The sequence below is a fragment of the Zingiber officinale genome, chromosome 4A, assembly GCF_018446385.1.
Source record: "Zingiber officinale cultivar Zhangliang chromosome 4A, Zo_v1.1, whole genome shotgun sequence".
In the NCBI taxonomy this organism is placed as follows: Eukaryota; Viridiplantae; Streptophyta; class Magnoliopsida; order Zingiberales; family Zingiberaceae; genus Zingiber; species Zingiber officinale.
The window spans coordinates 141,547,161-141,619,249 of NC_055992.1; the positions used below are offsets into that span (position 1 = coordinate 141,547,161).

Here is a 72,089-nt window from a genome sequence, read left to right on the forward strand (position 1 = left end):
CTATCCAACATTCGACGCACACAGGTCATGTTCGTACATGAGTTACTTTTGGTTCAGTGCAATCCAGACCCCTGGATTGCATCAATTATGCACTTGAGCAAGTACCAAAAATGTATTCATGTGGTAAAATGTTAGTTCATTCAGTTGGATAAATTTTTCCTCGATCGGTTTAACATTCAATGCACTCAAGTCAAGCTCGCACATGAGTCACTTTTGGTTCTATGAAAAATTCTAAGAATTATACCTCCAATTCTCTTAGAAGCGGCTCCACTTCTTTCTCACATAGGTGATTTCTTAAGAGTATTCTACATTACTCTATTGAATTATTAAAAGTCATATGCTTAACCTCTATCCTTTCAAGTCAAAGATACTAGGAAAGGAATCCCTAAGAGTACTTTTGACAAGACCAATGTGACTAAGACTTCTAAGAAGTATAACAAAGTCACAAAGAAGGTCGCAAGAGAGGTCATCTCTAAAGTTGATCTAGTAAAGGTGACTAAGGTTCCAAAAAGGCCTAATAAAGTCACAAAGAAGGTTACAAGGGAAGTTATTCCTAGAAGTGACCTAGTAGAGGTGACCAAGGCTTCTAAGAAGCCTAGAAAAGTCCTTAGGAAGGTATCTAGGGAAGTCATTCCTAGTGAGTACCTAGAGCATCCAAGGAGTACCAATAGGTTTTGGGTTCCTAGGAGCATATTCTCTACACCCTAGATGAGTTTAGAGAGTGTCAACTCTAATTGGAAGGGTAGTCAACCCAACCTTGGTAAAGTTGACACTTGAGAGCATTTTCAAGGTTATTGTTAACCTTTGAAAATGAAAAGGATTATTAGGGTTACTCTTCGAAAGAGTAATATATGTGTCAAAATTTGAGGAGTTGAATCTAATTTAAATTGACACACTTGAGAGAGGCAAAAGAAATGCCAAATTGGGAATTTGGCATTTTCTTATGGAATTAAAGGAAATGTAAACCTTAATCCAAATTGTCACTCTTAGAAAGAGTAAAATGTGCCAAATAAAATTTGAGGATTTAATTTTTAATTTCCATTGGCACAAATAGGAAAGGATAAAAGACATGCCAAGTTGGGTTTTGGCATTTCTTCAAGAAATAGGCAATCTAGGATTAGAATTTAAAGGCTTAGCTAAGGGATTAAGGATACTTAGATAGTCTATCTAGGTATATTTTATCTATGCTAAAGTGTCATGATTGATTTCCTATCACATGTTATGACATCATATGTTGCATTCATCTTTATTATGAAAAATATAAAAATACCATGTCATGTCATACATACATCATGTACCAGTAACATGTCTTTTGAAAAATTGCTCATCTTGATGTATGCCATATATAACATCATGCATTATTTTAATTCCCTTGCTATTAAGGACAAATGACATCTATTATGAATGGTAAATATTCCAATAAGTGGGAGTATACCAAGTGACATCCTAGGTGGATGATCATAAATTTCATAATGCCTAGATAGATATGCATGATCCCTTAGTTTAGGGTAAAACCAAATATACATCTCATAAAGAACCATAAGGTGACTTGTATGCATTTTAGTATACATTAGATACAAGTGAGATGTTAGGATGGTGAACAAAACTCAATATGTTGATTTAATGCATCTTGTTGAGTTTTAGGTTTATCAAAACACATAGTTATGTATTTTCCAATCATTGGGAAAGCTAATGTACAAGTCATGTGCATTGAGCCCAAAGAATATGGTTGTATATTGGTTTTTAAAATGTTTTTAAAATACTTTTGAAAACCTTGGTGAAGACTATCTTTTGATAGTATTCATCATTGAAAAGTTAGACACAAACTAGGAGAAAACATTGAAGTTTTCAAAAGTTTTCAAATTTGTGTCACTCTTTGAAAATAGGAAGTTTTTTCATAGAAAACTATTTTTTCTTGATAGAGTATACCCTAAAGAGTATCTACATGAATTTTCACGATTTTTGTAATTTTGTATAATTTTTGGGGAGTTTCTGAATTTCGCTAAAACTAAATTTCAAAAAATCAGAAACTCAATCGATCAACCGATCGATTGTGATGGTTTTAATCGATCAGTCGATCGATTAGGAGGAAGCCAATTCCCGTGAATAGAGGGTCAGTGGATCGATCAGTCGATCGATTGACCCAGGCTGGATCGATCAACCGATTGATTCAGAGGGAGTTTATGCAAGTAGAAGCTTGCGGAATCAATCAATGGATTGATTGAAGTAGCTTCAATCTATTGAGTCCCAACTTCAATCGATTTGGAAGTCTGATTTGTTGGTGTAATATTCCCTATATCAAGGTTGACCTGGTTGACTGAGCTTGAATAGGGTCAAACTCGAGTCTTGATGTTTGGATTTCGATGTTTGACAATACATGTAGACAACACATGGAGATTGTAGGTGCGATTGTTCATGTGGGGAGATTGTGAAGGAGAGTCAAGTAGGTCAAGGTTGACTGGATACTTGACTGGAAAATCCTGGTGAGTGAAGCCAGGTGAAAGTCCAGGTGAGTGAAGCTAGGCAGGTGTGGAAAGTCCTAGTGAATGAAGCTAGGCAGAAGAAAATCCTGGTGAGTGAAGCCATGTGAAAGACCTAGTGAGTGAAACTAGGCAGTAAGGAAAGTCCTGGTGAGTGAAGTTAGGTGAAAAACCTAGTGAGTGAAGCTAGGCAGTAAGGAAAGTCCTGGTGAGTGAAGTTAGGTGAAAGTCCTAGTGAGTGAAGCAAGGCAGCAAGGAAAGTCTTGATGAGTGAAACCAGACAGAAGGAAAGTCCTGGTGAGTGAAGCTAGGCAGAAGGGAAGTCCTGGTGAATGAAGCCAGGCACAGGAAATCCAGGTGGATCAAGGTTGATCAGACACCTGGTGGAGATAAGTCCAAGTGGGTCAAGGATGACCGGACACTTGGCACAAGGAGAAAAGTCCAAGTGGATCAAAGGGATTGAATGGACACTTGGTGAGGGAGTCCTAGCAGGTCGAGGGTGACCGGATGCTAGGCATGATGTACCAACAGGTCATGGTTGATCGGATGTTGGTTTAGGGGACTTTGGACTTGATTTTGCACAAAAACAAGGAGCTAAATCGATCAGCTGATCGATTGTCTCATGCCCAATCGATCAACTGATCGATTAGGTGAGTCCCCATGACAAAGGCTTCCCCAATCGATCAATCGAGAATTCCCGATCGCACAGAAAGCCTCCCAATCGATCAGCCGATCGATTGGGAGCCTCCAATCGATCGGCTGATCGATTGGGAGCTGCAATTTTGCGCGATAAGCTCTGGATCGATCAACTGATCGATTTAGGTGATTCCCAAGAGCACAGAGGTGCTCTGGATCGATCGGTCGATCGATCCAAAGCCTCCCCAATCGATTGGGATTCGACCGTTGGCGTCGATTAAAGCCGTTGTCGAGCTCTTTCTCTGCAACGCTTGCACTGTTCAGCTCCGATCTTCACAGCGATTCCAGAGCTTCTCCACAGAGTTCTCACCGACAGATCTTGAAGGTTCTTGGAGGCATTTCCAAGTCAAGAGGCGGATCTACAACAAGAAGAAGAAGCTAGGGTTAGAGTTTCATTGTCCAAATCTTGTAAGTTTTCCCTTGTATTTGCGATCTCTTTGTTTCTTGTTGTATTGACAGTATTGTAGGGCTTCTCCGCCTTCGGTAGTTACCGAAAAGGAGTGTTTATATAGTGGAGGGTGCGTGAGTGTGTGGATCCTTGGATTAGTCACCTCTTCTTGAGGTGGATACCAAATAAATCCCTAGTGTTAGCGTTGAGTGTTGTTTCTTTGTATTTTTCGCTGCATTTCATCACAAGAAACAAGCAACAACGAGCACGCGATCACGCCGAGCTATTCACCCCCCCTCTAGCTACATTTCGGTCCCAACAAGTGGTATCAGAGCAAGGCTGCTCTTCACCGGAATCATTGCCGGAAGGGGCAAAAAGCTAGAGGGTGAAGAAGTTGGAGCAATTCTACAAGTCGAAGACTTCATTCAAAAAGTTCAACTTCAAGATGGAATTCCAAGATGGACTTGGATTCGATACAAGGGTGCCTCCACCGTTCACAATGACAAGCTTCGATTCTTGGAAATCAAGAATCGAAAATTTTCTTATGATGGAGATAGAGCAATGGTTTGCTCTTATGAAAGGCTTCAAGGCTCCAACGAAGTCAAAGGGCAAAATTCTCAAGAGGAGCAAGTGGAGCCAAGAACAAATCCAAAGGTGTGAGGCTAATGACAAAGTGACCAAGCTTTTGGTCAATCTATTGCCGAGCAACATCTTGGAGAAAATTGGAGAATTTGAAGATGCCAAAGAGCTTTGGAGTAAATTGTCCAAGCTCCATGAAGACCCCTTCACTGTACAAAATCAAGACAAATCCAAAGAGGGTGACCTATTGGAGCAAGACCAAGAGGAGGAGGACTCCGAAGTTGAGAGATGCTCAACTTCCGAAGAAGAAATCCAAGAAGCTTCATCTTCAAAGGAATACAATGAAAAGGGCAAAGAGGGAGCATACTCTTTGTTTCATATACAAGATGAAGATGAAAAAGCCTCCACCTCTAGGATTGAGGGGGAGCGACTTTCAGTGATGCCGGATCAAGAAGAAGGAGAAGCTTCTACATCCGGGTCAAAAGGAGAAGAAGATGATGTATCCTCCAAAAATCAAGAGACATCAAATGGAGGATCCAGTGCCATCCCTACATGTGAAGGTATAAATATTTCATTTAAAAATAAAAATCATATCATATGTTTTGAATGTAGGGAACATGGGCACTACAAGAGCAAGTGCCCTAAATTGGCCAAGAAAAATGGCCAAGTGGCACCAAAGGGCAAGGAGAAGCCTAAAGAGACCGCTCACGGAACAAAGAAGAGCAAGGAGCACATTGTGTGCTTCTCTTGCAATCAAAAGGGACACTATCGAAGTCAATGTCTCAAAGGGAAGAAAGCGGTCAAGGCTCAAGGAGTAAGCACAATTCAAGGGGGAGCCCTCAAGGTAAAACTCAAGGTATCATTTGTTGAGCCTAACCCTTTAAATAGTGGTAAAAAGCATGCTAGTACCATTTTTATCATTTTAATGCTATTTACCATAAAAATAGGGAGCATGATAGCATTAAAGAAAAACATATGGCTCTCCATGCTAAGACTACCACACCTAGGGTTAGGAAGGTAGGTAAAAGGTTAGACAATAACACTAAGGACCATAGTTATAAGCCTAGAAATAAAAATGCTCAAGGATTTAAAGAAAAATCAAAATCTAGGGATTTATGGGAAGAAAATCAAGTCTTAAGGTCAAGGCTTGATAAAATGGAAAATACCCTAAAAAGGATGGAAAGTATCCTAAAAGGGAAAAATGAGCAAAACCTAGGTTTAGCACAACAAGGGTCATCCAAAGGTCATAGGGGTTTGGGATACAAACCTAAAACAAAAAAGGATGTGCCTTCTTACCACATGGTTCCATATAATTATGGAACCAACCCTAGGTCAAAAGGTCAAGTCAAAAATGTTGGGACCTTGACGTCCGCTAGAGGGGGGGGGGGGTGAATAGCGTCTCACCCAAATCGTCACTTCCTACACTTGTTAGTACGCAGCGGAATACAAAAACAAACTAACAAATACGAAAGTTAACCTAAAACAAGAAAGAAGAAGACAATAAACCAAACACAAACCCTAACACAAGGTGTTTACGTGGTTCGGAGATAACTTGCTCCTACTCCACGGCGTGTCCGTAAGGTGGACGATCCCTCAATCCGTCGGTGGATTAGTCCCCGGCAAACTCCGGCTAGCTCAACCTCCTTGTGGGTGGAGAAACCTCACCACAACTCCAACCAAGATCACTTGGACACAAGAGATCCTTGAGCACTTTGGTGACTACTAATTAGGCTTTAACCAAGTCTAATTTCGTCACCTTTGCCGGCCATCCCAAGCTCCTTCTTATAGAGCTTGGAGCAAATCAGAAAGCTGATTTGCCCGTTACCAGTCGACTGGTCAATGCACCAGTCGACTGGTGCCAACGGCTATCTCAACGGCTCTCTGCTACAGTGCATCAGTCGACTGCTACAATCATCAGTCGACTGCTACAGTAACGCTACAGTACTGCTACAGTACGCTACAGTAAACCCTAATTTTAGGATTTTGCCTCGAGTACATTCACTCAGCACTCGTTCTCTCCCGACCAACCTAGACCTAGCCTTCTAGCCTCCTCCATCAACCTCGCGTCCCTCGGATGTCTCCCCATCCTTCACGTCTTGCCTTCTGGAGCTTCCTTCGGCCTTGTCCATATTGTCGGGTCTTCCTTTGCCAAGAGGCTCCTCACCTCCGGGGCTTCATCCATTGTCAAGTTACACTTGGACTTTTCTTGTTGTACTTGTATCCTGCACACTCACAATGCATATCAAATACAACAATAAACCTAACTTAAACCTTTGCCCAAACATCAAAACCTAGGGCACCTAGATTGCTTCAACAAAAAATACAAGGGAAGTTATCCCTGAAGTATTTTTGCAACAACAAACGTGACTAAGACTTCTAAGAAGTCTAAGAAAGTTACTAAGAAGGTCACAAGGGAAGCAATTCCTAGGGTTGACCTAGAAAAAGTGACCAAGGCCCCTAAGAAGCCTAACAAGGTCACTAGGAAGGTATCTAGGGAAGTTATACCTAGTGAATACCTAGAGCATCCAAGGAGCACCAATAGGTTTTGGGTTCCTAGGAGCATTTTCTCTACTCCTTAGATGGGATAGAGAGTGTCAACTCCGATTAGAAGGGTAGTTAACCCAACTTTAATGAAGTTGACACTCGGAGAGCATTTTCAAGGTTATTATTAACCTTTGAAAATGAAAAGGATAAACGGTTACTCTTGGAGAGAGTAAAATGTGTCATAATGTGAGAAATTTGATTTTAAAATTAAATTGCCACATTTAGGAAAATCATAAGAACTACCAAGTTGGGATTGCGGTATGTTCTTAGGAATTAAAGGCAACTTAAGCCTTAATTTAATTTGTTACTCTTTAAAAGAGTAATTTGTGCCAAAAATTTGAGGAATTTACTTAATTTAAATTGGCACAAAATTTATAAAAGCAAAAGAAATGTCAAATTTGGGTGTTGGCATTTTCTTGGGAAGTTTTGGGCAATCTAGGATTTAAATTAAGTTAGGTAAGGTTTAAAGATACTTAGGTAGATAATTAGGTATATTTTATTTATGCTAATTTACCATGCTTTGTTTGTCCATCATATGTCATGATATCATATTTATTTTGCATTCATGTTTTATTATGAAAAATATAAAAATATCATGTCATGTCATACATACATCATGTAGTTATAGGAAATTTTCTTTTGAAAATTATTTCTTTTTAATGTATGCTATAACATATTATGCATTATGTTTAATTCCTTACAATTAAGGACAAATGACATTTACTAACAAGTAACATCCTTGGTGGATGTTCATAACTTCAAAATGCCTAGGTAGATATGCATGATCCCTAGATTAGGGTAAAATCAAAATTTTACATCTCACACGAACTATAAAGTATCCGAAAGACGCAAGGCTGATGGAGATATCTTGCCCTAGCATTTTTCAATCGTACATAAGATGTCAATGTAACATTGTTTGAAATTATCATTCCTATTTATGACCTATGACTCTTCAGCTATCACTCCTAAATCTCCACCGTACTTTCTCCTTTTTAAATAATTTTTATAAGTGGAGAAACTCTTACATGATCACACTAAAAAGATAAGCACAAAGCACAGGCAAGTAAGATAAACAAGAAACTACGCTAAGAATTACGACAAGCTCAAGAACTATTAAAAGGCTCTCTTTGGTTCTCCTTGTACAGCGGTTAAGTTGTCTTCGACCTTTACTTTTTTTATTTTGTCATCGATCAATCGTCTGTCTACAATGCATTGTAGTCCTCTATTTTCATGATTACCTCTAACTCTAGTGTGCCATTGGATCTTTAAGTTGATTACGTTCACACAAGTTGACTAGTTTCCTGGGCAACAATGACTAATGTCAATCTCACTCGACTGCTTAACTTCTCATGTGCTTCTTTTGCGCAATCAACAGTCATCTTTCTTTTCAGGCTTTGTTAGGGGATCATTTGAATACCCATTGACTCAACACGTTCAATCACTACTAATCAACTTTACTTCAAGCAAAAATATTATATTCACGATCCATCAACCATGAGCCACCTTAGCTCACCAGTCCATCATGAATATTTTTGAGTCAACTGGATTTTTTGACTTAGTCAACTAGCATTGCACATAACTAGTGCTCCACCATTACAAACTTAGTTTATGCATACGAAGAGCGACCATAACTCAGACTCAATCCACACGACCAACATGTGCCTGTCCAAAACCCGATCTTAGCACATCGGGAGGTTATGCAACTGGAGGGTCCAGACCACAAATAGAGTCCCAGGATGAAGGCCCATCCATTACACACGTACTGACGTACAATCAGGCTGCTGGGATCACCACCAGGTCAGATCCTCTGCTCCCATTTTTCTCTATCCCCATGTTCCATTATCGATTGGACAGATCAGATTAAATCTCAAGATATCATGACGTCTTTAAAATATGTACAATATCCTCGTGATGTGCAAAACATCTTAAGATTTAATTTGATCCGTCCGATCGATAATGAGACACGGGGACATAGAGAAATGAGGACAGAGGATTTGAACTGGATCACCACGCCACTGCCAAAGTCGCATGACAGATTTCATACTTGCAACAATATGCAAACTAACTATAACAGTTCAATTATTATATAATCGAGAGAGAATGGTGTTTATCTAAAAGTATTCAGGAGCCAATCTGTTCACTGGGTAAAGTAATATCAAAAGTGATGGGAACGCCCTCGAAGTATGGCATACTTCTTTGTTGGAGCTGCAGGCACTCTTCCTGTCTGGCCGTGGTAGGATCGAAAGTCCTTCCACAGTTAAGAGCCAAACCTTGTTTTATTCGTCCCAATTTCCGGGCATGCAATACTTGCTTTGAGATGACTGGAAGCCGGATTGACTGGTACTCTTCCAAAGCAGAACTTAGGTTCTCCAATCCCCATTTTTTGAGGCAACAACCCAGGACTGCTGCATCCTGAATGGACATGTTGGTGCTTCTCAATCCATGTGGAGTTGTTGGGTGGGCTGCATCTCCGACTAGCACGACATTGTCCCGGAATAACTTTGGTAGAGGGTCGCTGTCATAAATGATATTTATGAAAGGTTCCTTGGTTTCTTTCATGACCCTAGCAAGCTCAGGAACCCAAACCTTGTCTGCTTCTTCATGCATCGTCTCAATCATGGAATCACTCACTTTCACGGTTAGTGAGCTTTCCTGAAAGAATCTAAATCAGTCTAGGAAACATAATTCAGTTCCAAAAAAATATAGAATTCTGATAACACAATGTGATAAGTGAATCAACTTTGCAGAACTCTAAACAAAGAATTCAGTGAGACTGATTACTAGAAGGATTAGCAGATTGAGTAATTTTAAGCAGATTGCATGAATCTAATGACACGTCCTAGTTAAGTAGCTTAAATTTGCCAACTGAGATTTACTACCTTGCGCTCAGGTTCTGGGCCATTTATATACCAAAGCCAGTTAAGTCTATGGCCTTTCAGTTCATAGAGCACACAATGTGTTGCAAGGGCCAGATCAAAATATAAGCAATCCGCCAGATCTGGATAAGATTGACGAATACCAAGGATGATGTCATCATTTTCTTTGCCTGAAAAATCTAAAATCCCTCTCCAGGCATAGTAGCCGGAATACCTGTCATGATTTGAACAATGTAAGATGAATGTTGATGGAACTAGAGTAGCAGAGACAGACAAGAGTGGTCAAGTACATCTTAAAAGCATAACCTTGGTTTTCTTATAGCTTTTTGTCCAAAGAAAGACAAGTGATTGCAATTGCACAAGAAAATAATGCTCACCAGTTTTGACTGCAGAAACCAAAATGGATAAAAATCTAATTTCAGATAAACTATATGTGAGTTCATGACTAGTAGATGGGTTACTAGAAGCACATGGAGTCAATGTGAAACCATAAGTGCCAAAAAACATTATCCCCTTCAATTCGTTGCATAGTTTAAAAGCATATTAGGCACTGCACCTTCTGAATATGTAGAGTCCTATTACTTATGTAAAATGTTTAATCTGATATCAAAGTACAGAAAACTCTTAGCGTTATAGACAAAACATGGAATTTGACAGTACTATATACACAAATTGAATTATATGACAGAAATGATTTTACTATTCAAACTACTCTTTTGTTCTCATCTGAGTAGACAGAGAAGCAACTCAGATGATAGGGGAAGTGATGCTATTTTAAACTTGAAAGTCTTAATTTATGATTTTTAGAATACAAGTTTTAGATTTCATAAGTTTTCTTTAAGAACAAGCCTAAGTTTTATTTTGAAGTAGTCAAGACAAAAAAAAAAAGTTTGGGCTACTTAGATAAAATAGTTTTAGGAACTAGTAATTTGTGCTAACCTTATCTTACTAGGTGCGGTCAGCTATATGGATCCTTCTACGCCATTAGGTTCTATCCTGACTCTATCATCATCTATATTTAAATAAATTTTATCAAGTTTTATTATTGCTAACCAAGTTTTTCTTGGTCTTCCTCTTCTTCGTTTGATGTGCACATTTGTCAAAGTTTCACATCGCCTAACTAGAGAATTTATTTGTCGTCTAATTATATGTCTGTATCATCTTAAACGCGTCTCTCGTAGTTTTCCCTCAATAGGTGCAACCCCGACATTTTCTCGAATATTTTTATTTCTTATCATGTATATTCTTGTATGTCTATGCATTCACCTTAACATCCTTATCATTGCAACTCTCATCCTCTGCTCATGTGTTCAAGTTATAGCCCAACATTCAGCTTCATATGATATGGCAGATCTAATTGCTGTTTTGTAAAACTTCTCTTTAAGTCTTAGAGGTCCTTTACGATCACAAAGAACACTCTTCTCCATTTCAACCATCCCGCTTGTATTCTACATGAAGCATCTCCCAATCCCTTTATTCTTTTGCGAAAATGATCCTAAATACTTAAAACTACAACTCATCATATCCTATCTTAACAATTATCTCATTATGTTTAATATTGTTAAATTTAAATTCATTTTTACTCTACTAAGTTTAAAACCTTTCAGTTCTAGCATTTCTCATCAAAATTCGAGTTTAGCATTTACTCATTCACGTGTCTCGTCTACTAAAACAACATCATATGCAAACAACATATACCATGATACCATATCTTGGATGTGTCCAGTGAGTTCATCCGTGATTAATGTAAAAAGATAGGAACTTAGAGATGATCCTTTGATGTAACTCTATCCTTATGGGAAATGTTTCGGTTAATCGGCTTGGAGTCTTCATTTTTATCATTATATACTCGTACATATCCTTAATTAGTTCAATATACGCTATGCTAACACACTCTCTTTTCTAGAATTCTCCATATAATTCCTCTTGGACTCTATCATAGCTTTTTCTAGATCGATGAATATCATGTGTAAGTCTTACTACTATTCCCGATACTTTTCAATTAGCGCATGAGAAGATGTATTGTTCTCTACTACTAATCCTCTCAAAAGAATATCCACTCATATGGGTCTTAGACACATGATCTTTCCAAACTAAGAATACGGGGACTTGTCAAAAAAGTCCAAATTTAGAATATTGGTACAACGACATAATTAATGTTCAAAAGTTTAAATACTAATATTTCATCAAATATTAGCTCAAATTAATTGTATATAACATATATCATATAACATCTAGCACATATCCGAATTTATATAAATTTTAAAAGGTAAAAATATCTAAATGTATATAGCCTATAAATAGTAATATAAATTAAGTTATATATAAGGATGACAATTTCACCCAAATTCGATGGAGGATCCGATATCCAAGCCGAATGGAGGAGGATATGGAGGGACTATCGATACCCGATATCCGACTTGAATACCCAATTAAATAATATATACATATATTAAATAAAATTTTCTTTTTCCAAAATGTACTAATTATTTTTGTTGATAATAGGATAAAGTTATATAGATGTTTAATCTATTTTTTTAATCATATATATATTTTTAATAAGATGTTAATTTTTGCATGTTTTTGTTGAATGATAATAGTTGGATAGAAAGAAGTAAAATTGTAAATATAGAAGATATCCGATCCTTTAATGGATATGGGTATACCCATCGGATATTCTATACCTGGTAAGTATGGGGATGTTGGATATAGAATCTGATCCGAACCCGACTCATTGTCATCTCTAGTCATATAACTTAATTTGTATAAGTTATAAGAGTTATATAAGTCGTAGGCCATATTACTTTAACTCATTCCTAATAATTAATATGCCTAACATGTTGGGGATCTTGTGGTCGGCTAGAAGGGGAGTTGAATAAACGTTACCCCCAATTCGATTGCTTCCTACGTATTCATTAGTGCACAGCGGAAAACAAAGAATACGAATACAAATACAAATATGAAGGCTAAAGACAATAAGAGAGAATAAGCAAACCGCTAACACGTTGCTTTTAACGTGGTTCGGAGATTAGGGCTCATACTTCACAACTGTCCGTAAGGTGGACGATCCTTATCTGTCGGTGGATTAGTCCCCGAAAACTCTGACTACTCAAGCAACTCCTTGTGGATGGAAAAACCTCACCACAACACCAACCAAGAACACTTGGACACAAAGGAAACCTTGAGCACTTAGTGACTACTAATTAGGCTTTAACGAAGTCTAATTTCGTCACCTTTGCCAACCATCCCAAGCTCCATTTTATATATCTTGGGAAGAAACGACAAGGCTATTTTACCATTACCAGTCGACTGGTCCTTACACCAGTCGACTGGTGCCTGGCCAACGGCTTTCCAACGACTCTTTACTAGTCAACTAGTGTCAACACCAGTCGACTGATCTCTGCTGTTCGGGCACAGAACCTCTCTGTGCTCACCCCTAGTCGACTGGTCCAGGCCAGTAGACTGGCACAACCCTAAACCTAGAGTTTTCCTTTCCGAGTTCATTTCTTTCGCACTCGGACCCTCATGACTCACTTGACACTTCTTCGCAGCTTTGACCTCTTGCCTTCAAGCCTCTTCCTTTGGCTCTCGTCCCTCGGATGTTTCTAAGCCCGCGGCTCGTCCCAATGTCATCCTTCGCGTATGCCTCGAAGTCGTTTCTCCGCCCTTGTCCTTGCTGCCTTGTCCACGATCCCTCGGATGCTCCATCCTTCACCGGACCCAAAGCCATCAAGCTGAGTCATATATGTATCCTACAAACCTGTAAAACTCAAATACACATATCAAATACAAGAATGAACCTAACTTAAATCCTTTGCCCAAACATCAAAACATATGGTCGCACGGACCATTGGGATTGCTCCAACAATCTCCCCCTTTTTGATGTTTGGCAATACGTTTAAGTTAGGGAAAACATAATAGCAAATAAACATGTTAAAACAAATGGACTTACACCACCGAATAGACTTAAGTTGCCAAGGCTACACACTTGGACTTACACCGCCGTAACAAGATGCACAATGCATTAGAACCTATCACAAGGCTCCCCCTACACCTAAATTCCCCATTGAGCTAGGAATTTTACCACGGGGATATTTAAAAACCTATCACAAGGCTCCCCCTACCTAAAGGTACTTAAGGTTTTCCCAACTAAACCTTACTTCCCCCCTTTGCCTAATATTAAAAAGTTCCAACAATATCCCAATTGTCAAAAACTTGATCATCAAACTGATCCTAAACTCATGTATTTTTCCACCATGAATATCATACACCTATACGAGTTGACCTGGTCAAAATCAGTGCTGAAAAACAATTTCAAACTGGTATCAGTCGACTACCTCTAACATCAGTCGACTGCCCTCTTCGACATAACCTCACAGAAGCATTCTGTGATTGAAAACCACTGTTACCTGCACCAGTTGAGCCCAATTCAACATTTTCAACCAGATTTCATAAATGCACCAACCAATAGTTCCACAGATATCCAAAAATCCCCAAATTTTGTGGAGAAGTTTGTTTTATCCGTGTCTACTTGGGAAAAATATATTTGAAAATGTACATATCTCAGATCCCAAGATTGACATGAAATCCAAAACTATCTAAATACCTTAATTGAACCTTGACCTAAAGTCTTAGTTTTGGCTTCCTCTTGATGTATTTGCTCATACCAACCCACAATGCATCCCTATCATTGGTTTATATGTCATTTATATATCCAAAACCAATTATCATGCTATATGACTTCAATGTCATAGTTCCAAGCATGAAACACAACCTATGTGTGCCAAATCCTTAGGTTTGAGACTCAAATCTATCTCCAAACCACTTTGGCACATTCCATGGCTCTTCTAGACTCCCAAGCAATACCCACTTGAGATTCATTGGCCATGGAACTCAAATTGACTCTGTAAGCTCCCCCTAGAGCTCTTAACCTTAATCAACTCCCTAGATGACTCATCTATTTTGGCTAAATCACAATGATGCTCCTTAGAAGATTTCCTTATCTTCTTGACCTTGGACACAACATCCTTGTGATAGTTATATGCAACCCTAGCATATTTCTTTTCCTTGTCCTTGGATGACCCTCCTTTACCATTATTATTTGTCACCCTAACATATAATTTCTCATTAGCCTTGGAGGAACTAGATTGGTATCCCAAACCCGATTTATCATTATTAGGTCTTTGGCTGCCAACACCGTACCTAATCCCTTAAATCCAACATTGAATCTCTTAAGAAATTTTCTAACTTATCAAGCTTTGCCTTCAAAGCTTGATTTTCCCTTTCTAGGTTCCTAAACCTAGAGTCAACATGTCCACCTTGGGCATTCCTATACCTACTCATTTTTTTAGGCATATGTGTCCCCTTCTTGGGATTTTTGCCTAAGTTCTCCATTACCTTCTTCTCCTTAGGTAATGAGAATTTAACATGTCTAGGGTTATCATGAATTGGTCTCCTAAGATTATGATCTACATTTACCCTATTCCTATCATGATATCTAAAGCCAAAATTTTGCATGAGTAAATAATGGAAATTATTTCTAGCATGCATAGGAGAATAAACATTTGAATTATAATTCAAGTTAGGGTATACCTCCCTTACCTTTGAAGTTCTCTCTCGACTTGAGCTTCTCTTCTTCTTCCTCCCATTTCTTTAGATGCTCCAACTTTTTGATCTCTCCCTTCCTTGGGCATTTTGTGTGGTACTGTTCCATTTTACCATGCGTGAAGCATCTAATACGCGTCTTCTCCTTCTTCATCCTACAACACAAATTAGATTCTAAAGGAATTGAATTGAGTTTAGGAGTTACATTTTGCTTACCCAATGGATACCTACTCCTGTAGTGTCCTTCTCATTACACCCGAAACAAATGATGTTGTCTTTTGACTTCACTTCGGTGGAGGTGCTCCCTAGCTTGACCTCCAAGACCTCCTCTTCACTTGTCATGGATTCTTCTTCAACCCTTGAGGATATTTACTCATCCACACTGGCGGATGACATTTCTTCATCCTTCTCCTCGGATGATAACTCATCTTCCTTCTCCTTGGAAGTTAAACACACGTCATCTCCAGTTACTCTTCCTCCACTTGAGCCACTTCATCATTTTCTTCGGATTTTTCTTCTTCTTGTGTAGGCATAAGTTCTTCGCCTAGAACCTTCTTCACTTTGCTCTACAATTCGTGGGCATTCTCATATTCTCCTACACGACTTATAACGTTAGAAGGCAAAATATCTATTAAAATTGATATTACCTTTGAGTTTGCATCCGATCATGAGGTTTGCTCTTCCGTCCAATAACATGGTCGGAGTTTCTTCTCATTCTTGTCTCTTGGAACTTCAAACGATTCCTCCATCACCATCATCGTGTCCCAATCCGTCTCGAAGAACACCTCCATTTTCACCATCCAAGAGGTGATATCCCTCCTTCGAATTTCGACGGGACAATCAAACTGGTCATCCTTGCTTTTCTCGGCGGTTATTCTGACGGAGAGCGTCCTTGGCTCCAATACCAATTGTTGGGGATCTTGTGGCCGGTTAGAAGGGGGTTGAATAGACATTACCCCCAATTCGATTGCTTCCTATGTATTCATTAGTGCACAGCGGAAAACAAAGAATACAAATACAAATACAAATATAAAAGCTAAAGACAATAAGAGAGAATAAGCAAACCGCTAACACGTTGCTTTTAACGTGGTTCGGAGATTAGGAGTCCTACTCCACGGTTGTCCGTAAGGTGGACGATCCCTATCCGTTGGTGGATTAGTCCCCGGAAACTCCGGCTACTCAAGCAGCTCCTTGTGGGTGGAGAAACTTCACCACAACACCAACCAAGAATACTTGGACACAAAGGAAACCTTGAGCACTTAGTGACTACTAATTAAACTTTAACCAAGTCTAATTTCGTCACCTTGGCCAGCCATCCCAAGGTCCATTTTATAGAGCTTGGGAAGAAATAAAAAGGTTGTTTTACCATTACTAGTCGATTGGTGCCTCTCCAACAGCTCTTTACTAGTCGACTAATGTCAAGACCAGTTAATTGATCCCTGCCGTTCGGGCACAGAACCTCTCTGTGCTCACCCCCAATCAGCTGATCCCAGTACCAGTCGACTGGCATAACCCTAAACCTAGGATTTCCCTTCCCGAGTACATTTCTCTCGCACTTGGACCTAGGGTTGTAAACGAGTCGAGCTGAGCTTTGGAGTGTTCAAGCTTGTTTAATAAGGTAACCGAGCCGAGCCTAGCCGAGCTTAAAATGAACCAAACTTTTGAAATGATTGTTCAAGCTTGGCTTGGTTTATTTTTTATGAGCTTGAGTTTGTTTGAAACTTGGCTTGAGCTTGGCTTGTTTAGATGTTATCGAGCTCTCAATTCAAGCTTGGCTTAAGCTTGGTTCGAGTTTGGCTTGAGCTTGGTCAAACTTGGTTTGTTTAGATGTTATCGAGCTCTCAATTCAAGCTTGTTTGATTGTTTGAAAACTTTAGTTGTTAGATTGGTTATTGAGCTTGATAATTTAATCTTATTTGTTTATTTTATTTTATTTTATTATTTATTTAGTATATTGAAAAGAGTTTTATTAATGAATATGGTTCGTGAACATTGTTCACGAACGTTAACGAGCTGAACACATGTGTTCAAGCTTGTTTGTTTAGTTTAACAAGCTGTTCAAGTTTGTTTATTTAATTAATCTTGTGTATATTTAACGAACATATACAAGCTCTTACCAAGCCGAACACCGAGCTTGTTCACGAACGCTTGGTTCATTTACAACCCTACTCGAACCCTCACGACTCACTTGACTTTTCTTCGCAGCTTTGACCTCTTACCTTCAAGCCTACTTCCTTTGGCTCTCGTCCCTCGGATGCACCAAGCCCGCGGCTTGTCCTAATACCATCCTTCGCATATGTCTCAAAGTTACTTTCCTCGGACCTTGTCCTTGTTGCCTTGTCCACGGTCCCTCGAATGCTCCATCCTTCACCGGACCCGAAGCCATCAGCTGAGTCATATGTGCATCCTGCAAACCTGCACAACTCAAATACACATATCAAATACAAGGGTGAACCTAACTTAAACCCTTTGCCCAAACACCAAAACACAAGGTCGCACGGACCATTGGGATTGCTCCAACATAACCCACCTTTTGTTCTATTATAAATGTATACTTTATTTAATTTTTAAAATGTATTTCAAGTTTTTTAATAGTTAACTCCACCTAGTGGGATAAAACTTAGTTATTATTACTGGTTGTTGTTGCATTTCAATTTTTTAATTAAGCTAAACTTATCCAAAATTATTAGCTTTTAGGGTTCAATTTTAAATTTATTTAGAGTTTGGTTGGGTCCTTCAATTCAAAGTTAATTGGGTCCAAATAGAGTTTGCTTTAGACTTATGTTGACTGGTTTAGGGTTGAACCAAGTGTATTCTTGGTTTGGACTACTTCAATCATGTTTTAGCTTGGATTAGTCAGGATTAGGGATTTTCGAGTTATTTATTTAATTCTCTCCTCTCCCTACTATAACTCCCACACCCAAGCCCTCCCTCACTCATCCCTTTGTGCCCCACACATGTGTCATTAGTGATCTCAACCGTGGGAGCTACGATCATCCTATATGTGAATTACGGCACATTCATCCTCTCTGACAGCTAAGGTATTCCCTTTTTATCTCTCTCAATCTCCCTATCTCTCTTCTCTCTCTTTCTCATAATTTCTCTTGCATCCATCTTTCTTGAGCAGCAATTGGCAATCGTATCTCATCAAGTGGCAATGCCATTGAACGAAACTCCCTCACTCCACGCAAATGATGTAGTACTCTCCCCGGCATAGTGCCATTGAAATCCATCTCCTTCTAGCATGATTTCTTCTTCTTGCCCTCACATGCAAGCAAGTATGACTACTTAAACTAGTATGTCATATGTATACCTATGTCATATCGAAACAAGCACAACACAATATGTGTTTGCTAAATAATTAGTGCATAAGATTATTCCTCTAACTTTTAAGAGAATATGTTAATGTTGGAGTTGTAAACAAGACAGCCCTAACAACTTTACTTGCATTATTTTCCAATTAATTAAATATTTTAAATGCTTTTGGTTCTCTATATGAGATCGCTTGATTTTCATGTTGCATCAATTGTATCAAAGTTAAACTTCTAGTACAGTATTTAACACTTTTTGGTATTGTCATGCTCTCTATTCAATAGTCAATCTACCTATCTCCTTGAAAAGTGACTTTATCCTTCCCATGTGCAACTCGACAACCCATATTTGAGCATCACAGTCCGTTGTATTTGATACAACCGCCTAATTTTGCTTCACTAAGCATCTTTGTTTCTAACTCATAACCGTCAAAGCAACTTTCTCTGATGGACTCATTAACCCCACCTTGTGTTTAGTCAGAGTTGTACCAAACAAGCAAATCACTATTTCTTCAGAACTACAAGAGAAACTTGGACTCTTCACTGAGAGCACTTTAGCATCTTCATCTTGCATCATTTATTGGGACTTGTTCAAGACCTAGATATAGACCATTGAAAAATGAAATTTGCAAGACACATTATAACAGGAAATTGCAAAGAAAAGAGATCTCTACTATTCCTCCCAATTGATCAAGACCAAATTGTGACAACTTCAACAATAAAAAAGCTTACACCACTTGATGGGTAAACTATAATTTTTAAATTACTTTTATTTAATTTAGTCAGTTACTTTAAATTTCCTACATTTGATTAGTTTCATATCCTATTTATATATATTTAAAGAAATCATTATATAGTTAATCACTTTATTTATATTTAATTTAGCCATTATCCATCATTTAGAAAAAAAAAACGTAATTTGTATGCAATTTTATTTTATAAGACTCACTAATTATCAATAGCCTTAGATCAACATATTGAGATAAACCAATCACTAATGTGAGAGATATAATATTAGTTGCAAATGTCCTAAAATCAAAATGCAAGACCAACATAGATCTAAGAAAACTAACTTGGACGGCCAAGACGGCTTAATAAAGAAGATAAAATGTGAAAATATGTATTCTTTAGATGAAACCTTGGATAATGATGCCATTAGGAGTCGTAATGTAGTTCTCCTTGATAAGCAAGAATGATGTGGTTTCAAATTAGAAATATTAAATTTGAAATTTCTAACATAAGTAAGTTTTGGTTTCATAATTAGTTTTTTAAGAAAAATATTTTGACGCAGTCAAGATAATGTAAGAAAATTTATATTAGTAGAATAATTTGTTTTAGGAATTAGATATCTATTTACTAGGTATTTAAGGGATAGATTATTTCTTGTTTAATTTCTAGAACACTATGTCAATGTTGGGACTTTTAGAAAAAAAGATCATAACCCCTTTGTCCACATTATCTTTCAATTAATGAAATTGTAAACTAAAAGTGTGAGTTTTAATTGTTAGTGTGAGATTGTTCAATTTTGTGTTGCATAGGAAAGATTTTACATAGAAGAATAAGAAGTATTAAGAAGATAAAAGCATAATTTATGCATCATGTTTCAGTTTTGACTAAAAAGTAAGAAAACTTCTTATTCTATGAAATAATATACCCAGTTGTTTGTATCTAAGGGACAACAAAAGCTTGTACAAGCATTAATACTATAGGTAGTAAAGTGATAGGCTACAATCAAAACATGAATATGCATCTAGATTGTGTAATTCCACATTGGACCGGGGAGGACATCAAAGAAACTATCTTATCACTTCAAAAACAAAAGGCAACATGAATTGTAGACATAAGACGATTCTAACATTCTGTATTTAATTTATAAACGATAACAAATATACTTTCTTGGCATCAGACTAATGATTGGTAACTGAAACATAGAGAAAACTGAAGTCAACATGAAATCAAAGGATAGCAAAACTAGGAGGTTAGTGAAGCGAACAAAGCTCATGTTCCTTGGTACCAAGTCACATACCTTAACTTTGAGTTAGGGAAAAGTTGACGACGGATGGAAGACAGACAACCGTCGGCGGCTACAACCAGATCGCTAGCAATCCCAATAATCTCATCAGTACGAAGCACTCTGGCTTTAGTGGCAACGGAAGATCTGCCATCTGATACCTCGAAGGACATAAATTGGTGGCCCCAGAGGACGGTGCCCAGCGGCAGCGTACGGAGCAAGATGGAGTGAAGATCTGCCCAATGGGCTGCTCTGAAATCGAAATCTTCGTCCCTCGTCAGGGTTCGGCTATCCTTCGTCCCACTATCAGTCAGGCGATTCTGCATCACACAAAGTAAAATGGGTGAATATTCGAGGACGGGTTAGAAGAGTAATGAAGAACGAGAGGGGAACAGCGAGCGAACGAGATCGATGGAGAGGGGGGAGGTGACATCGTGGAGGTGGGGGTCAGAGATCCATCGGCTAAGGAAGCGAAGGGACTGAGGATCGAGGCAGAGGCCTGCTCCGGTGGGACTCCCATCAGGCGGTGAGGCCGATTTCTCGAAGACGGTGACTCGCCAGCCGGCGGAGATGAGGGCGTGTGCGCAGGACAACCCAGCGATGCTTCCGCCCACCACCACCGCCTGCGGCTTTGGCGCCTCCATCTGCGGCTTTGGCGCCTCCACCCTGGAGTGGATGACTCTTTGTAGCCATCGGATGAAACATTTTAAAAAGGGCAGAAAATTGAAAGATGATTGGAAAATTAGAAAGGTGAAAATTACGTTTTTAACTTGTAGTATTTTTTAATTTCAATTTTTTTTTCTAAAATTGAAATTTTTCAACGGAAAATGATGAGTTGTAAATTAAATTTGAAGATTTTGATTTTTTTTTTATGACTTGTTTTTTATATTTCAACCATAAACTAGATATTTTTTTGTTGAAAAATTTTAATTTTAGAGGAAAAATGATTGAAATTGAAAAATATTACAAGTTACAGGACTAAGAACGTAAATTAACTCATAACAAGACTAAAATTGAAAAAGATGTAAATTACAGGACTGAAAATATAATTTTCTCAATTTGAAATGTAGGAAATTAAAATAACATCTCTAATAATATATTTTTACTATAAGAAAAATTAATCAGATTATCAATTTCTGAGAATAAATCTTTAATCATTACCGTCTACTTTAATATAGTTCTAAAATTATAATGTAACGTAATTTAAATTATAAAAGATAATAAAATTTTATAATATGAATTATAAGGTCAATATTGTGTAATCTAACTACATTCTAAATTAAATATTTAATTAAAATTTAAATGTTAAATATATTCTTAGTCTATTTTCTATACTAAGCTATTGATATTATTAGATGTCGATCATCCCATCGATAAAGATGACAAAATATTTTTATCATTTATAATAATATGAATTATATTCCTTAAAAAAAACACCTGTAATCATCCTTTATATAGATAACGTTTTGATCCAACACATAGTATAAGATTAATGACATTCCATTATAAATTGTATTGAGAAAGAAATTAAAGATAATTTTAAATTAACACTTCACTAATAAAAGGAAATAAATTGAAAAATAAAATGATTACAATAATTAGATATTTTATTAGTTTGTTATTTGGTAATTATTATTTTCTATTTAAGTAATTAATAGGAAATTTATTATAATCCCTACTTGTTTTTTCTTATTTAGTATATTTATTTTCATATTTGTTATTGAATGGAGTTTATAACAGGAGTCTCGAGTCCTTAAAAAAAACATTGATAATTAATGTCATTGATGTCATCAGTTGGTCTCATAAAAGATTTTTACTGGAGTTAATTAGAAAGTGTACGTCGTGATTAGTACAGAAGTTTAGATTGTGCCCTTTATTTAATGAAAAAATTTCTATAAATATATCATAACTAGGGATCGAATCGTAACTACTTGAATAATAATTTAGATATCTTATCACGACATCATAGCCCTGGAGACTAAAAATGATAATTCCAGTTAGCGTAATTGACTATCTCTAAGGTGATCGGTCCGATCCTATGGAAGTTTCACACCGACCATCAAGGTAAATCCAGAAACGTACGTGATGGTCAGTTCAGAAGCCCAGTATCTTTTGGTTGCACTCTCATTTAGAGAACAAATTTTTATAAATACGTCATACCTGAAGATCTAACCGTGGATGTGTAGATAATAACTTGAATATTTTATCGTGACATCATAATCCCGGGGACGAGTATGGAGCCCCCTAGTTTAATCATTTTGAATTAATTGAATTTTCATTTTTCTTTTTCGTGTGAGTTTACTTCTCAGGTGATAATCATGTTTGCTCATCGCTTTAGCTACATCAATCGATATCAGGCCGAAACCAATTCAGTTATATACCTCTTTTCCCCACTAATTTCTTCTTTAATTCCTTTGGGCAACATCAACAATTTTTCTTTTCTAAAGTATTCGTGCAAATTTTTAACAAAGAGACTCGCATTAACTCGATAGCATCTTTCTAACTTGACAATTATTATTTATTTAAATTTAGCAAGCTAATTAATTTGTGTGCATTATCTATTCAACTCACATATTATTTATTTCCATATATTTTAAATCATCTTTGCTTTATTACTTGCTTATTTTATCCCTATAATTTTATTTATCTAATTTTCTATTATCTCATCCTTACTTTTGCCCTTATTTTGAATCATCTTGATTTTCTATTTGTCTCTTTATTAGTTCCAAGTTTTAATTTATTTTTTAAAATTTATTATGCCATACAATTTAGAAATCTCATTACTTGTCCAACCTCCATATCTACTATGACAAGAAACACTACAATTATAGAAATAGATGCTATATGTGAATTTGTGGATGACAAGCTTAACACCCTTCAATCGAAAGTGGAAGACCTAGAATGATAGTATCCAAGATCAATATGCTACAAACGGAGAAGAACCAATCACACATAGGTAGAGATATGAAACAAATTCTAAATAAAAAATATGTCCCAATATATTTTATAAACCAATAATACACCATTTGGATTCATCTAAAATAATGAAACATGTGCATAGTTGAATATTTTAGCAAATTTAACAACTTATGAATGCGGTGTAATCCCAAATTAGACCCTAGGAAAATCATAATCCACTTCATTAATGGTTTGAGATCTAAAATTCAAAGATAAGTTAAACTATTTGCCCCCGCCTCAATTGAAGAGGCATGTCAAAAGATGAAAAGATTGAGCAATTTGTGAAAGCTCGCTCCTACCTTGTGTTAGTGTAATTTCCCCCAAGTTAAAATTGATCAGTTTGACTAAATTTGAGTTGGCTCAAGCTTGAGTCTTGATGTTTGAGTTTAATATTTGACAATATATGAAGATTGCTAGTGCAATTATCCATCTGGAAGATTGATGGTCAAAGGTTGACCAGAAGTCAAGTAGGCCAATGTTGACTGAATACTTGATTGGAAAAGTCCTAATTGGAGGTTAGGTAAGGGCAAGACTAACGGGAAGGTTGACAAAAGAAGAAGAATTTAAGTGAGTCAATGTTGACTAGACACTTGGTATGAAAAAGTCATGATGAATGAAGTCAAGTGAAAAATCCTAGTCAGTGAAGTTAGGCAGTGGGAAAAGTCCTGGTAAGTGAAACTAAGTGAAAATCCCTAGTCAGTGAAGCTAGGCAGATGAGAAAAGTCCTAGTGAGTGAATGCAAGTGAAAAGCTTTAGTAAGTGAAGTTAGGCAGTGAGGAAGTCATAGTGAGTGAAGGCAGGTGAAAAGCTTTAGTGAGTGAAGCTAGGCAGTGAGGAAGTCCTGGTGAGTGAAGTCAGATAGTGAAAATCCAGGGGGTTAAAGGATTGATCAAACATTTGGTGAGTGGAAGCCCAAGTAGGTCATGGAGGACCGGACACTTGACACGAGATGGTAAGTCTAAGTGGATCAAAAGATTGACCACATAATTGGTGACTAAGTCTCAGCAGGTTTAGGTTGGCCAAAAGGGAACCTTAGACTTGGTTAGGTAAGTCAAGGTTGGTCAATCGGTTGGGAAATCAATTGAGCCAGAGTCCCAAGTTGATCGATTGGGGCATAGTCGGTCAAATCGATAAATTATCGATTAGGGATACACTAATCAATCAGTTGATTGATTAGAGCCTTTTCTCGCAAGAGCACGACACATGGCTGGATCGATCGATTGAGCCACTCCAATTGATTAGGTGATTGATTGGGGATGGTTTCTTGTGATGGCGTGGAAAAGAGGCTGAATTGATTGGGAAGAGACTAATCGATTCTGAAGTTTTCCGCGAGAGCACAGAGGCGCTCTGGATTGATCAGTTGATCAATTAAATCTCTCCAATCGATTGATCAATTAATTGGGATACGATCGTTGCATAGGTTGACGACTGAATTTGCTCGAATCTCACATGGCAATTTAGTGGAGGTAAAGCCAATCGATTGGGAGCCCTAGATCGTGAAGCATAAAGGCGTCAGGTGGATTCAAACGTGCAACCTTTCTCACAACAACACTCACATAATTCTTCTCTAACTTTCTCCGCTATTGCTCATTGGACCTTGAGCTTGGAAAACAAGTGTTGCTGCACTTTCTAACTGGTCCAAAGACATCTTCAAGCTACAAGAAATCAAACAAGAGAATTTTTTTCATTTATTTTGTGTATCTACTTCTTGTTTGTATTGTACTCTTGTGTGAGCTAGTATGAGGTTTCTCTACTTCCAGATGGTTTCTGAGAATGAGTGTCTTTGATAGTGGAGAGTGTGCTCAGCGTGGATCCTTGGATTAGTCACCTCATCTTGAGGTGGATACCAAGTAAATTCTTGTGTTAGTATTGGTGAAGTTTTCGCTTCAAATTTTCGCTGCAAATCATGTTCGACGAAGCGAGACGAGCTATTCACCCCCCCCTACCCCCATCTAGCTCTGGGTGTTCCAACAAATAGTATTAGAGAAAGGTTATCCTTTATCGGACTCATCGCAGAAAGGGCAACGAGCTAGAGGAAGAAAAAAAAAAGTTGAAGCCCTAATTTATGTTGGGATATGCTCGATGAAGTGTGCTAAAACATATTTCGTAAACATGCACAGCGGAAGTCTAATGTAAATAAATCTAATTTATTACAACACATACCACACACATGTAGGAGATAATCACATAGACAAGATCATAAAACAAAAATGAAACAAATAACCATTATTCTAGGTATACCTTAAGAATGACCTGTAACGAGAAGGGCATCAACTGTAACAACGTTGTCGAACTTCGCCTCTATTTGTATCCACGCTAAGCTCTACAAGCCTCTCATTCGGAAGTTACTAACCACAAGTAGAGGAGAGGAATCAAGAGAAGAAGAGGAAGCAAAACAAGGAAAAACTTCTTCCTTGCTTGGAGGTCGCGACAACAAGGAGAAAAAAATTTCTCCTTGTTGTGGTGGGCGGCAACAAGGAAAGAGTGAGAGAGAGGAGAGGAAGATTTGGTTTCTAAAAACCCAATCAACTAAATAATGAAAATTATTATATGTCTCTCTTAACAATATCAATATATAGCCCTCATTAATAAGTTGGATTAGAAAACTCAAATCCAACTCATTGTCCCTTAACCAAAAATTAGTTCATTAGTTTGGTTCACGACTAAATCAAGTTGGTCCATGACTAATTTATGATTAAATCAAATATGGTCCAATTCTTCCATAAGAGATGTGGCCCATCCGAGCTTCCATTGCGATAAATATTTCTATATTTATCTTATGCATAGTCTAACCAAACATTTATCTCTTGATCTGAGAATCCTATTCTTTAACTTTTTTTACGTATTTTAAAAACTCGTTAGTGTGTGTGACCTAATAGGTTCTCTGTTTATCTTGATCGTCCATAATTAACTACTTAATTATGAAACAATCATGAGTGACACCTAGTAGTACATCATGATCCCCAATGAACCAGAAAATCATAGTTGATTCCAGAATTAACTTTGAACCCTTCAGCAACTACAGTGAATCATGCCTCATTCCTTTCACTCATCTTATACTCACTTGGTTCAGGACATGGTCTATATGTCAGTCTCCACTAGGCTGACTACGTCATATCTAGCCCAAGTAATACTTCCTCATTTTACGTATTCAAATTACTTGTTTATGTGTCTAAGAGTCTCGTACTCTTAACATGTTGTGCTTTGGTCAAAGATTTTGAGTAATAATCCTAATGAGTGACCATAGGGTATATGTCTCCTCGCAAGGAGCGATAAATCTTCTATGGGATATCTAAACACCTTCAAGCATTTCAACTTATACCCAATCATCCCGAGTTCACGCCTCGATGAGATACTTGCTTAAGATGTCAAAGTATAAGTACTTCATGACCAAGATGATTTGTATACCTCAAGTCAAAAGAAAACTTGCACTCGAGCTGTAGTAAGAGCTTCACAAACATATCCATATATGTAGATAACCATATGAAGTCTTACAAAGAGTCACTCCAATGAACTAGTTACCATAATTAGCATCCACGTTTAACCCTCGGCATCCCAATGTCTCCAGCCAGTGAGAGAAAATAGCTACTTGATGAACCAAGGAGTATAACCCGTACTAGTCTTATAGAATTGATGGTGTCCGAGTACATCAATTCAACAACTAGGAAAATTCTAATATGTTCATAATTGTACATGTAGAGATAATTACACGTTGTGATCCAATCACAAATTCTTTCATGCTATGAATTATATTACAGATATTCAGTGAATGAGTTTAAGACCATCAAACATATAACATACACTCAAATAGTAAATCTATATTTATCATATAAATAGTAAAAATCATAAGGCATCGCCTTAGGACATCCCTCAAAATCTAACAATTTCAAAAAGTCAAAGACTTCATTAAAAGAGTTCAACTTCAAGATAGATTTCTAAGATAAACTCGAATATGATACTCGAATGCCTCCGCTATTCACATTGACAAGTTTCGATCTTTGGAAATAAAGGATGGAGAATTTCTTGATGATAGAGATAGAACAATAGTTTACTCTAATGGAAGGTATTCATGCTCCAACAAATGACAAAGATAATCTCATCAAGAAGAGCAAATGGTAAAAATCAAGAGAAGCGAGACCAATGACAAAGTAACTACATTATTGGTCAATCCATTGGCAAGCAACATCTTGAGCAAAATTAGAGAATATGAAAATGCCAAGGAGCTTTGAATAAAATTAGTAAAGGTTCATGAAGATTTCTCCACCATACCAAATCCAGACAACTTCAAAGAGGGAGACTCATTGGATCAAGAAGAAGAAGATTCGGAGGTTGAGAGATATTCAACATCCGAAAAAAAAAGAAACTGAAGAAGATTCATCCTCAAGAGAGTGCAAAGAAAAAGGCAAAAGGGTATACTCTTTATTTATATGCATGAGGATTTGAAGATTGAGGATGCTCAAAGTCTGAGGAAGAAATTGAAGAGTCATTCACCTCAAGGATTGAGAGGGAGCATAGACTATCAATACCGGAACAAGAAGAAGTTTCAATTTCTGGATCGATTGATGAAGAACCAAGTCCCTCCCCTATAAATAAAGGTATAAAGATTTTAATTTGTAAAAATAAAAATAATATCATTTGCTTTGAGTGTAGGGAAAATGGGAACTGTAAGAGTAAGTGTCCAAAGTTGACCAAGAAGAAGGGTTCAGTGGCACCTAAGGCTAAGGAGAAGTCAAAGAAGACACAAGCCTTGGTGCGCAAAGGCAAGAAGCATATTATATGTTTCCTTTCCAATCAAAGGGACATTACCAGAATAAATGCTCAAGGAAAAAGATTTTGGTTAAGAATCAAGAAAGAAGCTTAAATCAAGGAGGAGCTTTCTAAAACAAAATTAAGGTACCACTATTTAATGGTACTTATGTCAATCATGATAAGAAGCATGTTATAAATAATCTTTATTATTTTAATATTATTTATCATGAAAATAGGAAGCATGATAGAATTAAGAAAAAATATATATCATATCATGCTAAGACTACCTCACCTAAGGATAGGAAGATAGAAAATAATTTAAGTAAAAATTCTAAGGACTTTAAATATATGCCTAGAAATAAAATTGTCCAATACAATCAAGAAAAATCTAAATCTAAGGATTTAAAGATGGAAAATAAAATTTTGAGATCAAGGTTTGATAAATTAGAAATACCCTTAAAAGAATGAAAAATGTCTTTAAGGGGGTCAAATAGACAAAATATAGGAAGAGATAAGTAAGAGTCATTCAATGGTCATAGAGGTTTGGGATACAAATCTAAAATTAAGAAGGATGTAGCTTCATACCATAGAGTTCCATATAGCTATGAAATCAATCCTAAGTTTAGGAGTCAAATCAAGGTGACAAGGAAAGTTATCCCTAGAAGTAACATTGAAAAGACCAATGCGACTAAGATTTTTAAAAAGCTTAAGAAAGTCACTAAGAATGTCACAAGGGAAGTTATCCCTAAAGTTAACCTTAAAGAGACTAGTGTGACCAAGGCTTCTAAGAAGCTTAGGAAGATCATTAGGAAGATAACTAGGGAAGTTATCCCTAGTGTTGGATCGAAAGCGCTAGAGGGGGGGGTGAATAGCGCTCGTGACTATTTCGTTCGATTTAAAATGTGTCGAGTGAAAACACAGCGAAAATAAATAAAGGCAAACACAGAAGAACACAGGTCGTTTACTTCGTTTGGAGCCTGTGAGGACTCCTACTCCAAAGCACACGCTCGTTGAGCATTTACGTTGGGCAACAACTATAATCACGAGAATTATTACAATCTAAGTACAGAAAAACAGTAATTAAATTAATATCGACAACAAAGAGATGAAAAACTGAAGCTCCGGGTCGTCGGGATGATTTTGCAGCACTTCGGGATCGTCTCGTTAGCAACTTATAGAGTAAGGATTGCTCGGTAGGTGTTGTTTTGATCTGTTGCCTCGACCCCCTTTTTATACTGTGCTGGAGGTGCCTCCAAGCCTGTCCAAGGCGCCTCCAGGCCGTTGAGTCGCACGCGTGGATCAGCTCTGATCTGGTCGCGCCTTATCCCATTGAAGGTGCCTCCAAGGCTGGTCCAAGGCGCCTCCAACGCCTGGTCCAAGACGCCTTCAGCTTGGTCTAAGGCGCCTCAGCTCTGCTGCGCTGGCTTTTTCTGGCTCGCACCCGAGGCGCCTCCAAGCCCCATGGAGGCGCCTCGGGCACTGTTTATCCGAGGTCAAATGTGCTTCTTTGTTCCTGCAAAATGTGTTAGTCCCAAACACAAACCCTGCAAAACAAAGTTAGCACAGAAATATGATAAATGATATAATCGACAGTCATCGGACTGTCCGGGTCTGACTTCGGATTTTCGACCGGAAACCCTAGGTCGACTCGACGCCTACTGTTCCCTCTACGGGGAACACGTCCTCACCTACTCCACTCAGGAGATTTACCTGTTGCCAGTGCGATCCTCCAAATCGACTGGACTTTTGTTCGGCGTTCGAAGCTTCCAGACTTTCTGCTGGACTTCCGCTTCTCGGCCCGTCCAGTCTTCCACCTGGTTCGCGACACCAGTACTTTTCACCTAGGGTTACCACCCCCTAGGACTTTTTCCTGAAGCTCTCGACCCGCCAAGACTTTCCGCATAGGGTTACCACCCCCCTATGACCTAGAGTTACCACCCCCTAAGGTTTTCCACCTGTCTAACCGCAGGTAGGACTTTTGCCTAAGTACCACTTAGGACTTTCCTGCAAGCTCCATGAACTTGTTAGATCACAAGACGACTTAACTTTGAACCCTTTGTCATTATCAAAACTTGGGTTCGATCGTCTGATGTTTCCCGCACCAACACCTAGTGAGTACCTAGCACACCCAAGGAGTTTCAATAGGTTTTGAGTTCCTAAGAGTGTATTCTCTACACCATAGATGGGTTTAGAGAGTGCCAACTCTAATTAAAAAGATAGTTAACTCAACTATTAATGAAGTTAACACTTTGAGGGAATTTTCAAGGTATTGCTACACTTTGAAAATGAGAACTTAATATTTACTCTTTGGAAGAGTAAAATGTGCCAAAATTTGAAGATTTAAACTTAATTAAAATTAGCACAAATAGGATAAATCAAAGAAATGCCAAGTTCGAATTTTTGCCATTTTCTTGAGAGATAAGGATAACCTAGGATTATTTTTGACTTAGCAAATAGATTGAGGATAAAGACACTTAGATAATCTAGGTATTTTTTTTTTTGATAAAGTTGTCATGCTTTGTATACTCTACACATGACATGTCCTCATATCACACATGCATCTTGCCATGATATTTTAATACATTCATACATACATCATGTCACTTATAATATATCTAGGGTTTACTCTTAGAATTTATTCTGAAAAATATGCATGTAGTGTAGGATCGTTGTGCAAGGGGGGGGGGGGGTGAATAGCGCTCATGGTTTTCACATTTATTTTAAAACAATCAAAAAACAGTTGAGAGAAAGTAATGGAATAAAGAAAACAAGAACAATGCTAACACACCAAGAGTTACTTGGTTCGGAGCCTGTGGCAACTCCTACTCTAAGGCTCGCACATGAGAGTACTTTCGAATGACAATCACTAATCAATCATAAAGTGTATAAGTACAATTTTAAATGGTTACAAGTAATTAGAAAAGTAAAGAATACTGAAGACTTGGAGATTTAAATCTTTAGTGTGGTGGTCGTCAGGGCAGCTTTTGAGCATCGAGGAAGCATTTTCACAACATCTCGAATAAGCAAAAGTTGCTTAGAATAATAATTTTGAGGTGCTGGCCGAATGCTGCTTTTATAGGTTGTTCCGGGCACCTGGATCCCCTCCGGGCGCTCAGACCATGACATTGACTCATCCAATCAGTGCGCTCTAGTTTGGTGAACATATGAACTTTGGTGGTCCGAGCGCTTGGAGTAACTTCGGGCACCCGAACCGTGAGGGCGTATGGTCGGGTGAGGCTTGCCCAAGCAACTGCTCGGTGAAGGTAGTCCAGGCGCCCAGACCCCCTATTTTTGCTACTTCAATTTTCTACAAAACAAGGTTAGTGCAGGCAATAATATATAATGAAATATAAGTTTCGACAGTCTTCAGACTATCCGATCCTGACTTTGAGTTTCACTGAAATTGTAGGTCGGACCGACGCCTACTGTTCCCTCTTTAGGGAACACGTCCTCACCTACTCCTCTCATGAGAGATTACCTTTTGTCAGATCAATCGTCTAGACTATTTGGACTTTTTCTTAACATCCGAGGCTTTAGGTCTTTTCCGCTGGACGTCCGATCCTCGACCCGTCTAGTCTTTCACCTGGTGTCTGTAATCCCCAAGACTTCCACCTAGAATTTGCGACCCTAAGATTTTGCCTTACGTCCTAGTTGTACTAAGACTTCGCCTAGTCCTTCGAAGCTAAGACTTTTCATAACCAAGGGTTACCACCCCCTAAGACCTAGGGTTACCTCCCCCTAGGATTTTCACATGCCTATAATCCATTAGGACTTTTGCCTAAGAACACTTAGGACTTTCCTACAAGCTCATTTACACTTGTTAGACAACAAGTAACCTTAACTTTAAACCCTTTGCCATTATCAAAACACAGATTCAATCGTCTGATGCTCCTTGCACTAACAATCTCCTCCTTTTTTATTACCGCAACATAGTTCAAAGTTAAGTAAAAACAAAAAGTATTTGAAAGGATAAAGTAGAATAAATACCAAGTAAATTATAATATTTTTCAAGGTAAAAAATAAAATGTTACTCACTCCTCGTTAAGTATTACTTTTTCTCAAAATAAGATTTTTTACTTTACTTTTAACATCTTTCTCAAAATATTATTCACTCCCCTTTAAGTATTACTTTTTCTCAAAAGAAGGCTTTTTACTTTACTTTTAACATCTTTCTCCCCCTTTGACATTTATCAAAAAATTATTAAGTAGAAAGAAAAGTTGAAAAAATTTAAATTTAAGAAGTTAACTTTTAAATATTTTCCTTTAAGCTCCCTCTAAAAGTAACACTTTACTTTTCTTTTCAAAAAAATATATTTAACTTTTAAAGAGTTTCTTAGAAAAACTTACTATATATTTAACTTTAAAAAGAATATTTTTGAAAAATACTTAAGTAAATATTTAGCTTTAAAAGGGATGCCTTTGGAAAATACTTAGATTTGAAAAGATTTTCTCTTTAAAACAAACTTAGCTAAATACTTAGCTTTGAAAAGATTTTCTTCGAAAAAAACTTACTAAATACTTAGCTTTGAAAATGATTTTCATATAAACTTTTAAAAAAGTATTTGATTTTAACTTATAAACTTTCTTTTGAAATAGCACCCCACAAGAAAACTTTAAAAAAAAATTAACTCCATATTTCTCTCTCTCTCTCTTAAAAAGTTTAAGTAATTTGTAGGGGATATTGAGCTTAAATAATTTGATTAATGTCTTGATTAATAACTATGACACTAGAGTCGAAGCATAAAAACATAAGTTTAATAATATAAAGCTAATTATTTATTTTCATGATTTTCTATCTCACCCATTTTATGTTATCAAACATGTTCAGCTTATGAGTTTGTGTGAGATAGAGTTAAGTTAATTTTGAAGTTGATTTTATCTCTGACTTTAAAAAATATTCATGATATTGAAGAATATTTAAGTTTGAATTTAAATTTAGATTTCAAAAATATTGAATTTTAAATTTCAAAATATTTAAGTTTGAATTTAAATTAGGATTTCAAAAATATTGAATTTTAAATTTTAAAATATTTAAGTTTGAATTTAAATTTGAATTTTAAAAATATTGAATTTTGAAAATAGTTAAGACTAAACTTAAATTTTAGTCTTAAAAATAAAATTTGAAAGATATTTAGGTCTGAATTAAAACTTGAAGATTAATTAATTAAAGTTTTGAAATTAATTAAAGTTTTGAAAATAATTAAGGTTTTATAATTAATTAACATTTGAAATTAATTAAAATTTTAAAATTAATTTTGGATTTGATTGGTTTGAATTAGGTTAAATTATTTCTTAATTTAAAATTAAATCCATCTCACCCTGTCTAGATTATTAAGAAGGGAACCTTATTAATTTTGTAAGATGGTTAATTTAATCTTTAATTTAAATTTAAATCTAAGGATTGATTTACATTTAAGTTAGACTAAGATTTAACAGTTAGTCAATTAAATATTTTTTCAATAATTGGCTTCCAAGCTTTCGCAAGGCACTAGGCCTTTTTAGATATTGGAACAACCACTTTTATTCAAAGTATTTTAAAAATTAAATATTTAATTTTCTTTCTGAGAATCATTGGTCTAACTAAACAAGTGTCAATCAAGTCTAAGTCCTTATCTATCCTAATCTAAGCATGTATAAGGAAAGCGGCCTACCTTCTTCTTTGCTTCTGATTTGAATACTCTGGCTTGTAGTATCCCTTCTGCTTGTAGTCATAGCAAGTAACTCCAGACTTGACCTTCATGTTTGATTAAGTCACCTTCTTCTTCTCAAGTGTCTTTCGAACTAGTTTGACTAGTTCGGTGGTGATTTCATCTTCTTCTAAGTCCAATTCATCTTCGGACTCGGATTCTGTCTGACGCTTTCCTTTTGGTTCCCTCATTCTATTTGTACCTGCGACTAAAGCAATACCTTTTTCGAATAACAGTACATTAGTCTGTTCATGAAGTTCGAATTCAAAAAATATTTAATCTAATCTAATTAAGAAAAGGTCCTTAGATACCTTGTAAGCATCTACCATTGATGCCTACAAGGTGTTCCTAGGAAAGGCATTTAGCGCATACTTGATAACGTTGCGATTTTCCACCTTTTGACCAATTACGTGGAGACCGTTGAGAAGGTCTTGGATGCGTGTATGTAGTTGGTTTGTCGTCTCCCCCTCTTGACGTTGCGATATTTATGTAGTTGGTTTGTCATTTCCCCCTCATGCAGTTCGATTAGCTTCTCCCATAAGTCTTTGGTGCTTGTAAATGGGTTAACTCAATTCAACTCTTCTTTGGTTATGCCACACTGGAGGGTCTGGGTTGCCTTTGCATTAGCTTCGATCTTCTTACAGGTTTGTGTGTCTCATTTGTCATAGGGGATGAGTACTCCATCTTCGGTGGAAAATATGAATTCGGTTTGGATTATGATCCACATTTCCACTTAGGTCTTGAGGTGATACTCCATTCGGCTCTTCCAGTAGCTGAAATCCTCGCCGGAGAAGAGTGGTGGACGAGCGATGTTGTAGCCTTCTTGGTGGGCCATTTAGAAAAATACTCTTGCAAAGATAAAAATAATGATACTTGTTCCAAGACTTAGTATTAGATTAGTAGTGTGGTAGGAGAATAAGATAATAAATCAGCTCAAATAGTGATGCACTATTCTCGAGAAGAATTCGACAAATCAACAAAATTTGTGAGGAGATGTTATAAGACCAATCTAGACTTATAGCATAAATTTGAAAATGAAGAGAAACGAAAAAAATGGACAAAACAATGCTCGAACAGTAGTTGTACCGATTTAAAGCGGCTCCGCTTTGATACCAATTGTAGGATCATTACGCTAGAGGGGGTGAATAGTGTTGGTCCCTTTGGAGGCCGACAAGAGGGGAGGGGTGAATTGCCCTACAAAAAAAACACAAACCTTTCTCGGATATTCAACTAATTTAAAAGAACTTGTAATCAAAATAAAGAGACTAATAAAATGCAAATCAGACACAGAGGTTTACTTGGTTTGCAATCAGGGAATTGCTAATCCAAGGAAAGTAAGTGCACTATCTGATGATCTCCTTTGGGCGGAGTAGCCTCTTTACAGCGTTGACAGCACAAATAAAAGGAACAGAAATGAAAGCACAGAGAAAACTAATTACAAGTGAGTTGAATAATCTGTGCAAACCAGTGCTATATTTATAGCACTAGTCGGGGAGCCCCGAAGGGTTCTGGGTGCCCGAGGGGATAAAATTTTATCCCCCAACGTTCAGATCGAGTTTGACTCGATCTAGTCAATTTCTCTGGTCCGAGCGCCCGGAAGGGTTCCGGGCACCCCGGGCTGCTCCGAGCGCCCGGAATGGTTTCGGGCACCCCGAGCCCTAAAGTCAACAGAGGTTGTCTTTTTCATCTCCAGTTCAGCTCGTCTCAGTCCGGGTCTTGTTCGCTCCGGCTCCGCTAGCTTGGGTGATCTCGGCCATCCGGAATAGGGCTCACCCGAACCCAAGTTTCGGCCTTCTCCTCGAGCGGCCTTCCTTCCCGATTTCTCGTCCCTCGAACGCCGCGCATGTTCTTCTCGTTCACCAGTATACTCTTCTGTGGTCACCTCGTCCCTCGGACGTACCGAGCCCATCAACTCTCTCCCCGTGCCATCCTTCTCGCTAGCCGTGTCTTCCGCTCGACTTCCTGTGTTCCTAAGCTCCTGCACACTTAGACACAAGGGTTAGACAAAACATGACCTAACTTAACTTGTTTGATCACATCAAAACACCTTGGGGTTCCAACAAATAGCTCTCCTGGCTTTCACGTTCATTTTAAAACAATCGAAGAATAGTCGAGATAAAGCAGTGGAATAAAGAAAACAAGAACAATACGAACACGCCAAGAGTTACTTGGTTCGGAGCCTATGGCGACTCCTACTCCAAGGCCCACATGTAAGAGTACTTTCGAAGGGCAATCACTAATCAATCGTAAAGAGTACGAGTATAATTTTAAAAGGTTACAAGTAATTAGAAAAGTAAAGAATACCGATGACTCGAAGATTTAAATCTTTAGCGTGGTGGTCGTCGAGGCAGCGTTTTCACAATAGCACGAAGAAGCGAAAGTTGCTTAGAATAATAATTTTGAGGTGTTGGTCGAATGCTACTTTTATAAGTTGTTACGGGTGCCTGGGTCCGCTCCGAGCACCCTGACCATGACGTAGGCACGCCCAATCAATACACTCCAGCTCAGTGAATAGATGAACTTTGGCGGTCTGGGCGCCTGGAGCAACTACTGGAGCCTGAACCTTGAGGGCGCCTGACCGGGTGAGGCTCGCCCGGGCTGCTGCTCGATGAACGCAGTCCTGGCACCGGGACCCTCTATTTTTGGTACTTCATTTTCTTACAAAACAAAGTTAGTCCAAGCAATAATATATAACGAAATATAAGTTTCGACAGTCTTCGGACTGCCCAGTCCTGACTTTGAGTTTTGCTAAAACTCTAGGTCGAACTGATACCTACTGTTCCCTCTTCGAGGAACGCATCCTCACCTACTCCTCTTAGGAATTACCTTTTACCATATCGATACTCCAGACCATCTGGACTTCTGCTCAGCATCCGAGGCTTTAGGTCTTTTCCGCTGGGCGTCCAATGCTCAACCCGTCCAGTCTTTCGCCTGGTGTCTGCAACCCCCAGGACTTCCACCTAGAATCCGCGATCCTAGGACTTTGCCTAACGTCCTCATCCTGCTAAAACTTCGCCTAGTCCTTCGGACTAGGACTTCGTTGCCTAACCATAGCTAGGACTTTCCATAACCTAGGGTTACCACTCCTAGGACTTAGGGTTACCTCCCCTAGAGTTTTCCACCTGCTTAGAATCTACTAGGGATTTTGCCTAAGAACACTTAGGACTTTCCTGCAAGCTCATTCACACTTGTTAGAGAACAAGTAACCTTAACTTTGAACTCTTTGCTATTATCAAAATACAGGTTTGATAGTCTGGTGCTCCCTGCACCAACATGTGATATATACCATAATCATTATTATGCACTATTTAATTCCTTGTAATTAAGGACAATGACATTGATTATCTAATGGCATTCTAAGTGGATGATTAAAACTTAAAATGCCTAATTAGAAATGTATGATCTCTTATATTATGGAAAATCAATATCTGCATCTCATAAGGACTATAAGTTGACTTGTGTGTGTTTGGATACATATTAGATACAAGTGAGATGCTAGAAGGATAAATAAAACTCAAGATATTGATTTAGTGTATCTTTTTGAGATTCAGTTTCATCAAAACACATAGATTATATGTTATCCAATCATTGGAAAAGCTAGTGTACAAGTCATGTGCATTTAGCCTAAGGAACATGGTTGGAAATTATGTTTCGAAAATCATTTCAAAAATGCATTGGAAAAACTTTGGTTAAAGCTATCTTTTGATAGTAATCACTATTGTATAGTTAAACATAAGTTTGGAAGAAACATTGAAGTTACAAGAGTTTCTAACGTTGTGTTAATCTTTGAAAATGGGATGTATTTTCTTAGAAAACTATTTTTCTATGATAGTATATCACACAAATAATGTCTATGCAAAATTTCATGATTTTTGGAAAAACATAGATTATTTATGGATGTCTGAAATTCAACCTGATCTGATTTTAGAAAATCAAAAACTCAATCGATCAGCTAATCGATTAAGGATGTTCAATCGATCAGTTAATTGATTGAACTGAGTTTTCTGTGAGCACAGAGACTCGTGGAATCGATAAGTGATCAATTGGCCCGGACTTCAATCGATCAATTGATCGATTGAAGCATTTTTGTGCAAATAGAGGCTCGCAAAATCGATCAGTTAATCGATTGAGTGGCTTTGATTGATTGAGTCTTTACTTTAATCAATTAAAAAAGCTGATTTTGGCTAAGGTGGTCTAATTTCAGTTCATTAATCCATATTTAGTCGTGTTAACCATCTCTAACCCTAAAAAATACATTTATATGTATTTACGGGTAGTTTCTTGATGAAACAAGAGAGGAATGGTTAAAGAAGACCAAGTTGGAGTTTAGTATGAGGTTTAGTTTGAAAGTTGAATTTTAAACCTCATAACTTCAAATTTTAGGTTTCCTAAAGATTTAGGAATTCCAAGACATTGTTGGTGCAATGATAGAAAATTGGAGCATGTGTTGAGGGGAGCTACTCCTTAAAGACATTATTGAGATTTTTTTTGAACAAGGAAACAATGGAAGGTTGTAAACCTTCATTGTTGTGAATGTTCTAGGATGTGCATTTGATGATGAGTGTATGCTCTAGGATGAGCATTGAATAATGGGTGTATGCTCAAGGATGAGTATTTGGAGACAATGTGTAGGATCGTAAAGTCGCTAGAGGCAAGGTGATAGAGATTTTCGAAAATAGAGAGTGAATTATGCAGTGGAATAATAAAAGAAAAAGACTAGAAGGAAAAAGATAATTACATGCTAATACAAGTAGTTTTTACTTGATTCGAAACCTTCGACGACTCCTACTCCAAGACCCACACTTGTCGAGGGCTTTCATTGGGCAATCCACTAATAGCTCGAATGATCATAAAAGTTAAGTACAAGAACTAAAAATAATATTACCAACATAGAGAAAATAAGAAGATCTTGATCGCCGATTGCCGAAGGAGCTTTACAACGTCGTAAGAGATTTTCCGGAGAAGCACGCAGGAATGAAAGTCGTAGAAGATGTTGTTTTGAAGCTACTGGTCAGAGAGCCTTATATAGGCTCATTCCTAGCTCCTGGAACCCCTCCAAGCACCTGGACCATTGTTGACGTAGTAATCTCTTGTCAAAACTTCATCCGCGAAGTTTATCCATTTCCGGGCACCTGGACCCCTTTCAAGTGCCTGGACCGTTGACGTGGGTTCGGTCAGTCGTCGCGCTCCAACTCAACTTTGGGATAACTTTTCTGGTCTAGGCGCTTGGACTAATTCTGGGCACCCGGACTGCCCGGGTGCCTGTGGCATCCACCCAGGCAAGACTGGTCCGAGCGCTTGGACCCCTTTCGAGTGCTTGGACCACTTTTTGTCTCTTTTCTTCCCTGCAACAAAAGTTAGTCCAGGTAATACAAAAATATATTTATCCTGCAAAATAGAGTTAGCACAATGTTAATAAAATATGAGTAGTAATTAGATCTTATCTCCCCAAAATTAAGATCTAGTCAAGGTCTCAACTTAGGTTTCCCAAGTAGACCTAAGTTAGATTGACGCCTACAGTTCCCTCAACCGGGAACGCGTCCTCACTGGATCTCTCCTCCGGTTGGTTATCATCACTTATTACTTACAGTCACTTGACTTGTCTTTGACCCACCAGATTTTCCGCCAGTTGTCAAGTCAGCAGATCTAACTAGACTTTGACTGATTGTCAGGTCTTGCGGACCCAACCAGACTTTCCGCCAGATATCGAGCCTTGCGGATCTATTTAGACATCCCACCAGTTATCGGTCCCCGCGGACTTAGCTAGATTTCAGCCTGGTGTCAAGTCCTTTAACCCTATCAACTCCTACACACTTGGTAAAGCAATTAGATTATAAAATACTATAACTTTAATACACTTGTCATTCATCAAAACCTGAGTTAGATCATTAGTGCAAATTGCACCAACACAATAAAGGGTATGAGACATTCATTGTAATGTTGTGAACAATAAGTGAAATTGTGAACAATATGTGGATAACTCTTCAAGGAGAGAGTTTTTGATGTGTGCCAACGAGAGAAAATGTAGGGTTTAAGTTAGGAAACCTTCACTTACCCAAAAGGGGAGATTACCCTCTTGTTAAGGGGGAGAATGAAGAAAATGCTCATTCATGCTTTGGCATGACCAGAAGTTGAGGCCAGTGGATGAGCCTAACTTAACCATATTAACTAACATAAAAAAGGAAAAAATTGTTGATATAATTTTTCCTAATCAAAGTTGACCAGTTTAACTAAAATTGAGTTGGCTCGAGCTTGAGTCTTTATATTTGAGTTTTGATATTTAACGATATATGGAGATTGCTGGTGCAATTATCGATCTGGGAGATTGACGATCAAAGGTTGACAGGAAGTCAAGTAAGTTAAGGTTGATTAGATATTTGACTGGGAAAATACTAACTGAATATTAGACAAGGACAAGACTAATGAAAAAGTTGGCAGAAGAAGGAGAATTCAAGTAGGTCAATACTGACTAGATACTTGGTGTGGAAAAATTCTAGTGAGTGAAGCCATGTGAAAAGTCTTAGTGAGTGAAGCTAGGCAATGAGAAAGTCCTAGTGAGTAAAGCCAAGTGAAAATCCATAGTGAGTGAAGTTAGGCAGATGGAAAAAATTCTGACAAGTAAAACTAGGAAGTGGAAATCCAAGGGGTCAAAGGATTGACCAGACATCTAGTGAGTAGAAGTCCAAGTAGGTCATGGAGGATTAGACACTTGGCATAAGACGGTAAGTCCAAGTGGGTCAAAGAATTGGTCAGACACTTGGTGATGAAGTCCTAGCAGGTTAAGGTTGACCGGATATTAGGCAAGGGAACCTTAAACTTGGTTAGGCAAGTCAAGGTTGGTCAATCGGTTGGGAAATCAATTGAACCAAAGTCCCAATTGATCGATTGGGGAAGTGTCGTGAGCATAGGCAATCCTAATCGATTAGGGATACGCCAATCGATCAGTTGATCGATTGGAGGCTTTTCTCACGAAAGCACAGAATGTGGATGGATCAATTGGTTGATTGATTGAGCCACTCCAATCAACCAAGTGATCGATTGGGGTTGGTTTCTCGTGATGACGCAGAAAAGAGGATGAATCGATTAGGAACCTTCCCAATCAATTCTGAAGTTTTCTACCAGAGCATAGAGGTGCTCTAGATTAATCAGTTGATCAATTAAACCTCCCCAATCGATTGGGATACGACCGTTGTGTTAGTATCCTAAGGTAGTTTTGATGTAATCAACCAAGTCAGGTTAGGTCTTGTTGATTTCTAACCCCTGTGTCTGAGTGTACAGAAACTTAGGAGCACAGGAAGTCGAGCGAAAGACGCAGCTAGCAAGAAGGACGGTACGGGAGAGAGCTAATGGGCTCGGTGCATCCGAGGGATGAGGTGCTACGAAAAAGTACGCGGGCATACAAGAAGGAGGCACGCGTCATTTCTAAGGGACGAGAAGTCGAAGCAGAAGATTGCTCAAAGGTCGGAAGTTGGATTTGGGTGAGCCCTATTCTGGATGGCCAAGATCACCCAAGTAAGCGGAGCCGGAGCAGAATACCCAGACCAAGGCAAGCGGAACCAGAGCGGAAGACCGGGACCGAAAGTCAACAATCTTGGAACCCCAAGGTGTTTTGATATGATCCAACAAGTTAAATTAGGTCCTGTTTAGTTTAACCCTTGTGTCTAAGTGTGCAGGAGTGTAGGAGCACAGGAAGTCGAGTGAAAGACGCAGCTAGCAAGAAGGACGGCACGAGGAGAGAGCCGACGGGCTCAGTGCGTCCGAGAGACGAGGTGCCGCGGAAGAGTACACCGGTGGACGAGAAGAACGTACACAACGTTCGAGAGACGAGAAATCGGGGAGGAAGGCTACTCGAGGAAAAGGTTGGAACTTGGGTTCGGGTGAGCCCTATTCCGGATGGTCGAGATCACCTAAGCTAGCGGAGTCGGAGTGGAAGACCCGGACCGAGACGAGCTGAACCGGAGCAGAGGGACCGGACCGCAAAAAGTCAACAAAGTTGACTTATGTCGTTCGAGCGCTCGGAATCATTCCGGGCGCCCGAGACCTTATTTGAGTCCGAGTGCCCGGAACCCAAACTTATCAGTGATGATGTGGACATTGACCGACACGTTGGGGATATAATTCTATCCCCCCTAGGTGTCTAGAACTCTTCCAAGCGCGCTGAACAGTGCTATAAATATAGCATTGATTCAACAGTTAGATCAAGAACTTGTAATCCATTTCTCTTTGTTATACTTTTCTGTGTGTGTTGTTAACACTGAAGAGATTACTCCGTCCGAAGGAGATCTTCAGATAGTGTGCTACATTCTCCTTAGATTAGCAATCCTCTAATTGCAAACCAAGTAACTCCATTGTGTCTATTCCTTTGTTAGTCTCTTTCTTAATTACAAGTGTTCTTTATTTAATTGAAAATCTGAGAAAGGGTTGATTTATTTTGCAGGGTAATTCACCCCTCCCCTCTTGCCGACCTCCAAAGGGACCAACAAGTGGTATCAGAGCAATGACGCTTCAGAAGGACTAACCGCCGACCGAAGCAAAGCAACCAATGGTCGAACCAAGCATCGTTCCACCAAAATTCGAGGGAGACTTCGTACACTGGAAATGTTGTATGGAGGTATTTCTGAAAATCAATTTCGAAATTTGTTTAATAATAAAATATGATTTTGTAGCTCCTACAAATCAAAATAGAGAGGAAAAAGAAGAAAACCTTTGGACGAAGTAAGAGCAAAATGATTCCGTAGCAAAAACCAGGCGGAATATCACGTACTGAGGGTGTTGCCGCCTCAAGAAGTCAATAGCATCGGAAGCTACTCGTCGACCAAAGAACTCTGGGAAAAATTCTTGGAACTACATGAAGGCACATCCGAAGCCAAGCTTGCAAGAAGAGACATACTTCGAAACAAACTGACAAATATCCTTCTTGAAAGAGGTGAGAAAGTAGTCGATCTACACGTAAAGGTAAAAGAATTAATTATCAGACTCGAGAACCTCGGTGAAACGGTAACCAACCGGGACACCATATGCTACACACTCAACACCTTTCCCAGAACTCCAGAATGGACCTCAATAATCGACGCCTACTACATCTCAAAGGACCTAGAGGTAAGTACCCTAGAGGACTTTTTTCTACTCTTGAATTACATGAAACCATATGTGCAGGGATGTCAAAAGACTCAAGTCAAATTATGGCGCTAAATGTAACTAAGAAGGATGAACCCGAGTCAGATTCAAAAGAAGATCAAGAAGCTTATATGGTAAGAAATTTCAAAGAATTTTTTAGATCTAATAAATTTAAAGAAATGCATAATAAGAAAAAAAATCAAGAAATAAAAGAATGGTTCATTGCTACCAGTGTCAAAAGGAAGGACACTTAAAAGAGGATTGCCCAGAACTCAAGAAGGATAAAGTCAAGATACCCAAGAAGCACAAGAATCTAAAAGCAACTTGGGACGACAGTTCATCGTCTGAGTCCGAAATACAAGAATATGTCGGACTAGCACTGTAATATTCTGTGATCCTATCTGAGAAGCTTGACAAGATGGAGAGCCGGGAGAAAAAACCTACTGCTGGTGAAGAATAATGTCTGTAGAACACCGATCCGAGAAACCCAAAGCGGATCGAGAAGAATAGAGTCACCGAGTGCCCTCCTTGCGCGAAGATCCGATGACGAGAGAGAAATCCCACCGAAGAGAACCCAGATTCAGAACTCCCAAGACTTCTTGCGCACAAGAGACCAGCCAACACTATCGTCAGTGACCTAAGACCGGGGTGGGAATCCCTGGCTAGGCCCTCCGATGCTCAAGTTAGTGATCTCTCACAGTGTGGAAGAAGGAAGAAGAAGAAGAAGATGAACAGTAGCTAAAAAATTAGGATTCTGAATGTGCACAATGATGTGAACTTACCTAGCCAACGGAGAGGATTCCCCTTTTTATACCACTTCATATAACCTCCGTAGTCATGAAGTGGACCCCGGTTTGTTAGAATTTGTTATGAGATGACGTAAGTTGCGTACTTGTAATAAATGACTTTTAAGGAATCTTTTCTGTACCCCAGATGTACCTTCTTTATCGTCTAGTACCTGCAAAATAGTCTGAAAACACATTTCCCGCCAAAATATATAACACCTGTTATACAATCGTATACTGCAAATATCTTCATTAACTATTTTATTTAAAATATTTACTTCTATCCTGTTTCACAGGTCCTTTAAAGTGTTTCTTGCATTAGTCGGAGCTGGGCTTAACTAGGCTTGATCAAGTATTATTACCTCTCATGAGGCTCCTGGGGCAGTGCTCGTCCGAGCTCCTTTATGTTTATTATTCTAGCCAGCACTGGGCTATATTTTATCAAGTGTCTTTTCAGGGTATTAGTCAACCCGGCCGATATTGGCTTTCCTTCTTAAAGGCATGTCTCGGTCGATACTGGTCTATTCACTCGAAAGTATATCTCGACCGATATTGACCTTCCTTCCTAAAGGTATGTCTCACTCAATATTGGCCTACCTCTTTTGAGGTATATACTGATCGATATGGGTCTGCCTCCTTGGAGGTATATCCCGACCGATATTGGTCTTCCTTCTTAAAGACATGTTTCGCTCGATATTGGCCTACCTCCTTTGAGGTATATTTCGGTCGATATTAGCCTACCTCCTTTGAAGTATTTGCTAATCAATATGGGTCTGCCTTTTTGGAGGCATATCCCGGTCGATATTAGCCTTCCTCCTTAAAGGCATGTCTAGGTAGATACTAGTCTACTCACTCGGAAGTATATCTCAGCCGATATTGGCCTTCCTTCCTGAAGATATGTCTCAATTAATATTGGCCTACCTCTTTTGAAGTATATGCTGATCGATATGGGTCTACCTCCTTGGAGGCATATCCCGGTCGATATTGGCTTTCCTTCTTAAAGGCATGTCTAGGTAGATACCAGTCTATTCACTCGGAAGTATATCCCGGTCGATATTGGCCTACCTCCTTTGAGGTATGTCTAGGTAGATACTAGTCTACTCACTCGGAAGTATATCCCGGTCGACATTGGCATTCCTTCTTAAATGCATGTTTCGCTCGATATTGGCCTACCTCCTTTGAGGTATATTTTGGCCGATATTAGCCTACCGCCTTTGAGGTATTTGCTGATCAATATGGGTCTGCCTCTTTGGAGGCATATCCCGGTCGATATTGGCCTTCCTCCTTAAAGGCATGTCTAGGTAGATACTAGTATACTCACTCGGAAGTATATCTCGGCTGATATTGGCCTTCCTTCCTGAAGGTATATCTCACTCAATATTGGCCTAACTCTTTTGAGGTATATGCTGATCGATATGAGTCTGTCTCCTTGGAGGCATATCCCGATCGATATTGGCTTTCCTTCTTAAAGGCATGTCTAGGTAGATACCAGTCTATTCATTCGGAAGTATATCCCGGCCGATATTGGCCTACCTCCTTTGAGGTATTTCCAGACCGATATTGATCTATCTTCTCCGTTTGGTTATCTTCTTTCCCTTCCTTATTGGGGATCCACAAAACCTAACCCATATCACTAGCCTTCCCTTCAAGTCTAGTCGAAGGAGGTGTAAACGACTGACTAGACACAAGTCTGATTTTATTTTTTTCCTACCCGTGACCTGGCCACAGGTACTGAAGCGACCTTATAGATTTTATGTACAGTCATCTTGTGAACCTGAGTATAGTGATCGCGTGAACCTTAGTACAATGATTCCTTGGGTCCTTTGTTCCTTTAAATAGGGCTATAACCCTCTCCTTGTTCCTCATCCACCTCAGTTCTTTTCTTTCCTTGCTAACTTTTCCTGCTAAGAGTATGGTCTGGAATCCCCCTCATTGGGGGCGATTCTTGTTAGACAAGGCGAGATCTATGTATGAATTTATTCAAGTTTTTTACTTCGGCTAACTCTAGGGTTCGAGAAACCTTCACAAAGAATGACGTTTCTCGAGGTTTAGATTCTCCAACCGAAGGCGCAACTGTTCTGGAGACTCAACGAACTTCAGAGGAATTCTTCTTACTTACAGAGGACCAACCAAATAGCCCTTGGATGTTGCTACAAACGCGTAGCCCATGTTGCCCTTGGGCTAGGATTGGTTGCTCTAGTTGCAGAACTCCGGGGCTCGAACAGGGGAGAGGTTCTTTCAGTCACCTTTGCACCATGGTCTGAATAAATCTATCCCCTTCCCCTTGCCCTTGAGTTTTCTACTTCATAGTTTTCTTCGTCCCGGGCAAAATATTACCACTTCTGCTGCCCGGGTAAGCTTTTTTCGTGCCAGGTAAGATATTTCCACTTCTGCTCCATGGTAAGTTTGACTCCAGTGGGACTGAAATTTTCCGAGAGCTTATGTTTGCAACTTTTGCTATCTTTTCGAGGCTTAATGTTTTGAGGGGAAATGTAATATTATGTGTTTGATCAGCTTCTAAATGTAAATTTGGACACTCTGTTATATTAAATCAGGCAGCTTTATTGAACCTTTCTAATTTGTAAGAACAGACGTGATGCTGTGCTCAATATCTACTCGTATATCATAAGCAGGGTTATTTCGACAAATATTCCCTTGTTTTATTATAGACAAGGTTGTTTTCGGTCCATGCTATACTTATCTATTGCGACTAATCACTATACTAATTGATATTATTTTGTGTATCTTAAACAAAGTTACTTCGACCTATCTGTCATAGTTGTGTCAGTCGATACAAATAAAATTATCTCGATCAATGGTGATTTATATTTTGTAATGACATTAATTTAAGACATGTTATACGCCTAAATAGTTTTCCTTAATTTTTCTTGTCCTTAACCTGAGCCTAGTCAAACTCAGTCTCTCTCTCTTTATTATGCCTAGTAAACTACGCTTACTTTCAAAACTTCTTGGTTTGTGATTGGCTTTCCCTATGGTAAGAGAATGTTGGAAGCGTATAACGAGGTGTTACCAACCCCAGCGTGATCCGATCTGTCGCATCTAGCATAAATGTCTCTTTATAATTATGTGACACATACTTTCTCTCTTTGCTACGCCACGTAAGCCTTTGTCCTTTTTCCTGTAATCCTCAGCGCCTACTGAGATAAAAATGTTTTGATCTGACGATGGCTATGTGTTTCTCAAACCCTAAAGCCTTTGTCTTTTTTTTCGACTTTGTCCCTTCTTTTCTTACCTTAGCGTTCTTTTCTTGCTGCGGTTTTCGATCAAACCTCTTGCTCACCATTTTTCGGCGATCTCTTTCCTTGCTTTTAGTAAGTAATCTGTTGTTCCGCTAGCCTTTACTTGTGTCTATGGCTGAGGAAGCAATTGCTCCTTGGTATCTCCAAATGTCTTCTTCCTTTGATAAAAGTGCTAGGCTTACCATCCGTCATCAATATGAAATCCCCAGGGAGTATAGCATTCTAATCCTGACACCAGATGATCGTCCTCATCGTCCCCTTGCTAATTGCGTGACTTTTTTCAAGGATCAGTTGATATGAGGTTTAAGGTTTTCATTCCTCCTTTCCTGATCGAAATAAGCTAGTATTTTGGCATTCCTTTGCAACAGTTTGCCCCTAACGCCTTTCGTTATCTATGTGGTGCTTACATGCTATTTCGTCTGCTAGATATCCCTCCTACTCCTCAAAATTTTTTCATGTTTTCTTACCCCAAGTGTTCGGAACCTGGTGTTTTCTTGTTCCAGTCCCGGACTAAAATGGTTCTTTTCGAGGATATGCCTTCGTCTCTTAAAGCTTGGAAATCCCGCTTCTTCTTCATAAGGTTTCCAGGACTCATTCCTTGGTCTTATGCCTGTAAATCCTCCTTACCCCCTTTGCCCGATGTCAGGGAGTTTCATCTCCATCATTCTTTTCCTATTTATTATGAAAAGTTGTTGAATCGTCGACTTTCTATTCCCAAGTGGCTAAAAGTCGATCTTCTATACTTGTTCGGCCTGAGCCCCGTCAAGCCTGATACACAAGGCTCTTTAGGTAAAACCCCGTTTCTTACTCGTTGATTTTAACTAACTAAACTATTTTTCTTTTCTATGCAGTGGAGAGCTTTTATTCTACTTTGATCGACGAAGAACTGTGTCTGGCAGAGGACAAAATTCAAGCCAAAGAAAAAGAGCTTCTGACCGCTATTACTCCGCCGCGTCCAATCGAAGAGCCGGCTCCTTTAGCTGAGGTACCCAGCTCTTCGGCAATTCTTAAGGCTCCCGAAGGTCTTTCCACAAAAATTCTTGTTGCTTCTTTACCCGCTGTTGCTTCTCCAGTGGCTGCTGCTACCTCATCATCCGCCCCTCTTCCTATCATTGAACTCACGTCTTCTGGTAGCTCAGGTAAATCGATAGCTGAAATAGCTACCGGCAAGCGTCCGGGGCGCAAACTTACCAGGGTTCCTCCGTCAAAAAGGAGACTTATCCTTCCTGCTGACAAACTGGTTTCAAAAGATTTTGTTCCTGCTGACCTTCCTTCTGATGAGCCTACGTTGGCTGAACTTTACCCTTCTCTTAGTTTTCCTGTCTCACCTTTCTCCAATGTCAGTGCTTCTGGTGATGTTTCTTTCACATTTCCATTGTCTATTCCAGCATCCGGATCTTTACCTTCCTCACCTTCTTCTTATTTAGTCTTTGCTCCTCCATCTATTCCTACTTCCTCCTTCTCTGCTGGTTCTTCTACTATTCCCGTTCTCCCCATATTGCTAGGGGGTTCCTTTGCTAACACTTGGGATAAGGTTCATCCCATTTTTGAAGAACGTACCACTTCCGAAGCAATTGATCATTTTTCCCATAGTGAGAATCAGGTATGTTTACTAATGTCTATTTATTATTCATTGATAACCATGTCGTAATCCATTATTATATCTCTAGTGATGGATAGAAAATATGGGCTTGTCTCGGCTGATGCATCTTTTACACAACGAGAACAAGAAGCTGAGATATGAGAATGACAAGCTGAAACAACAAGTTACTGAGTTATCTTCTGCCACATTTTCCACTGCTTCCAAGAAACAACTTGAAGCTCAAATTGAAAGTCTTCAAGTGCAATTCAGATCAGCTACGGATCTTAACCAAGAATTAACTTCCAAACTTGGTGAATTAAAGGTTGATTATGAAGTGGAATTGGCTAAAAAACTTAAAGTCTTGCAACTGAAGGATAATGAAATAACTTCCTTGAACACCTCCCTCAATTCAGTTAAAACCGAGGTTTCTGTCAAAGAAAACGAACTGAAGACTTCCCAAACGGCTCTGGTGGTCTACAAGGCGAACAAAGATACTCGCTACAAGGAACGAACCACCGTCATGATTGAATCCACTGAATTCAATAGGCTGATCGTGAAGTCAATCTTAGCAGCCTTTACTGCGGGAGCTAAAGGGGCGGTTCAACAATTGCGAGAGGAAAAATACTTATCTCGTGATCCCCCTCCCAACTTCCTAAATCGTTGCAAACTTATTGAGGATAGGCGTCCTGATCTATTCCCTTAGCTGACCTTAGTATAACTTTCTTTTCTTACTTAAATTCGAATCCCTGTAAAGGGGAACTAGGACTTTGTGATGACAATCTAGTGAACTCATGTAAAGTGGATCCTCTCTTTTTCATTGTTAAATCTATCTTTCCTCATGATGATTGTTTGTTTTGTTTAAATGTATTGAACGTCACTTGACTGGCTATCATAAAATTCCGCCCAAACTCTTATAATATTCTCTATTTCGACCGCTCTTATCATGACCGACCGGTATATACCAATGCTGACAAATATCGTCCGATATTTTATAGCTAATTGTATCCCGTTTGACTTAGTGCAACCCTATTGTAATATTTTCGATATTGGTAGATTTGTTATACTCGACCAATTTATACTTATATCATCTTATGTATTATATTTTGATCAAATTTTATATGGTGGATGTTACCCGGCTTACCATTACAAACCTTTGGTCGACATATCTGAATAGCATTTATCTTGGCCGATCTACTATGACCGACCGATTCATATTCACCTTTATGAATCTCGTCCGGTATCCTCTAACCAAGTCTTGTCTATCAACTAATGCCTCATACCTAACTTTTGCCCGGTCTATTATGCTCCTTTGGGTTTGTTGTTTTACGAAACAAATAATTCAAGCTTATAGTACCTGACCGATTTTTCTTATATTCGTCGGACTCTCTTAAGAATTAAAATTATATCAAGGGGAACTTTTTGTATTTTTTTTCGAGGAAGATTACTTAACCTCTTTTTCTTGGGATTCATTCCCCTTTTTGAAATCACTCATTTATGACGATTGAAATTTCGAGTACTTTTTCTTTTCTTGTTTCTTCTACTATCTTTATTTGGGGGTTTTAGCGCAAGACCGGAAGAAAAACAAGGGTTTTAAGTTCTTTTCCGCTTTTCAACTTTTCTCTTTGTCTTCCCCGATTCATCTTCATTCTACTATTCCACCATGGCTACTTCCCCTCCCGCATGGTTCCTTGCGTGTGTCTCTGATCTTACAGAGACGGAAGAGGTGGATTTGAAGGCGACTTATGGCTTTCCTTCTTATATAGGTCGCCCAACTCTGCTAGATAGTCCCCATCTTCCTCCTTTAGGGTGTATATTTATCTTTCGGGACCAAGTCTTACAAGGTTTTCGATTCCCTCTTCATCCCTTTTTTTCTGATGTTAGTGTATACTTCAACATTCCCCTCAACCAGCTTATCCCTCAGTCTTTCTCTATTCTCATGGGTTTTATTGGAGTATCTAAGCTGCTAGACTTTCCTTTATCCCTCGCCTTTTTCATCACATCTTCGTTCCACGGCAGATAGATATGGGTGTTTTCAAGTTTCAATCTCGCCCTAAGGCTATTTTGTTTAACCGCATTCCCCCTCAAGGGGAATGGCGCCATAAATTTTTTCGTATACGTCTTCCTTCTCCTCCTCCTTTTCCTATCCAATGGATATGCGATTTACCTCCGGTTCCTAGTACCCATAATCTCCTTAATGATCCCTCTGTTGCCTTTGCTTTATCTAAACTGAGGGGAGCAAAATTCAGCTTGCCCCATTTAATTGTGGAGGGTTTGATGTTTTCTTTTGGGATAAGTAATATTGACACCCCCTTGGATGGCTCTTTCGGTACGTATAAACATTTTACCCTACGTCTATTGATTGGTATATCTTCTTCATAATGGTACTTAATTCCTGTGTTTCAGCTGATGCTCTTCTCCCAGCTTTCATGTACAAGAACCCTACTATGACTAAGTCCTTTGTGAATAATCTTGGAGAAGAGTGGTTGCGAGCTCGCCGGGCTAATCCTAATTCCTCTACCTTGGGCTTGCTATCTGAGGAAGAGCAACAAGCAAAAGCAGTCGCAGCCATGGAAGAGGAAGAAGAACAACCTTTCGTTGCCTTAATCAAAAAGCCAAAGCTTACTGAGAATGTACCCTTTGGTGATCTTTTTGGTACTTTTGTGCAAGCTCCTCTTGTTCCGGCGCCTATTTCTCTTGAGAGAGGTAAAGCACCGATGACTCCCACCTATATTATCTCTAATCCTACTCTTAGGATGATGAGACCTGGTCTACTCATCCCCTCTTCTTGTGCTATTATTTCAGCTCCCTCTGCTTCTACTTCTGAGATGGTCGTTGATCCGGTGGTAAGAGCCCGGGACCCCCTAACGAGGGGTCAACGCCACGTGGAGGTCAAAAGGCCAGGTGGTCCGTCGAAGAAGGGTGAGCTGACCGGACTCATGAGAAAAGGGCAAGCCGATCGATCTGCCAGTAAACATCTGATAGTAAAAGGCGCCCTGACAGGGATCGGGGTTCCGACGCTCAATGAAACAATAGCTATGAGCCGAGCGGAGGGCCTAAGAGAAGGTGACATACTGCTAACAGTCCTTACGTAGCATCCGCCCGGAAGTCTCCCCAGCATATCAATGCAAATGACAGGCGGGACGTGATGGGCGTGCCGCCCGGCCGGCGCAGGGGATGAGGGTCGTCCGGACGACGCTTTTCGTCCAGCTGGCCGGACGGACGCCCCAGCCGGTGGTGGGTAAAGAAGGACAGGAACATCTTCTGACAGCCGTCAAGTCCTATGGCTAGGCCATACTCCAAGTCTGACAACGAGGTGTTCTGTTGTCCCATCGAAGACATGGTTGGACTGTAGCGGTATGGCGTCAGGTAAGCTCTCTGACAAACACATACCGGGGTATGGGCTGCAGACACATACGCGCCTCGGTGGGCGTGTAGAGGCTCTTTCACCGCTCTATATAAAGAGCCGCAGACTTCGCCGGAGGTACGCATTCTATGATTTTTGGAGCCGCTGCTTTGTTGCTTGTTGCCTGACTTGAGCGTCGGAGGGTCGTCGTCGGGAACCCCTTCCCGGCCCGACTTCTGTGCAGGTTCGCCGGAGCTTTGTGAGACTAGCCGGAGATCTACATCGGCGACCCGGAGAGCGCCACGTGCCCAGCGTCCATTGATTCAGCGTTCGGACAGGATCAATTTGGCGCCGTCTGTGGGAACGCTCCTGCATCCGAACGGAAACAATGGACGAGGCTGGACGACAACACACGGTGACGCTTTCGATGGAGGAACTCGACACTCTGATTGAGATAAGGGCCGCCAAGCTTGTGGAGCAAAAACAGAAAGTAACAGCCGAGCGGCCGGAGAAGCAAGCAACGTCAGCGTCTGGTGGTCGAGCGGAAACACCACCGGCTACCGTTCTATTCCGTCGGACCCTATTCCGGACGCCTCCTGATGCTGTAGCAGTGAATCGCAATCGGGGATCTTCTTTAGATGAAATATCAATACGGGACAACAGAAAAGGCAAGGCCCTCCGAGCGGACGCTTCTCCCGAGCGGAAGCACCGACTGCCACAGTCCCATTTCCCTCAAAAGCAGATACTTCATCTCCCGAATTCAACTTATAGCAAGCCCCTCCTTCTGGAACCTCAAGAGCGGGAGTTTGATGTCAGGCGATGAATCGACCGCATACAAGGAAGTTGGGTGGATGAGCCACCGAGCGGATGAAGATGGATTGGCACTTAGATCCACCATGAAGCGCAAATTATCTCCAGCCTGTCAGGGGCAGGGCGAGAGGTGCACCAATAGAATATGTGCTGTATATTTTCCGTTTGGTTGTATATTTGAAATGCAGAAGACAAAATGTTATAATGTGTGCAATTGGCATTATCGGCCGAGCGACCTATCTTCATGGTGTATAAGATCCGAGCCAAGCGCTCTTGGCTCGATGAAGAAGGCCTCGAGCCGTTCGGCTGGAGGTATAGTATCCTAGCCAGGGGCTCGATGACGAAGGCTCGTAGAGCAATGGGAGCAGAAGGCTCAAGTAAAAGGATAAAGCAGCAGGCCGCCTCCACCTCTGGTAGGCCGAGCGGCCATGGAGGACCGACCGGGAAGTTTCGCCATCCTCCTGGCCTTGATAAATTTCGACGAGTACATTGTATCCACCTCACTCCACGGGTATTCGGGAGTTGAGAAATTGCGTTAGATCTTATGCTGATCGACAGGTTAGTTTTTCAGATGTAGTTTCTTTCTAGCATAGAATTCATCATAATTTTCCGAACGAAGGCCCCGAGCCGTTCGGCCGGAGGTATAGTATCCGAGCCAAGCGCTCGAGGACGAAGGCCCCCGAGCCGTTCGGCCGGAGGTATAGTATCCGAGCCGAGCGCTCGAGAACGAAGGCCCCGAGCCGTTCGGCCGGAGGTATAGTATCCGAGCCAAGCGCTCGAGGACGAAGGCCCCCGAGCCGTTCGGCCGGAGGTATAGTATCCGAGCCAAGCGCTCGACGAAGAAGACCCCGAGCCGTTCGGCCGGAGGTACGATATCCGAGCTGGGGGAAAGGTGTGCTAAATGTAAATTTATACACATTTCGGTCGCCCGTGTCCTTGTAATGCAGGAAGCAAAATTAATTCAAAGGATTGCCAAGGGTTCCGCCGATCGGCAGTATCGAAGTTAGCCGTAAAGGCCGTCGAGCTCCGACGTTAAATATCGAGAGACGAGACGGCGTCTATAAACATCCGAGCGGAAGACCGTCGAGCTCCGACGTTAAATATCGAGAGACGAGCCGGCGTCTATAAACGTCCGAGCGGAAGACCGTCGAGCTCCAACGTTAAATATCGAGAGACGAGCCGGCGTCTATAAACATTCGAGCGGAAGACCATCGAGCTCCGACATTAAATATCGAGAGACGAGCCGGCGTCTATAAACATCCAAGCGGAAGACCGTCGAGCTCCGACGTTAAATATCGAGAGACGAGCCGGCGTCTATAAACATCCAAGCGGAAGACCGTCGAGCTCCGACGTTAAATATCAAGAGACGAGCCGGCGTCTATAAATGTCCGAGTGGAAGACCGTCGAGCTCCGATGTTAAATATCGAGAGACGAGCCGGCGTCTATAAACGTCCAAGCGGATGTCGATCCAAGTGATACATTCCGGCGGTAAGAGCCGACCGACGACAGAGCCTATGCTTGAAGGCCAACATACAGCCGAGCGGCTCGCTTAGCAAGAATATATGGAAAACCTCTTTGAGGTCACGTTTGCGCGCCGAGCGGCTATGCAGGCGCATGGGGAAAAGACATTTTCTGAAAACAATCCGCTTGAGTCCGTATTAGAGTATGAAGCCGAGCGGAGGGGTTTTAAAGAACACTTGAACGTGACGAAAGAAATTTCTTGCCAAAACAAAAGTTGAAGGAAAGGAAAAGATTATCTATTAAGCACAGGGCTAACCAAAAAAGTTACAGCAGAAATAAGTTTGGCCGAACGACGGGGATACAAAAAAGTTCATAAGAAACACTCCTCATGCGTCGAAATCAAAAAGAGCATCAGGGATGGCGCCCATCACGGTCGTGAGGTCCTCGGGAGGGATGGTCAGCTCGGCGGGCAGGTGGCCTTTGGCCTTTAAGTGATCCACAGCCGCTTTGATCGCCTCTTCAAAGGTGAGGGAGATCTTGTCAGTAAATTTCTCCCCAAAGGCATCCGAGAGGACGAATGCCTTCCTCACCTCGTCGGAGCAAGCCGACTCCCCCTCTTGATACTCTTTGAGCTCGGCGTGGGTAGCGTCGCTGGCAGCTTGGAGATCCTTCAAATCTACATCAAATCTTTGAAGATCGGCCGAACGACTCTCCTTCTCGGTGGCCAGAAGAGCATCCAGATCCTTGATGCGTTGCTCCAGCCCTCTGATCTCCACCTTCATTCGGTCCATGTCATCGATGGTCTGTCGCTTCCGAGTGATCGCCGTCTTGATCTCCTTATCTCATTGTTTGACCATCGCTTCAAGCCGAACGACCTTGCTCGCCAGATCGGAAGCCCGTTTCCATTCGGCTTCCAGTAATTTTTGGCCGTCGACTGTTGGCTGTCCCCCGCGGCCTTGAGTTTTTTCAATTCATCCTCCAGCTCGGCCAACCGATTACTAACGGCAATTTGCTCCACCCAGTTCTACGAGCAAAAGTGAACAGGTTAAAAACTTAATTCAAATACACGAACAAAGAAAAGGAGCATACCCCGGTGGCCTGTTGAAGGTTGCTATCGCCGAGCTGCCCGGGAGTCATCGCTTTTATTTGGCGCCGAGCGTCCTCCCAAGCTTTTGCAAGAGGGCCCGTCAAGGTGATCTGCTGCTCGGGGACCACTGGCCGATCAGCAGCAGCCATGTATTCCTCTAAGGGGAGGCGCAGGACGGTTTTAATTAAGTTCTGGCCGCTCGGCTCGCCCTGAGAAGCATCGGCCTTACCGGATGGCCCACCGGTGGACGAAGAAGGAAGCTCGCCCAAACGCCTGATACGGCGCAGAGTTCTTGAAGGGATGGACGGCAGCACCTCAGAGCTTGCCCTCAGAGAGCCATGTGGGGTCGGGGTACTCTCCAGGGAAACCGTCCCGGACAACACGGGAGCATCTGCGCCCAGCTCGGGCTGTGGCTCATCAAGTGGAATTGAGGCAGATGCAGATTCTGGTCGACGGCGCTTCCGAGTGAGTAGCGGAACATCATCGGCCGAACGACCCTCCACCTCGGCTTGGGTAGAAGGTTCTGTGCCGCCCGCTGCCTCGTCGTGAGAAGTAGTAGCTGCTAAGGCTTCAGGGGCATCCTAGGTCCCCTCGCCTAATTCGCCGGTCGGATCGGCTGGATTAAGGCCCCGCTCGGCGACCTCCTTGTTCTTCACCGCCTCAATCTGAGCGGCTTTCAGTTTGAGCTTCTCGGTCGCCTTAGCACGCCACATGACTTCAGCTGCAGAAACAAAGATTAAATCAATTAGAACAAAAGAAAAAGGAGGGATGAGAATCGCTTACTCATGCTGCAAGGCAGATCGGCTGGGGTGGAAGACAGGCCGAATATATACATTACTCCTGGGAGGAGCAGCTTGTCAATGTGATAGCGCTGACCCACCAACCGCTCGGCCGCATGAAGATAGGCCGCATCACCTCTAAATTTGCCGAGCTCCGGTTGCGCCGGCATCGCCGTCTGCCACTTGGTACGAAAAGTTGGCAGCTCGGGAAAACGCACATAGAAAAAGTGCTCCTTCCAATGTTTGTTGGAGCTCGGCATATTATCAAAAAGGACGAAACCTATCCTAGATTGGAATATAAAGGTACCCCACTCGGCTTGCTTGGGATAAAAAAAGTAGTGAAAAATCTTAGGGTCAAGGGGGATGTTGTTCAGTTTAAAAAGGACTATCACTCCGCTCAACAGTCTAATGGAGTTAGGGACTACCTGGCCGAGCGGAATGCGAAAATAATTGCAAATTTGTAAGAAGAACTTGTGGGGTGGAAAACGTAGCCCGGCCAAAAATTGGTCTCGGAAGAATAGAACGGTGCCGGGCGGTGGTTCATGAGGCCGATCAGCCAGTGTGGCTAACACTATTTGGTGGTCGGTCGGCAGATCATAGGTTCGAGTGAGGCGCAAGGCGTCCTTTTCGTCGAACCGGCTTTCCATGTTCGAATACCAAAGACCCAGAGCACCGCCGGTCGGCTGTGAGGTGTTGGTCATGGTATAAGGCTAGGGATGGACGCGCGATGGAAGGAGGGAGAAATAAAAACAGGGAAAGAATGTGGGATGATGAAAGAAATAGCTAATAGAGAGAAAAAAGGAGAGGCAGCAAGGAAAAGGAATCCTTACGGGCAAAGAAGATGATCGAAGGGGGCTGCAGAGTCGTCGGAGAGCTGAAACGCAAGGTCGCCGGAAAAAAGGAACAGAGGGATGGCTGGAGACGATAAGGTCGAAATGCGGCGATGAGCTGGGGTCGGGAGCTTTATAAGGGCGGCCGCGATCAATTTACACCGTCCGATCCAGGTCGACGATAACGAGGTCATCATCCAACCGTTCATTTCAAACGGCGGATGTCCCATCGGAAGTGACGTCACCGCCATACTCTGACAAACGCACGATTGCCACGTGTCAGCAGGATACTGGCCGCATTTAATGAGGTCCCCTTACCGTGCGTAGCGCACGTGATGGGTAGTAGGGGAGAGCATCGGACATGGATTCCCAAAGAACACAAGGCACGGACAAGATACCGCCGAACGGATGAGTATCCCTAGGCCTGGCCGAGCGGCCTAATGCAGTGATCATTGCTCAGTCAGATCGGCAGTCCAGTCAGTCGGACTTCGCCTCCTTCGACTAGACTCGAGGGGAAGGCAAGTGATCCGGTGGTAAGAGCCCGGGACCCCCTAACGAGGGGTCAACGCCACGTGGAGGTCAAAAGGCCTTCGACCCCCCTGCTCCATGGGAGTGCGAAGAAAGGCTCGTGGATGTCTTGTCGGAGAAACTGCAACTGGAGGGAAATATGCATGTTCTTCTTCTTCTGGTTCTTTTCCCTTCCGGTGCTCAGTAGTTGAAATCGCTGAATTATGAGCTATTGGCAGGGTAGCTCCAGTATGCGCTTGAAGTTGTTGTTGTTGTTGTTGCAAAGCTTTTTGTACATGAGAATTAATGAGGAAATCCAGATCCTCACGGCTAATGGTGAGTAGATTTAATTTTCCAGCCTCTTCCATCTTGTAGTCTCAGATTCAGGTGAAGTTCCCACAGACGGCGCCAAATTTTAATCCTGTCTGAGAAGCTTGATAAGATGGAGAGCCGGGAGAAAAAACCTACCGCTGGTGAAGAAAAATGCCTGTAGAACACCGATCCGAGAAACCCAAAGCGGATCGGGAAGAATAGAGTCACCGAGTGCCCTCCTTGCGCGAAGATCCGATGACGAGAGAGAAATCCCACCGAAGAGAACCCAGATTCAGAACTCCCAAGACTTCTTGCGCACAAGAGACCAGCCAACACTATCGTCAGTGACCTAAGACCGGGGTGGGAATCCCTGGCTAGGCCCTCCGACGCTCAAGTTAGTGATCTCTCACGGTGTGGAAGAAGGAAGAAGAAGAAGAAGATGAACAGTAGCTCAAAAATTAGGATTCTGAATGTGCGCAATGATGTGAACTTACCTAGCCAATGGAGAGGATTCCCCTTTTTATACCACTTCATATAACCTCCGTAGTCATGAAGTGGACCCCGGTTTGTTAGAATTTGTTATGAGATGACGTAAGTTGCGTACTTGTAATAAATGACTTTTAAGGAATCTTTTCTGTACCCCAGATGTACCTTCTTTATCGTCTAGTACCTGCAAAATAGTCTGAAAACACATTTCCCGCCAAAATATATAACACCTGTTATACAATCGTATACTGCAAATATCTTCATTAACTATTTTATTTAAAATATTTACTTCTATCCTGTTTCACAGGTCCTTTAAAGTGTTTCTTGCATTAGTCGGAGCTGGGCTTAACTAGGCTTGATCAAGTATTATTACCTCTCATGAGGCTCCTGGGGCAGTGCTCGTCCGGGCTCCTTTATGTTTATTATTCTAGCCAGCACTGGGCTATATTTTATCAAGTATCTTTTCAGGGTATTAGTCAACCCGGTCGATATTGGCTTTCCTTCTTAAAGGCATGTCTCGGTCGATATTGGTCTATTCACTCAGAAGTATATCTCGGCCGATATTGGCCTTCCTTCCTGAAGGTATGTCTCACTCAATATTGGCCTACCTCTTTTGAGGTATATACTGATCGATATGGGTCTGCCTCCTTGGAGGTATATCCCGGCTGATATTGGTCTTCCTTCTTAAAGGCATGTTTCACTCGATATTGGCCTACATCCTTTGAGGTATATTTCGGCCGATATTAGCCTACCTCCTTTGAGGTATTTGCTGATCAATATGGGTCTGCCTCTTTGGAGACATATCCCGGTCGATATTGACCTTCCTCCTTAAAGGCATGTCTAGGTAGATACTAGTCTACTCACTCGGAAGTATATCTCGGTCAATATTGGCCTTCCTTCCTGAAGGTATGTCTCACTCAATATTGGCCTACCTCTTTTGAGGTATATGCTGATCGATATGGGTCTGCCTCCTTGGAGGCATATCCCAGTCGATATTGGCTTTCCTTCTTAAAGGCATGTCTAGGTAGATACCAGTCTATTCACTCGGAAGTATATCCCAGCCGATATTGGCCTACCTCCTTTGAGGTATGTCTAGGTAGATACTAGTCTACTCACTCGGAAGTATATCCCGGCCGACATTGGCCTTCCTTTTTAAAGGCATGTTTCGCTCGATATTGGCCTACCTCCTTTGAGGTATATTTCGACCGATATTAGCCTACCTCCTTTGAGGTATTTGCTTATTAATATGGGTTTGTCTCTTTGGAGGCATATCTCGGTCGATATTGGCATTCCTCCTTAAAGGCATGTCTAGGTAGATACTAGTCTACTCACTCGGAAGTATATCTCGGCCGATATTGGCCTTCCTTCCTGAAGGTATGTCTCACTCAATATTGGCCTACCTCTTTTGAGGTATATGCTGATCGATATGGGTCTGCCTCCTTGGAGGCATATCCCAGTCGATATTGGTTTTCCTTCTTAAAGGCATGTCTAGGTAGATACCAGTCTATTCACTCGGAAGTATATCCCGACTGATATTGGCCTACCTCCTTTGAGGTATTTCCCGACCGATATTGATCTATCTTCTCCGTTTGGTTATCTTCTTTCCCTTCCTTATTGGGGATCCACAAAACCTAACCCATATCATTCCAGTTTTGAGATTCTGGTTAAGTATGGCTTAAAAGGTTAGATGGTACTATCCATATCACCAAGGTGCACTTTCCTTTTCGGAAACCAAAACTTAAGAACTCCAAAGTTAAGCGTGCTTGGTTTGGAGAAATCTGAGGATGGGTGACCTCCTGGGAAGTTTTCCAGGGTGCATGCAAGTGAGGACAAAGCACGTTGAAAGGACCTACGGTGGTTTGTGGAGCTAGTCGTCAACCCGATGGGCAATTCTGGTGGTATTCCTGGCTCGATCTGGGTGAGGCTCGCCCGGGCCAGGGTGTTTACAGATGGTATCAAAGCAACCTTGCGACCGTGAGTGCGCCTGTGGCAGGAACACCCAGGGCACCACCTAGCGAGTAGGGGTGTAATCGAGCCGAGCCGAACCGAACTCGAGCCGAGCTCGAGCTTTATTTAACGAATTTATTCATGGCTCACGAGTTTATTCGAACTTTTATCGAGCCTAAACGAGCTTAATAAATATAAATTATAAATTTAAATATTCATTAAAACTAAATTATATATTTTAAAAAATTATAATATTCTGGTTAAAATATATAATTTTATTCTAATAAATAAATTTAATATATTTATTTATATTTTTCATAAGTAGAGTGTAAAATCTATAAATTCAATATCAAAACTATTATTTTTTTATTTAAAAATTAATTCATGAGCTTAACGAACATGTTCACGAGCTAACGAGCCGAATATTGTGAAACTTGAGCTTGATTTGTTTATCTTAACGAGCCTAATTAAACAAGCTCAAACGAGCTTTTATCGAATCGAGCTTCGAATAGCTCACGAGCGGCGTGGCTCATTTACACCCCTACTAGCGAGGGAGATTCTGGGATTTGTCTATGGTGTGATTCGTGGTTACACAATGAGGACGTTGTGTCTTTAAGTGGGGGTGATTGTAATATCCCGGTTCTGAGATTCTGGTTAAGTATGGCTTAAAAGGTTAGATGGTACTATCCATATCACCAAGGTGCACTTTCCTTTTCGGAAACCAAAACTTAAGAACTCCAAAGTTAAGCGTTCTTGGTTTGGAGAAATTTGAGGATGGGTGACCTCCTGGGAAGTTTTCCAGGGTGCATGCAAGTGAGGACAAAGCACGTTGAAAGGACCTACGGTGGTCTGTGGAGCTAGTCGTCAACCCGATGGGCAATTCTGGTGGTATTCCTGGCTCGATTTGGGTGAGGCTCACCCGGGCCGGGGCGTTACAAGCACTGATGGCAAGCTATGAAGGGCAAAGTACATCAAAAGCCAGCATCGATGAAGGGGGAGCGACTTCAGATGAAAGCAGCGAAGCAGGGAGAGAGTCAGACTTCAAGTCTGATATGGTAAGTGAGGTATACCTCTTACCTCCTGATCAGCTTTATTATGGTATTAAGTCTATGGCAAAATCCATGTACAAATTAAAAAGTAAAAAAATAAATTAAAAAATAATAGAAATAATTTTTTTTTTTGCAAAATCATGTCTGTTAGAAGATCTTGATAAAGTAAGACTTGAAAATGATAAATTAAAAGAAGAAATAGAAAACTTGAAAAATTCTATTTGTTCAAATATTTCTGCTTTTAGAAATTATAGAGAATTAAACTGGTACTATAAGTTTCACAAAAGTCAGATCAGAAAAATATCAAAAGCTTATATACCTAGAAAATATCTGATTAACCCTGTAGGAAGGAACTTCTATTGGGTTCCAAAAACTTGTTTAATTTAAATATAAACTTAGCACTTTCAGTGAGAAAATTAAACATTTAATTTCTTTATGAAGTTTTGTCTAGAAAGTGGTTGTTGCTCCAATAACCAAGAAGACCTAGTGCCTCACCACTACCTGGAAGCCAAGTATTGAAATAAAAAGTTCAATTGACTAACTGAAAAGACATTGAATTAAAATTATTTAATGCTTTAAAGGGTTATTCAATTTGTTTTAGAAAATATTTTCGACAATATCTCTGTTAGCAAAAACTTAGGAAATTTTTGCAACTCTTAACACTTATTAAAGTTTCTTTTAAAAATTACACTTAGAAAATTTTAATATTATTTCTGTTAAAATAATTTTTTAAGTTATTTATTCCATTGTACAAAAATTTTATTTTTACCTTAGAAATTTTCTTACTTAGAAATTTTTCCATAGCAAATATTTTTTTACCTTAGACTTGTTAAGGAACCCTATTTTTTATATGATCAAAGGGGGAGAAGAATGTTAAGTCTAGGGGGAGGTGTATTCAAAATTTTTCATTGAAAAATCTTATTTACACTTTTTGGCAAATTCATCTGTTTTTTCATTATTTTTGTTTTACCCTAGCTTAACTTGGGTTGCCCACATCAAAAAGGGGGAGATTGTTGGAACTCCAAGGTGTTTTGATATGATCAAACAAGTTAAGTTAGGTCCTGTTTAGTTTAAGTCTTGTGTTTAAGTGTGCAAGAGCTTAGGAGCACAGGAAGTCGAGTGGAAGACGCGGCTAGCGAGAAGTATGACACGGGGAGAGAGCCGACGGGCTCGGTGCATCCGAGGGACGAGGTACTGCGAAAAAGTACATCGGTGGACGAGAAGAACATACGCGACATTTGAGGGGCGAGAAACTGGGGAGGAAGGCTGCTTGAGGAGAAGGACGGAACTTGGGTTCGAGTGAGCCCTATTCCGGATGGCCAAGATCACCCAAGCTAGCGGAACTGGAGCGGAAGACCCGGACCGAGACGAGCTGAACCGGAGTAGAGGGACCGGACTGTAAAAAGTCAACAAAGTTGACTTATGTGGTCTGGGCGCTCGGGACCTTATTTGAATCTGGGCGCCTAGAACCCAAACTTTATCAGCGATGATGTGGGTGTTGACCGACGTGTTGGGGATAGAATTCTATCCCCCTAGGCGCTCGGAACCCTTCCAAGCGCCCCGAACACTGCTATAAATATAGCACTGATTTCAATAGTTAGATCAAGAACTTGTAATCCATTTCTCTTTGTTATACTTTTCTGTGTGTGTTATTAACGCTGTAAGAGGCTACTCCGCCCGAAGGAGATCTTCAGATAGTGCGCTACATTCTCCTTGGATTAGCAATCCTCTGATTGCAAACCAAGTAACTCCTTTGTGTCTATTCCTTTGTTAGTCTCTTTCTTAATTACAAGTGTTCTTTATTTAGTTGAAAATCCGAGAAAGGTTTGATTTATTTTGTAGGGTAATTCATGTTGGAACCCCAAGGTTGTTTTGGTGTGATCAACAAGTTAAGTTAGGTCATGTATGTTTCTAACCTTGTGTCTAAGTGTGCAGGAGCTTAGGAGCACAGGTAGTCGAGCGGAAGACGCAGCTAGCGAGAAGGACGACAGTCCGAGGGACGAGGTGCTGCGGAAGAGTACACCGGTGGATGAGAAGGAAGCATGTGGTGGTTCCGAGGGACGAAAGCCGGAGCGGAAGATTGCTCGGGGAGCAAGAGACGCAGCTAGCGAGAAGGACGGCACGCGGTGCGTCCGAGGGACGAAGACTGTGGATGAGTACGCCGGCGGACGAGAAGGGAACACGCGACGATTCCGAGACCCGAGAAGCCGGAGGGAAGCCCGCTCGAGAATACCGGAAGTTGGGTTCGGGTGAGCCCTTTTCCGGATGGCAGAGATCACCCAAGCGAGCGGATCCGGAGGAGAAGAACCGGACCGAGGCGGGACTGAACTAGAGAAGAAGTCCCCGACGAAAAAGTCAACAACTGTTGACTTTGGGCTCCGGGGCGCCCGGAGCAGTCCAGGGCGCCCGGAGCCCTCCGGGGCGCCCGGAACCCTCCGGGGCGCCCGGAACCCTCCGAGGCGCCCGAAACCCTCCGGGGCGCCCTGAGTAGCAAAATTGACCAGATCGAGTTTTGACTCGATCTAAACATTGGGGGATAAGTTTTATCCCCCCCCCCCAGGACGCCCGGAACCCTTCCAGGCGCCCTGACCAAGGCTATAAATATAGCCTTGGTCCAGAAGCTTGGAATCAACTCAGTAATTAGCATTCCAAACACTTGTGCGCTCACTGTTCTAGTTTAGCTTCTGTTTTTGTGCTTTCACCGGTGTAAGAGGCTTCTTCGCCCGAAGGAGTTTTTAGTGCGATTACTTTCCTTGGATTAACAACCTCCCCGGTTGTAACCAAGTCAAGTTTTGAGCCTCTTCTTTCTGCTTTTTATTTACTGCTAATTTACTTTATGCAAGTGTTCTGTTGAAAGTTCGAGAAGGGTCTTTTCTGTTTATTTTTTTTAGGCTATTCAACCCCCCTTCTAGCCGGCCCAACGATCCTACAAGTGGTATTAGAGCCAAGGCGCTTCAGGAGGAATAACCGCCAAACGAAGCAACGAGATGGTCGGACCAAGCATTCACCCGCCGAAATTCGAAGGGGATTTTGCCACTTGGAAAAAACATATGCAGGTATTTCTTACAACAGATATTGAATTATTTTTAACAATGAAACTTGGCTTTCAAGCTCCAGAGGACAAGGAAATAGATAAATGGACAAAAAAGGAGCAGGCCGACTTCGTGGCGAACGGCAAAGCAGAGTACTATCTGCTAAGCGTTCTTTCGCCTCAAGAAGTCAACAGGATCGGTAAATACAACTCTGTAAGGGAACTTTGGGAGAAGTTCCTCGAGCTGCACGAAGGAACGTCCGAAGCCAAGCTCGCCAGAAGAGATCTGCTTCGCAATCAGCTCACCAGCCTACAACTTGGGGAAGACGAGTCAGTCGCGCATCTGCACTCGAGAATAAAAGAAATTATCATCGGACTTTCGAATCTCAGAGAAAAGGTAAGTAACCGAGATTCGCTCAGGTACGCTTTAAATTCCTTTCCTAGAAATACCAAATGGGCATCATTAGTAGATGCATTTTACATTTCTAAAGATTTAGAAAAGATTTTATTAGAAGAATTCTTTTCAACATTTGAAGTGCATGAGTCAAGATGTGCAGGAATGAAGGAGCCTAAAAACAACGTCGCCCTCAAAGCCTCGAGAGACGAACCCGAATCGGAATCCTCTCTCGACGACGAGGAAATGGTAATGATGGTAAGAAGATTCAAGAAACTTTGTAAATCCAGATCTACTAACCATCCACAGGGAAAGAGGAAAAGAACGATCCGCTGCTACCACTGCGACGAAGAAGGGCACATCAAGGACAACTGCCCCAAGCTGAAGAACAAGGACAAGGAGAAGGGTAAGAAGCCTATCCAAAAGCGAAAGGCCCTAAAGGCGACGTGGGACGATACATCGTCCGAATCGGAAGTCGAAGCTTTCTCCGGACTCGCACTGATGGCGAGTCATCAAGACGACGATTGCGATTCAAGTTCTTCCGAAATGAGCATCGAGAGCATAGATGAAGGGGGAGACACGTCGTAAGAAAGCAGCAGCTCAGGGGGAGAAACGGACAACGAGATCAACAAGGTAAGTCAGGTACGATCTCTTCCTCCCGATAAAATGTTTAAGTTCATTAAACTTTTAACAAAAGATTGCTACAAATTAGAAAGTGAAAATAAAAATTTAAAAGTAATTCTAGCTAAGTCTTGTCCCTTAGAAGAATTAGATAAATTAAAACTAGTAAATGAAAAATTGAAACTTGAAAACGATGATTTGAAAATTCAAGTAGATAACTTGAGAAACCATGCATGTTCATCTAAAACCAATGTTAGAAGATTTAATAATTTAAATTGGTACTTTAAATATCACCCTGGACAAATTAGGAACATTTCAAGAAAATATGTTCCTAAAAACTTTTTAGTTAATCCAGTAGGTTGGAACCTATATTGGGTTCCTAAATCATGCTTTAACTAAATTTTAAAATTAAAATTAGCATTTTAAGTGAGAAAATTAAACAAAGAATTTCTTTATGAGGCTTTGTCAAGGAAGTGGTTGTTGCTCCAATAACCAAGAAGGCCTAGTGCCTCGCCACGACCTGGAAGCCAAAATATTGAAATAAATGTTTAATTAATTTACTAATAAAGCATTAATACAAGAATTAATTAGTGCTTTAAAAAGGGTTATTCAAAACATTTTATTTCAATTTAGAAATTTACTTACTTAGAAATTTTTAATTGACTTAGTCATTTGTTTTTAAAAAAATTATGCTTAAAAATTCTCAAAAATCATTCTTTCTTAAGTTAAAAGATTTTCTGAAATTAGAAATTTATGCTCAAATTACTTAGAAATTTTTTTCCTAAGTCAGAAACTTAGAAATTTTTTTTTAAGTTAGAAATATTTCTCAAAATAATTCTTGCAAAAACTTAAAATTATTTTTATGAATTTATTTTAAATATTTTTTCAAATTTACTAAATCTTTAACCCTTAGATTGTTTTTCTTGGAACCCCATTTTTTGTGATCAAAGGGGGAGAAGGGAAAGTATAAGTCTAGGGGGAGGTAGATAGATTTAATTTTTTCTATCTTTTTGTACTTAAATTGCAAATTAAGTTAATTTACTTAATTTTATTTAATGTCTATTTTAACCCTAACTTAACTTGGGTTGATCACACCAAAAAGGGGGAGATTGTTGGAACCCCAAGGTTGTTTTGGTGTGATCAACAAGTTAAGTTAGGTCCTGTGTGTTTCTAACCTTGTGTCTAAGTGTGCAGGAGCTTAGGAGCACAGGTAGTCGAGCGGAAGACGCAGCTAGCGAGAAGGACGGCAGTCCGAGGGACGAGGTGCTGCGGAAGAGTACACCGGCGAACGAGAAGGAAGCATGCGGTGGTTCCGAGGGACGAAAGCCGGAGCGGAAGATTGCTCGGGGAGCAAGAGACGCAGCTAGCGAGAAGGACGGCACGCGGTGCGTCCGAGGGACGAAGACTGCGGAGAAGTATGCCGACGGACGAGAAGGGAACAAGCGACGATTCCGAGGGACGAGAAGCCGGAGGGAAGCCCACTCGAGAAGACCGGAAGTTGGGTTCGGGTGAGCCCTTTTCCGGATGGCAGAGATCACCCAAGTGAGCGGGTCAGGAGGAGAAGAACCGGACCGAGGCGGGACTGAACTAGAGAAGAAGTCCCGGATGAAAAAGTCAACAACTGTTGACTTTGGGCTCCGGGGCGCCCGGAGCAGTCCAGGGCGCCCGGAGCCCTCCGGGGCGCCCGGAACCCTCCGGGGCACCCTGAGCAGCAAAATTGACCAGATCGAGTTTTGACTCGATCTGAACGTTGGGGGATAAGTTTTATCCCCCCCCCAGGGCGCCCGGAACCCTTCCAGGCGCCCTGACCAAGGCTATAAATATAGCCTTGGTCCAGAAGCTTTGAATCAACTCAGAAATTTACATTCCAAACACTTGTGCGCTTCTGTTCTAGTTTAGCTTCTGTCTTTTGTGCTTTCACTGCTGTAAGAGGCTTCTCCGCCTGAAGGAGATATTTTAGTGCACGTTCATTCCTTGGATTAACAACCTCCTTGGTTGTAACCAAGTCAAGTTGTGAGCCTCTTCTTTCTGCTTTTTATTTACTGCTAATTTACTTTATGCAAGTGTTCTGTTGAAAGTTCGAGAAGGGTCTTTTCTGTTTATTTTTTTTAGGTTATTCAACCCCCCTTCTAGCCGGCCCAACGATCCTACAATTCACCCCTCCCCTCTTGCCGGCCTCCAAAGGGACCAACAAACATGATGTTGACTTTCTTGGTTTGGGAACCCAGACCCAATCCGGGAGCTCGGACCCAGTCCGAGCGCTCAGACTCACTGAACTCCGGGCGCCCGAACCCAGCCTAAGTGCTCGGACTCACCGAACTCCGGGCGCCCGGACCAGGATGTTTATCCAGAACACATCAAACGTGATCCGATGCGACAAGGATAAAGTTGTATCCCCTCCAGGTGCTTGAAACCCTTCCAGGCGCCTCGAACAGGGCTATAAATATAGCCCTAGTCCCAGAAGGTAAATACAATGGAAAAAGAGAGAAACAATACTTGTAATGATCGACTTGTCTATTTAGATCCGTAATTGTGAGCTTTGATTACTGTAAGAGACTTCTCTGCCCGAAGGAGATAATATTAAGCTTTTCATCATCCTTGGATTAACAACCTCTCCGGTTGTAATCAAGTAAATAGTTGTCTCTTCTTTTCTCTATGTAGTTTTTATTTATTTTATACTAGTGTTAATATTGGTAAAGCCATAAGTCGAGAAAGGACATTTTGTTTTCTTATTGTGCAGTCTATTCACCCCCTCTTGCCGATCGCCAAGGGACCAACAAGTGATATTAGAGCGAGGTTGCTTCAGGAGGACTAACTGCCGAACGAAGCACACGAGATGGTCGGACCAAGCATCTACCCACCAAAATTCGAGGGGGAATTCATGAGTTGGAAGAAAAGGATAGAGGTATTTTTTTTAAGTCAGATTTTGATTTACTCTTGATAATGGAATTTCATTTTCCAGCACCCGAAGGCAAAGAAAAATACGAATGTACCAAGAAGGAGCAAGCTGACTTTGTGGTAAACGGCAAAGCAGAGTTCCATCTGCTAAGTATCTTACAGCCACAGGAAGTCAACCGGATTGGAGCCTACGAGTCTGCCAAGGAGATCTGGGAGAAATTCTTAGAACTACACGAAGGAACCTTGGAGGCGAAACTCACGATACGGGATTTGCTCATAAACCAGATCAGTAATATCAAACTATAAAAAGGTGAAACAGTTGCACACCTTCACTTAAGGATCAAGTGAGCTCATCACTGGACTTATGAATCTCGAAGAAAAGTTAAGCGACCAAGATTCACTAAGGTACGCGCTTAATGCATTCCCTAAAAATACTGAATGGGCATCATTAGTAGATGCCTATTATATATCTAAGGAGCTAGAAACTAGTATTTTAGAATAATTATTTTCAACTTCGAAGTCCATGAAACAAGATGTGTAGATCTGAAGAAGGAGCCAAAGCACAATATTGCCTTAAAGGTAAAGATGGACGAAAAAGATTCAGAATCTTCTCTCGATGACCACGAAATGGTATTAATGATATGTAGATTTAAAAAATTATTTAAATCTAACAAATTTAATAAAGTGCAGGGTACAAGAAGAAAAAGAAAAGTAAGACACTACCACTGCAATGAAGAAAGGTATCTCAAATATAACTATCCAAAATTGAAGGACAAGGACAAGGAAAAGAACAAGAAGCTAGTCCGACCCAAGTATAATCTAAAGGTGACGTGGGACGACACGTCATCTGAATCGAAGATAGAAGCCCTCACCGGACTTGCACTAGCAGCAAGTCACTAAGAAGACAAAGATGAAGCGAGCTTGTCCGAAATGAGCATTGAGAGCATCGATGAAGGGGAGCGACATCGTAAGAAAGCGGTACTTCAGGGGGAGCTTCAGATTACGAAATCGACAAGATAGTCAGGTATGATGTCTACCTCCAGATAAAATATTTGAATTTATAAAACTATTATTCAAAAATTACTGTAAATTAGAGAAAGAAAATAAGAATTTAAAATCAACCTTAGCTAGTTCTTATCGATTAGAAGATTTCGACAAAGTAAAATTAGAAAATGAAAAATTGAAAAAGGAAATAGAAAACTTGAAAAGTCATACATGCTCAAAGTTTATTCTTTATAATTTTAAAAATTATTCAGGACTTAACTGGTATCTTAAAAATTATAAGGGTTAAATTAGAAAATTATTTAGAAAATATATTCATCGAAAATTTTTAATTAACCTAGTAGGAAGGAACCTATATTGGGTGCTAAAACATACTTAAGTTGATTTTTTTTTTCACTTAGGGCTTTCAGAGAGCAAATTAAATATCCTATTTTTTTAAAAGGCTTTATCTAAAAAGTGGTTGTTGTTCCAATATCCAAGAAGTCCTAGTGTCTTACCAAAGCCTGAAAGCTGATTATTAAAATAAGTATTTAATTGACTAACTGTTAAGTATTTAGTAGTTATAAAAATACTTTAAATTGTTTGTCAAAATTTATGTTCATTAAAAATTTAATTAAGAAAAATCATATTTGTTAGAGTTAGTTTAGTAAATTTATTTTTCTGTGAAATGTTATCTAAACAATTTTTTGAAAATCTCCCGTTAGAAAACTTTTTCAAAATGCAAATTTCTTGAAATTTTACTTGAACTTCCAATTTTACTTAAGAGTTTTTGAAACTAAACCTTTCATAACTTTTTGATTTCCCTTAGACTTTAAATTTAAAATTTTCAAAATCATTTTAAAGTACCATATTTAATGCAATCAAAGGGGGAGAAGGGAAGATTAAGTTTAGGGGGAGGGTAATTTAATTTTTTACAAATTATTAAGTTAGAAATTTATTACCTTCTTATTTCTTCATGGTTGTTTACCCTAACTTAACTTAGGTTGCTCACATTAAAAAAGAAAAGGTTGTTAGTACCCCAAAGTAGTTTTGATGTGATCAACCAAGTCAGGTTAGGTCCTGTTGGTTTCTAACCCCTGTGTCTAAGTCTACAGGAACTTAGAAGCACGGGAAGTCGAGCAAAAAATACAACTAGCGAGAAGGACGACACGGGAGAGAGTCGACGGGCTCGGTGCGCCTAAGGGGCGAGGTGCTACGGAAGAGTATGCGGGCTGATGAGAAGGAGGCGTGTGGTGTTTCTAAGAAACGAGAAGTCGAAGCAGAAGATTGCTCGAAGGTCGAAAGTTGGATTTGGGTGAGCCCTATTATGGATGGTCAAGATCACCCAAGTGAGCAGAGCCGGAGCAAAAGATCCGGACCAAGGCAAGTGAAACCAGAGTGGAAGATCGGGACTGAAAGTCAACAAGATGTTGATTTTCTTGGTATGGGCGCTCGGACTCGCCGAACTCCGAGCTCCAGGAACCCTTCTAGGCGCCCGGACCAGGATGTTTATCCAAAATGCGTCAAACATGATCCGTTACGATGGGGATAAAGTTTTATCCCCCTCCAGGCGCCTGGAATCCTTCCAGGTGCCCCGACCACGGCTATTTATAAATACATCTCTGGTCCCAGAAGTTAAGTACAACGGAAAAAGAGAGAAACAACACTTATAATCATCGACTTGTCTATTTAGCTTCATGATTGTGAGTTTTGATTGTTGTAAGAGACTTCTCCGCCCGAAGGAGACAATATTGAGCTTTTCATCATCTTTGGATTAACAACCTCCCCGGTTGTAACCAAGTAAATAGTTGTGCCTCTTCTTTTCTCTATTTAGTTTTTATTTATTTTATACAAGTGTTAATATTGGTAAAGTTATAAGTCGAGAAAGGACTTTTTGTTTTCTTATCGTGCAGGATATTCACCCCCCCCCCCCCCTCTAGCTGGTCGCCAAGAGACTAACACGTTGCACATGTTGGCAGCTAGAAATTGATTGGGTGTAAGGCCAATCATTGGGAGTCCTAGAACATGAAGTATAAAGGAGTCAGGTGGATTCAAACATGCAACACTTCTCACAACAACACTCACACGATTCTTCTCCTACTTTCTCCAGTATTGTTCATCGGACCTTGAGCTTGGAAGATAAGTATTGTTACAATTTTCAACTGGTTTAGAGGCATCTTCAAGTTACAAGAGATCAAACATAAGAGGTTTTCATTTGTTTTTGTATCTACTTCTTGTTTGTATTGTACTCTTGTGTGATCTTGTACGAGATTTCTCCATCTCTGGATAGTTTTCAAGAATTAGTGTCTTTGATAGTGGAGAGTGTGTTCAGCGTGGATTCTTAGATTAGTCACCTCATCTTAAGGTAGATACCAAGTAAATCTTTATATTAGTATTGGTAAAGTTTTCGCTTCAAATTTCCATTACAAATCATCTTCGACAAAGAGAGACAAGCTATTCATCCTCCCCCCATCCCTTTCTAGCTCCGGATGTCCCAACACCTTGTGATCACTAACCCTTTTGACTGATAATGCCCTACATATAAGACGTCACAACAATGAAACAAACTCATTGGTTTAGCCCGCATTGGATATGTCATTCAATAAGTAGAGATGAATACATAAACTTCTTAAAAAGTAGAAAACTCTAACACTTCATCTTTAATTATCATGGTAAAAGTAATGTGGCATCCAAGTGTCCCCATAGAGTCTCAACATTAGAACAAGAGCCCAATAGGAAGTAGCATGCTTTCCGATCCCAAGTAATGACGAAGAAATTGACTCTCTCGTTGAACACCGTGAAGATTAGGAAATTGAAGAACAAACCATAGGACTCAACATAAAGTATTGCATCCTTTCCACACCCACATCTAATGAAAAATAAAAATGATTAGCATTGTAAGGTTGTAAATAAATTATCATATTGA

General features: G+C 40.4%; 1 protein-coding gene across 1 annotated transcript; it reads right to left on the reverse strand.

The window, feature by feature from the left end:
• Positions 1–8,749: 8,749 nt before the first annotated feature.
• On the reverse strand, positions 8,750–21,166 carry LOC121971520 (6-hydroxynicotinate 3-monooxygenase-like). Its single transcript, XM_042522832.1, has 4 exons — positions 20,894–21,166; positions 20,505–20,809; positions 9,567–9,777; positions 8,750–9,339 (listed from the first exon to the last, which is right to left on the reverse strand). Exons 1-4 carry the CDS (start codon positions 21,131–21,133, stop codon positions 8,809–8,811), a joined length of 1,287 nt encoding a protein of 428 aa, XP_042378766.1. The 5' UTR covers positions 21,134–21,166; the 3' UTR covers positions 8,750–8,808.
• Positions 21,167–72,089: the final 50,923 nt, after the last annotated feature.

What these genes read in the sequence shown, in the direction of transcription:
- LOC121971520 (XM_042522832.1), bottom strand. Translation starts at nt 21,133, where the DNA reads ATGGAGGCGCCAAAGCCGCAGGCGGTGGTGGTGGGCGGAAGCATCGCT. An exon ending in CCCCCCTCTCCATCGATCTC is followed by an intron (nt 20,810 to 20,893) that starts GTTCGCTCGCTG and finishes TGTGTGATGCAG; the next exon opens with AATCGCCTGACTGATAGTGG. An exon ending in GCCCAGAACCTGAGCGCAAG is followed by an intron (nt 9,340 to 9,566) that starts GTAGTAAATCTC and finishes AGATTCTTTCAG; the next exon opens with GAAAGCTCACTAACCGTGAA.